General features: G+C 34.5%; 8 protein-coding genes across 11 annotated transcripts; 2 read left to right on the top strand and 6 right to left on the bottom strand.

Annotated features, from left to right (window-relative positions):
* Positions 1–1668: 1668 nt before the first annotated feature.
* LOC108221090 (E3 ubiquitin-protein ligase PUB23) lies at positions 1669–3196 on the top strand. Its single transcript, XM_017394990.2, has one exon. It carries the CDS (start codon positions 1846–1848, stop codon positions 3082–3084), a length of 1239 nt encoding a protein of 412 aa, XP_017250479.1. The 5' UTR covers positions 1669–1845; the 3' UTR covers positions 3085–3196.
* Positions 3197–14534: 11338 nt separating this feature from the next.
* On the bottom strand, positions 14535–16212 carry LOC108223368 (syntaxin-121). Its single transcript, XM_017397575.2, has one exon. The coding sequence runs from the start codon at positions 15846–15848 to the stop codon at positions 14826–14828; it is 1023 nt and encodes a 340-aa protein (XP_017253064.1). The 5' UTR covers positions 15849–16212; the 3' UTR covers positions 14535–14825.
* Positions 16213–16277: 65 nt separating this feature from the next.
* LOC108223367 (putative pentatricopeptide repeat-containing protein At5g06400, mitochondrial) lies at positions 16278–19586 on the bottom strand. Its single transcript, XM_017397574.2, has one exon. It carries the CDS (start codon positions 19427–19429, stop codon positions 16328–16330), a length of 3102 nt encoding a protein of 1033 aa, XP_017253063.2. The 5' UTR covers positions 19430–19586; the 3' UTR covers positions 16278–16327.
* A 19771-nt stretch (positions 19587–39357) lies between these two features.
* Positions 39358–42745, top strand: LOC108223992 (protein WVD2-like 4). The gene is made up of 8 exons (XM_017398504.2): positions 39358–39492; positions 40069–40627; positions 40725–40783; positions 40918–40995; positions 41092–41176; positions 41260–41331; positions 41463–41570; positions 42158–42745. The coding sequence occupies exons 2-8, from the start codon at positions 40070–40072 to the stop codon at positions 42614–42616; spliced, it is 1419 nt and encodes a 472-aa protein (XP_017253993.1). The 5' UTR covers positions 39358–39492; position 40069; the 3' UTR covers positions 42617–42745.
* A 4061-nt stretch (positions 42746–46806) lies between these two features.
* Positions 46807–47286, bottom strand: LOC108221289 (uncharacterized). Its single transcript, XM_017395178.1, has one exon. It carries the CDS (start codon positions 47284–47286, stop codon positions 46807–46809), a length of 480 nt encoding a protein of 159 aa, XP_017250667.1.
* A 1197-nt stretch (positions 47287–48483) lies between these two features.
* LOC108223892 (sucrose-phosphatase 1) lies at positions 48484–53435 on the bottom strand. Its single transcript, XM_017398346.2, has 9 exons — positions 53206–53435; positions 52329–52409; positions 51958–52257; positions 51667–51768; positions 51338–51532; positions 50962–51252; positions 50046–50232; positions 48902–48948; positions 48484–48822 (listed from the first exon to the last, which is right to left on the bottom strand). Exons 2-9 carry the CDS (start codon positions 52386–52388, stop codon positions 48727–48729), a joined length of 1278 nt encoding a protein of 425 aa, XP_017253835.1. The 5' UTR covers positions 52389–52409; positions 53206–53435; the 3' UTR covers positions 48484–48726.
* A 1711-nt stretch (positions 53436–55146) lies between these two features.
* LOC108220823 (ABC transporter G family member 22) lies at positions 55147–59839 on the bottom strand. 4 transcript variants are annotated; one of them, XM_017394684.2, is made up of 10 exons: positions 59052–59839; positions 58898–58965; positions 58124–58359; positions 57654–57809; positions 57298–57481; positions 56877–57185; positions 56438–56725; positions 55954–56238; positions 55740–55847; positions 55147–55636 (listed from the first exon to the last, which is right to left on the bottom strand). In XM_017394684.2, exons 1-10 carry the CDS (start codon positions 59425–59427, stop codon positions 55424–55426), a joined length of 2223 nt encoding a protein of 740 aa, XP_017250173.1. In that variant the 5' UTR covers positions 59428–59839; the 3' UTR covers positions 55147–55423. The 4 variants fall into 4 exon arrangements, with proteins under 4 accessions (XP_017250173.1, XP_017250172.1, XP_017250174.1 ...); XM_017394683.2 differs by having other exon boundaries at positions 58898–58968; positions 59052–59837; XM_017394685.2 differs by having other exon boundaries at positions 55954–56163; positions 58898–58968; positions 59052–59836.
* A 2345-nt stretch (positions 59840–62184) lies between these two features.
* LOC108221997 (calcium-dependent protein kinase 20) lies at positions 62185–68974 on the bottom strand. The gene is made up of 7 exons (XM_017395871.2): positions 67637–68974; positions 66776–66919; positions 66539–66691; positions 65870–65985; positions 65219–65386; positions 63341–63565; positions 62185–63242 (listed from the first exon to the last, which is right to left on the bottom strand). The coding sequence occupies exons 1-7, from the start codon at positions 68442–68444 to the stop codon at positions 63153–63155; spliced, it is 1704 nt and encodes a 567-aa protein (XP_017251360.1). The 5' UTR covers positions 68445–68974; the 3' UTR covers positions 62185–63152.
* Positions 68975–72089: the final 3115 nt, after the last annotated feature.

The raw sequence follows: 72089 nt of genomic DNA, 5'->3' as shown, positions 1-72089 counted from the left end.
ACGCCGAGTGAAACAGATATCTCGTAGAAATTGTACTTATCCAATCATAGATCTACGCCGATAACAGAAGTTAAAACATTATAATGCAATTCCATTTCAGTTTTATCAAAAAGTTAAAATAGAATTTCTTACGATTGCATATCACCTAGATTCATGCTCACCAATCACCATCACCAAAACATTACAATTAAACCACACGATGAGAATCTCGATAGTTTAATAGATAAAATCAAACAAACATGCATGATAGTAGTACTTGAATGAATCAATATCAGATCTGACTATAATTGAAACTTGAATTGCAACAAAAGTGAAAGAAAGAAATTAAACACACAATTGAGAATTGAGTTGTGATAGATACATACAGATACATGCGTACAAACAAAGAAGAGAGAGTGGTGACCTGAATGGTTGCGGTGGTGATTGGCTCATATCCGATTAGTTCCATCAACGGCAGCAAATAGCTTAAATCCTAGGTAGCTTTGTTATCCCCAATACAAACCAAAAAACGGTGTTATCCATCTCACTTGTAATGGCGAATCTGGACGGCGATGATGATCTCAAAACGTGAAGAAGCCATTAAACCACGTAATCGACATACTAATCGAGAAATATTGACGATTACGATTCAGGGAAATATATTTGGGGAAACTTTATGGGCTACGCAGCATTTTTAATTAGTGAGGCTTTTTTAGTTCCACTTAAAAGGCTAAAAACCATAATAGTTTTCTTAAGAGCTCCCTCATAGCTAATACCAAGAACAATTTGTCTCAACACCAATCATGAATATGATCCCCCAGAACAAGACAATTACGAATCCTTAACTTCTGTGGAAGAGACAAAAAACCTTGTGGGAACTGTGAAACTAAATCTACCAAACCTAATTGAGTCAAACTGTCAAGACATAATCTTATGATAGCTCGTGACAACAATGGAAACTGGAGAGACTAATGATAGCATAGAACTAAACCACGTTGCGGGTGGGATAACGATATGCTAATGAATTTGATAGCACCTGTGGACTTCAAAGAGTATCACATTTTGTTTTTAAGCATATACAAGAAGAAGAAAAATATTAACCGTGTTTTTCACGACTTTCAGCCGTTAATCTCCTATATTAATAGCGTTAAAAATGCAATTAGAATCGTAACCACCGTCTTCATTGAATAAGTTAAACACCTTAATTAATCCAAAGATGTAACATGTTCATCGTAATCCTGTAACAAAAATTCAACGAGATTCACATTTTGAGAATAGTCTTACAAACATGCCTGGCCACTAAACGGTCGTAAAGTAACGGCCTCCTAAAATAATGCTTCTCCACCACAAGTTGTCGGCACCTTTCAACTCTCCAAGTAGGAGCCCACTAGTTATTTTAAGCACGAGTTTTAGCCCTTTAATCAACTTGTGTTTTTAACAAAGTCAAATCCACCGTTTTGACATGACTCGTTACGACAAATTTTTTTATACGGCTCACCGATTTGTGACCTAGTGTATGGTTGAGAACTACAAGTATATCCTTGCTCCCTTTGTTTTGAAAAGTCTTCTTTATTTGTCACACTCGATCTCTTCACACATTTTTTTGTATTTTGCGTGTTTTGACTTTTTTTTGTTTGATTTCTAAACTTCTCTCCAACCACAACTATATCAACTTATATATAACCATAGCATTTCTACTTCTGGTAATCATTCTCAACTTCCTCTACCTTATTGCTATATCAAATTTGTCAAACCTAATCTTTGTCATAAGCTGAATAGATCTTGATCCTGATTCTTCATTTATTCGATTTTTCATTTATTCCTCTACCTGATTCTTCATTTATTCGATTTTTTTGTTAGAATTTAATGGACGAGCTTGATATTCCCAACTTTTTTTTGTGCCCGATTTCTCTGGAGATGATGAAGGATCCGGTGATCCTTTCAACAGGGATAACGTACGATCGGATGAGTATCGAGAAGTGGATATATGCAGGGAAAAACGATACGTGTCCGGTGACGAAACTAAAACTCGGAGATTCGGAGTTGACACCGAATCATACACTGCGACGACTTATTCAGTCTTGGTGCACCCTCAATGCATCATACGGAGTCGACAGAATCCCGACTCCGAGGCCTCCGGTTAGTAAATCGCAGCTCGTGAAGCTTCTCAAGGATGCCAAGTGCCCCAAGTTGCAAATGGAGTGCCTTAGAAAGCTGAAATTCATAGCTTCCGAAAATGAAACCAACAAACGGTACATGGAAGATGCAGGTGCATGCGAGATCTTAGCTTCGATTATTACAAGCAGCGGTATTGCAACATCGAATGGAATCGAAGACGGGTTTGAACTCAGCAGAGCTGATGATGAAGCACTTAACATTATGTGTCACCTCCAACTATCCGAGAAGAGCTTGAAATCTCTTAATGGAGAGAAAGGAGAGTTCATTGAGTCACTGATGCGGCTGATGCAGTGTGACAACTACGAATCTCGAACTTACTCGGTCATTATGTTAAAATCAATTCTAAAAGTCGCTGGTCCGTTACAGAAGACGAGTTTGAGAAATGATTTCTTTGTTGAATTAGTTCAAATTTTACGGGAACAAATTTCATCCAAGGCCTCAAAAGCGGCATTACAATTATTAATATCTATATGCCCCGAAGGTAGAAACCGGATCAAGGCTGTAGAAGCCGGGGCAGTTAGCGTAATGGTTGATTTTCTATGCGATCATTCATCAGACAAAAGAGTTTGCGAGATGGTGCTTGTAGTCCTCGACCAGCTGTGCCAATGCGCGGAGGGAAGAGCAGAGCTGTTAAACCACGGAGCTGGATTAGCCATTGTGTCGAAAAAGATACTTAGGGTTTCGCAGTTGGCCAGCGAGAAGGCTGTGAAGATTTTATTGTCTATTGCAAAGTTTTCGGCAACGACTTCAAACGTTCTTCAGGAGATGTTGCAACTTGGAGTTGTGGCGAAGTTGTGCTTGGCGATTCAAACGGATTGTGGGGAGAAGATTAAAGAAAGAGCTGCTGAAATACTCAAATTGCACGCTCGGGCTTGGAAGAACACTTCGTGTTTGCCTATCAACTTGCGTACTTCATATCCTTGTTGAACAAAAAACTTGTATGTACGTAGATAGAAACTTATACATTATTTCCATGTATTTCTTGCTAAAATTATGCAAGAAGAACTTTGTAGATATTAAATTCAATTTTTACTTGCAATTTACAAATTGTTTTAATAGTTTTCATGTTGCTGAATTATATTACCCAAAAATAATAAGACAATTACATGGATCAACAAGAATATGCAGATTAACCGATCAACAATAAAATAAAATAAAACAAAACACCAAGACATCAAATTACAAGATCCAATAATGAAATAAACAAGATATAATTAAAATGAAATGAGAAAGGAAGAATAGCTTAGCTTTCACCGTCACTAAACAAAATATAATGAAATAGCTAAGTCGTCAAATCCTCGAAAGGACTTGATTATTTTTGGAGATATTATTGCCGTGATGGATTGTAGTAATATTTTTTCGAGGATAAAACAGGTCAAATGGATCTGGTCACAAAAATGGCAAAACTCAATATCGACAAGCAGCTAAAATCTATCTAAATAAAATTCACGTGTTTACAGAGAGAAAGAGACTAATGTTTTCTTAGGGTTTTCGGAAGAAGTTCGGACTTGTTCCTCTACCAAATTTTCACATTGCATATATATATATTGAATAAAATTTAACTGCAAATATTGTATTACAAGTTAATTATTTTGATTTAATAACATTTAACAGGATATATTTCGGAGTTTATTTTCAGTTTCATCCCTGAAACCTTGTCAGATTTTAATTACGTTCATCAGAAGAGTACAAGCTCGAACCCACCACAACAACTCTGCTCCGGTCCATTATAATTTTGAACTCTGAACCAATACTCCATCAAAACATAAGTTTGAATTCCTCTGATCATATTTTAAGTATTGACCCATCAAGATTTAAATTCTGCTAGAGCATAATTTTTGCTACCGTTATTTACGTTTCCATAATCAAATTTATTTCGAACTTTGTCTTTAACACTTTCCTGAACTTGCTCAGCATAGTTGTGCTTCTATTTCAAGTATTCATTTTTTAACTTAAGGCATTGTAGGAGTTCAAGTTCTCCATTTCTTTTCTCAAATATTTCCTTCACACTAGTTAGTCTATATAGTTCTTCTATGAATACTGGGAAGTGTGAATGTTAAATAGTTTTGTAAAAGGGCAGGTGTCATATTTTTTGGGATTATCAATACTATCATCCCAGCTCTTTTCTTCTAAAATACTGAAACATATATTTTTGGATCTATGTTTAGTCTACAGAGCATGTCCTCTATCAATTTTTGAATCTTATATTTGAGCATTATCATGCTAAGTAAGTGTGTGTTTGGCAATAGGGCTTCTGGGCTTAAAATCCTGGAAGCCCACATCCACTTTTTTTGCTCTGCGTTTGGCTAACATTGGAAGCACTTAAATACAGTAAAAAAATTCAGATAAAAGAAGCTACGAAGTCCGGTTTTTTTCGGACCTCAACTTCTGCTTCTTTAGCTTCCTCCCCATTGCTTCCTCCTTTTGTTTATTTTTTCTTTCTCTTGTTATTTCATATTATCTCTATTTAAATATGAGGTGATTGAATATAAGAATTTTTTTTATTTTAATTTTTTGTCTTCAATTTTATGAAATACTCAAATATATTAATATTATATATTAATATTTATATAAATTTTTTAAACACACTTATGGATCACTTAAATAGTTAAATATGAGACATTTTAGTCATTTCAAATCATAATTTCACTTATTTAAGTTATTGATATTGAATAAGTTAATAACCGAAGTTTGATTAAATCTTTTCATTCATTCCTGAATTATATTGTTAATATAATCTTAAGAAATAAATAAATGAAACTTATAACAAAATGAGAGACAAAGCATACCAAAAACCATTTTTTTATATAAAATAAATATTAATTTGATCTAATATTTTCATTAATTTTTCTCAATTTATTTCGTAAATATCAAATAATTATATTACAAACCTACGAAATTATATCAACTTATAAGTTAAGTTATCCAAACACCTATAAAACTTATAAGTCACGGTATCCAAACACTTGTAATAGCTTATAAGTTCAAACCAACTTATCACTTTTAATCCATTTCTTTATTTTAAGTAATAAATCACTTCTTTTAAGCCCAGCCAAACGGCCCCTAAGTCAGATCCATTTCATCCAACTCTTTCAAAGTGTAAAACTCATCTTCACCAACTTCTCTAACAATAACTTTTTCAAATTCATCATAAATCATCTATAACTTCTTTTATCTTTACTTAGATTGTTTTTAGACACAACTAGGGGTGTAAACAAACCAAACTGTTCATGAGCTACTCGAGCTCGGCTCGTAAAATATTCGAATTCGATTCGATAATGATCGAGCCGAGCTCGATCTATTTAGATATTTTACCGAGCCGAACTCGAACTTCAAATTACTCGGCTCGTAAGATTCGCGAGCCTTATCGAGCCTCTACTATTTTTTATTATTTTTATTATAAATATATTTTTACAAATATATTTAATATGTTATTTATAATTTATATATTTAATCGAATCGAACTCGAGCCAAACCGAGCATATTTCGAGTTTTTGTCAATATTTGGTGACTCGATTCGAGCTTTCGAGCCGAACTCGAGCCTATCAAACTGTGTACGAACCGAGTTTCGAACTTGAACTTTAAGGCTCGATCGAACGAGCCCTGAACTTTTCAGTCGAGCTCGAGCCGAGCCTGGCAGTGTTCGACTCGGCTCGGCTCGATTACGCCCCTGTCACACAACTACATTTTTAGGATCTTGAGCCACTGAGACATTTATCACATTAAGTACATGCCCATGGTTTGACTTGATAGATCTCCTCTACAACATCTTAAATTCATAGATCTTAAGAATTTCATGGAGCACTTTAAGTGTCATTTTTTCTGCACAATATAATTTAACTAGTCAAATGGAGGGATCTTGATGCTGATAAACTTTTGTGAATTCATCTTCCGGGTCTTTCATTGTGTAGGTTCAGCTTTTGCTCTGTTAGAAGTGGTCCCACATCAATTATGGGAGGGGCTAGATCATGGTTGTTATGTCGGTAAGTCGAGTCGAGTCGAGTCGAGTCGTTCGGACTCTCCGGCTAGTCGAGTTGTGACTAGTCGTAGACTAGTCGACACTAGTCGACAAAGTATAAAATTAATAATATATAATTATATATTATATATACTTATATTTATATGTGTAATAAATTATATATGTGTGTTCTAACTTCTAAATTCTTGGCATGTTTGTCAATATACTCTTTCATCTCTTTCTGAATTGTCATTGTAGTTTTGGGGCACATTAATACATCCGCATATCCACCTGCAAGATGTTGCTTCAATCTTCTAACCCCCGAACACATATTTTTTTAACAAAAAATGCACCACATTATTATTATTTAAATCCGGCCAAAATCCATATTTCCAGGCCGGATCAGCAGATTTGGCCTTCCTTTTGGGGTCATTAGACGGATCATAAACAGCCTCGTTCGAGCCTCAGCCATTCTGCAGATAAATAAGTGTGTGTGTGCGTGTGCGGACATTAAAAAAATAGCTACTGCAGATTACTTTGTGTGTATATATAAGTGTGTGTACAAGTATGTATGTGTATCAGTGTGTATAAGTGTGTGTATCAGTGTGTATAACAGTGTTGTTGTGTATGTATGTAAGTGTGTGTGCATGTAACTGGGTCGACTATTCGACCCGACTAGTCGACTAGTCGAACACCAGTCGGGCGAAACACTGACATTCTCCTAGTCGACCTCTGCCTAGCGACTGCTCGACTAGTCGACGACTAGTCGCGACTAGTCGAGCGACTCAACAATAATGGGCTAGATAACTAGAATACAAGCAACCGAATGACACCATTATTACGAGACCTTTTGGAAGATGTCCAAAAATAAATCCGTACGAGGTCGATCCTAAGCGGAAAAAATCATATTAAGTATTATAAAGTTAGGTTCACTTAATAAGCCCAACAAGTGGTATGTAAGATAGTACGGTATAGAGATAACGTTAACCAAATATAGTAGCAAGACAAGAACTAATAAGTAAGTATATATTAAAATCGACAGTTGATGAACTGGTACATGGAGAATCAAACAACCAAATGAAACTGAAGCAATAACAGAATCACTAGAAGGAGCTCATTAATAAGTTCATGCCAAGATGAAGAATAAAGTTTAAGTGTTTTTTTCAAAAATCAGAAGTCGTCCAGACTGAGTATGAAGTGCCAATTGATTTCGGTATCATCATACTGAATATTCATAATCAACCAATAAAGCAGTTCGAACCCAAACTAGATTGGTCAATGCTAGCTGAAAGTAAGAAGTTCGATTTGAGTTTTAGTCATTTATGAACCAGACTAGTGCACCCAAACTCTTGCACGTATGAAGTTATTCGTTATAATTATCGATCTATTCAACCAAGGTTGAGAAATATTTCAAGAAAGATTCAAGTCAAGCAGCCAAGGACAGTCGAGGTACCTTCTAACGATTAATCAGGAAATTGGGGATTTCGAAGCTTTAATTGGACATATATTATTTTTTAATTATTATAATTATATGTAATTTACTAATTTTATCTACTTTTGAACACTAGTAGAGTCAAACTAGTAAACAATATAATATCATGTATTAAATAAATACTTGATTCATATAATACAAGATCACTGATTAAATATATAGGAATCAGCCTCTTATACATAATGTAAGTGATATTAAATAAAATTAATCATTTTTACTTTTTTATAGGATATTAAGTTAAGTACGAGTGATTACTTAATTTCTTATAATATAATCATAATTTTAGATTTTAATTTTTTAAAACTATTTTTTTATTATTGATCGTCTGGACAGATGTTGACCGTCTGGGAATGATTTTTATAAAAAAAAAGGCCAAATAAATCTGTTTAGGACCAAATCGGGACGTTCCGGTACCGTCTAAACCAATTTTTAGAACAATTCAAGCCTCTTTTGGTTCGATCCGAATTGATCCGAGTTGCGTTAAAAGGGGGAGCGGGATAGAATGTTCGTTGTGGACAGAGATCTACTGAAAAGCAGCTTTACAGAAATGTTACTTTATTATATACGAGGCGGTGTTATCCTTTTGTCCCTATAATTACTTCTTCAAAAAAATATTTTATAACTATTGTCTGAGAGATTTGATAAAATTTAATCCGGTGATTAAAAAATTAACACTCCGCCACCAAATTGAGAATAAAAATCATAGGACTATTTCTGTGTATAAATTGACATTAGGCCCTGATGGTGAAGGTTTTCCTCACCACAAAGTCGTAGCTACTGTGCTTTAGAATTCCGTCACCAACACCCGAAGATACTTCTTTCTTTGTTGTTTTTGTATTTTTCCCCAGAGCCAGAGGTCCTCCCCCTTTAAAAAGATGCTTACCTCCCTTATATACTTATCAACTCCTCTCTGTATACAAGAATCAGTTTGGGATGAGTCACCCTGAATTCCTGGAGCAACTGCCACGTTATGCTCTACTTGGACACCTGGATAACGTGACTCATGATTATGACTAGGTGCTGACTGTTGAGTTTGATTATGTGGGTTTATGTCGACAGGTGTCATCCTAGGAATGAATGAAAGAAAATGACTAATACAATAATATTCTAATGATAGTTATATGCAAGTTGCATGTTAGCTTGCAGGTTAGCCAGCTCTAAATATTTGATGCTCTGCAAAGCCTAACTATAGTATTCATGCACAGCAGGGACGCAAGACTTGTAAGGGTTGTAAGACTTGTAGGGGTTGTAGGCTGTAGAGAACACCTTGGGGCCGTAGCCTTAGACGTGTGGTTTCAGGGACTATCATTTGCCCCCAAAATTAATTGTAATCTTTAGGTTATAACAAAAGATGGAATTTCATTGTAATGATATCCTCGCAACCTTGTAGTTTATAGTATTTACCAGGCTGTTAGCAGCAACAATTTAAGCCTCGGCCTGCAGCACAACAATACAACAGGCACTCAAAGAAAATATTAGTTAGGTGCTTCAAAATAAGAGTATTTTGTCATTAAAAGGTGTGCCATATGTGTTTAAACTAATGCCAAGTCTCAGAAATCCGGGGCTAGGTTTTTGTCTTTGGTAAACAATACCTCGTAGGATCGGCCAAGATCTTTGCTAGTGATGTAATATATAGTACCAATTCTTGTGTGCTATAGCTTGTATTAGAATTAATATGTTTATACCTACTTTGTTATATGTAGTGACGAGTCTAGAGCAAGATTTGTTTCAACAAAGATAAGATGTGATGGCTTGATGATCCTTGACCTTGAGTGGGAGTTTAGGCATACTAGTGTTTCATCGAGAGTTAAAACATCTATTCATTTTAATCTTACTAAGCTAAGATCTTCAAGTACTAGTGTAGCGAGAGTTGAAGAGATTGATGCACAAGCTTTAGGTGACACACATATATACTTGTTAGTGAACCGATTTCAAACTATGTGATAGATCTCTACATATTGATTTTGAATGTTAGACGGCACCGTATGCGACTTTCATATTAGTTAGTTTTTTGTAAACATCACAAGTAAGCCGTAGTTGTAGATAAAAAAACACACACACTAAAAATACAATTGGTAATAAATCCATAAGACTGGTTTAGTTGGACAAGGATTACATGGGCTCATAATATTTTGTCTGAAAATAGACAAAAGTATCAGTAAATTCACGGCGGTAACTCATGAATCAAATTATCGATGATTTGAATAAAAGGGTATAAATTTCGTGTTCTGAGAGCATTTCGGGAGTTCATTGTGCTTATCAAGTTGTCAATGTCGGCAATAGTAATCTAGCTTGAACCTATCGTAGAAATTTGTAAGCACCTGAAGAGAGTATAATGCAGGTGCCTCTGGACAAGAATGCCATGTCATTTTTTTTTGTCATAAGAATGTCATGTCATTTGAAAGCATTATTTTCTTAGAAAGATTGTAACATTTGAAATCGACGAAATTAGCATACTTCCCGACCCAGGCTGAGTTTATACAGTAGCCCAGATGATAGTCCCTGAAACTACACGTTTAAGGCTACGGCCCCAAGGTGTTCTCTACAGCCTACAACCCCTACAAGTCTTACAACCCTTACAAGTCTTACGTCCCTGCTATGCATGAATACTATAGTTAGGCTTTGCAGAGCATCAAATATTTAGAGCTGGCTAACCTGCAAGCTAACATGCAACTTGCATATAACTATCATTAGAATATTATTGTATTAGTCATTTTCTTTCATTCATTCCTAGGATGACACCTGTCGACATAAACCCACATAATCAAACTCAACAGTCAGCACCTAGTCATAATCATGAGTCACGTTATCCAGGTGTCCAAGTAGAGCATAACGTGGCAGTTGCTCCAGAATTTCAGGGTGACTCATCCCAAACTGATAATCATATACAAAGAGGGGTTGATAAGTATATAAGGGAGGAGAGGATCTTTTTAAAGGGGGAGGACCTCTGGCTCTGGGGAAAAATACAAAAACAACAAAGAAAGAAATATCTTCGGGTGTTGGTGACGGAATTCTAAAGCACATTAGCTACGACTTTGTGTTGAGGAAAACCTTCGCCATCACTAGATATTACATGTGTGTGTGTGTGTGTGTGTGTGTGTGTGTGTGTGTGTGTGTGTGTGTGTGTGTGTGTTGTGTGTGTGTATATTGGGTGGTGCTCAAATGAGAACCCTAAATAATGTGAGATATGAAATCTAATCTCAGCCCTCCATTTTATATAAAATATTTTAATCCAACCCTCTTATTTCTATGTAATCTCCCGTGTCTTCATTTACCTGCCTCATTTCTTTTTCATCTCCCACCCACCCACTGACGGCCTCCTCCGCCACTTCCTCTCTCTCTCTCTCTCTCTCTCTCCCCCAGCCTGCGGCTCCATTCTTTCGCCAGAAACGCGACTGTTGACTCCCTCGATGCAAGCGCGGCTGTAGCCGCCTGTTGTTTTCCGGCCGACGACAACATGCTGCTGCCTCCCCTCCAACAGCCCCGTCCTTATTTCTCAGTTTCTTCACCTCCGATTTTGATATTCTTTAATTGAATCGACTGTAGTAATGTTACGACAGATCCAGAGTTGGTGTTGGTATTGGTTTGTAGTAGTATCACTGTGGCGGTTGTGGTATTGGTTTATGATTTGTAGGTGGCTGAGAAAGTCATGGTCGAAAATGATGTGGTGATTTTTTATTTTTTTTTGCGATGGTGATTTTTGTTTTTTAGCGCTGATTTTGTTTTGTACTTGGTGATTTTTCAGATTTGGGGGTTTGTAGATGGTGGTGGTGGTCTGTAGATGGTGGTGGTGGTCTGTAGATGGTGGTGATTTGGTGATTTTCGTTTTCTGACAGTGATTTTCATTTTTCCGGTGATGATTTTTAATTTTCTCTGGTGGTGATTTTCGGTTTGACAGTGGTGATTTTATTTTTGCCGGTGGTGATTTTCCGGTGGTGGCCGGAAATGGTTGTCGGTGGTGGTTGGATGTAGCAGGTGGTGAAATTAGAATGAAGATGGTGATAAAATATTTAAATATTAAAAAATAATGTGTGGTGAGAGATTGATATAAGGTATAAAATGTATGGCTAAGATTAGATCTCATATCTCACAATAAGTGTTGTTCTCATTTGAGCATGACCATATATATATATATATATATATATATATATATATATATATATATATATATATATATATATATATATATAGGTGAATCACTTAATAGAATCCTAATATTATTAATATATATAAAAGATTCTCTAAAATAATAATAATATTTAAAAGAACACTTCAAGAAACACAAATGTTAAAAGTTATAGGTGAAACACTTAATAGAATCTTAATATCGTTAATATATATAGAACTTATTCTAAAATATTTTATTATTTCTAGTAATAAATATTTGTATCGTGCAAGATTCTTTTAGAATATTTAATTTTTCTTGTATAAATTATACACCCTTTAATATTCTTTTGACTCTTCAAATATTTTTAAATTAAATTTTTTTCTGAAGAATTTCAAAAATAATTAATATTAAAGAATCCTAATTTAAAAATTATAAAAATATTTAAAAGAATACTCCAAGAATCCTTCAAATGGTAAAAGCTATAGGTGAAACACTTAATAGAATCTTAATATTATTAATATATATAGGAGTTTCTCTAAAATATTTTATTAACATATAAAGAAGATTCTCTAGAATATATATATAAGATTCTCTAAGATATATTTAATTATAAATATTATATGTAAAATGTAAAATGTTAAATGTTAAATGGTATTTTTAAATCTTTTCAATATGGATCTTTTAAATTTGAAATTTGAAATTCAAATTGAATATGCATTAAATGATTAAATGATTGATTGGAGAATCTATTTAAACATGGTATTAATGTCTGATTGATTTGGTTATATTTATGTAACAAAATTACCATATACGCTATATTTGATTGACATAATTAAATATTAGAATACAGTATATTATTAAACAAGAATACGTGATCGACGGTGATGAGACGGGTTCCTCAGTTTTCTTGATAAGCTGAGTTTTCTTAGGATCTTCCCTATATATATATATTGGTTTTTCAATAGATAAATTTGTGATACTTGAAATCGATCCATGCCGTAGCCTAGATATTGCTACATATATTGGCTTTTTAATGGAAAGATTTTGATATTTGAAATCGATCCATGCCGTAGCCTAGATATTGCTACATATATTGGCTTTTTTAATGGAAAGATTTGATATTTGAAATCGATCCATGTCGTAGCCTAGATATTGCTACATATATTGGCGTTTTAATGAAAAGATTTTGATATTTGAAATTGATCCATGCCGTAGCCTAAATATTGCTACGTATATTGGCTGAAAAGATTTGCTGCCGTAGCCTAGATATTGCCACATTTATTGGCTTTTTAGTGAAAAAATTGTCGAGACTGGAAACTCGACCATGTCTCAGCAAAAGTACAACTTGATATGTAGGCATAGTTCTGAGGTTGTGAGATCAGAGCATTCACGAAGACGTGTCATTTTATAAAAACTTTATCAAAGAAATCTTTTGACAAACAAAAAACATACAGCAGATTTAATGTACACAAGCATCAAGTATAATTAGGTAAGAGTAGTACCTGGTAATCATGTTGTGAAAAGGTTGATATGAGCAAGAAAAAATCAACGTCTTGAAGGTTATGAGAGGATTCAGTAAAGCTCTTCACTTTGTCATGTTAAGCGTGCTTGTCTATGCTACTTTGAATATGTTCCTGCATTTTTTCTTCTTCTTTGTTCGTTCACAAGCGATCTTGAGGTCATTGTAAACTAGTGGTAAGTATTGCCGGGTAAGTAACTCGAATCCCCGGCGGCGGCGCCAAATGATGGCGAAGGTTTTCCTCAACACAAAGTCATAGCTACTATGTTTTAGAATTCCGTCACCAACACCCGAAGATACTTCTTTCTTTGTTGTTTTTGTATTTTTCCCCAGAGCCAGAGGTCCTCCCCCTTTAAAAAGATCCTCTCCTCCCTTATATACTTATCAACTCCTCTCTGTATACAAGAATCAGTTTGGGATGAGTCACCCTGAATTCCTGGAGCAACTGCCACGTTATGCTCTACTTGGACACCTGGATAACGTGACTCATGATTATGACTAGGTGCTGACTGTTGAGTTTGATCAAGTGGGTTCATGTCGACATGTGTCATCCTAGGAATAAATGAAAGAAAATGACTAATACAATAATATTCTAATGATAGTTATATGCACGTTGCATGTTAGCTTGCAGGTTAGCCAGCTCTAAATATTCAATGCTCTACAAAGCCTAACTATAGTATTCATGCACAGCAGGGACGTAAGACTTGTAAGGGTTGTAAGACTTATAGAGATTGTAGGATGTAGAGAACACCTTGGGATCGTAGCCTTAGACGTGTAGTTTCAGGGACTATCTGGCCCACTTAAGTGCAATGAAGTTTTATAGTAATAACAGAGTATTAGATCAATGAGATTGCATCCTGCATTTTTAATCTTCTTGCATTCTACTTATTCCGGTTATACAAATGTAAGTTACGCCTCAAACTTTTTAAATAACTCAAACAAGACTGCAATTTCATGTGCCTTCAATTTATGATAAACAATTTATATATTTTTTTAGGCTGTGATAAAAAAATTCACCTGAAACGTGTCTGAAAAAACAACTGGAAATTCGATCTGAACAAAATCCTGATCTGAATTCACTTCTGGCAGTGTTTTTAAACTTAGATTGCATTTGTATTTTGTACCTAACAAATTTCAAATCTGTTTACCTAAACTTCTCAACTCTATGCAGTTGTCTTCTTATATAGAGAGAACAAAATTAGGATAACACATCTTTCGCATAAAAAACAAATATAGATACCACAACATATTACCCAACACAAAAATCCAACGGAAATAATCTGATTCCTAAAAACAAAAATAAAAAAATGAAATAAATAGCAATAATGTGTGGAACTATAGGGCTATAGGCAGGTAAATGTTGACAGCAAAACTGCAAAATTCCCACCCACTAGTCAACTACTGTACTCCCCATCGTAATTGGTACTCCCTCCGTCTATACATTGGGGGACGGGGACGCGGCACGGACTTTAATACTCTTGTAAAATGTAGTAATTACAATATCACCCCACCTCACCCAATTCAATAATTTCCATTAAAAAAATAATATCAATGCAATGTAACAATCCGAAAACAAAAATCCAAACACCTCTCATTTCGCCGGAGGTGGCGGCACCGCACCGGAATTGCTATTATTATTATTATTATTTCCGCCACCGCCACCACCGCCACCACCACCACCACCACCACCACCACCACCGTTGCTCTCCCAAGGACGAATCGAAAAAATGATAATAGCCAGCACAATTAGCAACAAAATAATACCGTAACAATACCACTTCCTCGTGTTCTTCTGAGTCTTCCTCGCCACTTCAAGATGCTGCGTTCCACCTCTAACAAATGAGCTCGCTCTCTCCACCTGATCCTGTATATTATCCAACTGCTCTCCCTGCGTCTCCACCAGCACCGCCATATCGAGAAACACCTGATGCAACTCCACCAGATTCTTCTCCATCTCCTTCACCGCATCGTGCCGCTCCTGAATCTCCATAATCGTCTCCATCACTCGCCCTCTCCCTTGCTCCTGGATCGCTTTCTGGAGGAAACTCTCGCTCTGTCCCGTCGAGATCAGCGTGTCCACCGTCTTCTCGTCGGCGTTCTCGCCGGTGACGGTGAAGTACCGGCGCTGAACTGTTTCGCGGTACTCCAGCGCCATCAGCTGCCGGAGATCGTTGAATGAGTTCATCGAGTCCTGGAGCTTTTTGCGCAGACCGGAGACGAGAGATGTGCGCGTCCGGTCCGATGAGCTGCCTGGACCGCAGCCAGGGAGACTCCGGTTCGCGGCGTTGGACCGGTCCAGGGCTTCCAGGCGGACTTTAATCAGCTTCGCCTTCTTCAGCGACGCCGCCACGTCCTGGTCCATCTTTGATCTCAGAGTCTTGACTGATTTCGCGTTGTGCAGTGTTTTGGATTGTTCGTGAGATGTGTGCAGCTGGTTGTACAGAGACTCCAGATCCTTGAGTTCTTCCTTGATGGATTCGACATCTTCGAAAAACTTGTCGAGATTGACGGAGGCGGTGGGAGTGGAGGAGGACATTTCGATTACATGGTGCGGTGATTGACCGTCGTCTTCGTTGCGGAATCTAGAGAACGAGCCGGAGAATAGATCGTTCATGATGATTAGTCTTTCGTAATTTCGGGATGAATGAAATCGGAAGAAATACGAGGATATAAGTGAAGAGACAGACAAGAGACTAGTCAATTTATGTAATCAATAAAATTTGTGTTGCCTTTGATCGAGTCAATTTAACTGGGGTTACGTAGAAGGAATGGAATGGAACAGGAAGGTACTGAGAAGCGGGCTCATATGTGTTGAAATGGCAACTCCAAATGCATTGTAAAAGACTTTTATTTAAGATAAACAACTCCGTGAACGCGGTAGTTCAGCCCCTAGTTAACGCGCATTGGTTGTTATTTGTTGATTTGTGTATTGCGAATATAATATACTTTTCCTTTTTTCAGTCGATTAATAGACTTTTCATCGAAGATTCTTTTGTTCATGGTAATAAAATGGATAAACGGGAATTCAGGCTCCTGAAAAATAAAATTAAAAAAAAGGGTATTCAGCCACTTTTTCTTTAGGCACAAAATTTACTAATCATATGTTACAAACTTTCTTTTACTTGTAACATTTGATTTCATATGTAATACAGTCCGCGCCAAATCCTGCTTACCTTCTCTATTCAACCCAAAATTTACTGTTCGAAAATTAACTGTACTGGGAACAATCCCACTGGCCACCATATCAGTAAGAAGTTGCAGAGCTTCTTCAGACTTTCCAGCTTTACACAGACAAGTAATGAACATTGAAAAGGTATGGAAGTCGGGCTGTGGTCCTTTCAGTTTCATCCGACGAAAGATACTCCAGGCCTCAGCTACTTTCCCTACGGTCATATAGCCACGTATTAATGCCGAATGAGTAACAACGGTAGGTTCACACCCTTCATCATTCATTTGCTGTACCATTTGAAGAGCTTTCTCTACCTGTTTCTCCCTGAAGAAGTAGACTATTAGAGAGGTGTAAACATGTACAGTAGGATGAATTCCAATTTTCTTCATTAACTCTATCTTAGACAGTGCATCCTCTAGTCGTCCCTTCCGCAGCAAACCATGAACAAGGCTGCCATAAGTATACTGGTATAAGGTATGATGTTCTCGACCAACCTCATCTAATATTTCGAGAGCCTCTTGTAATCTCCCAGCTCGAGAAAGAGCCCGGATGTAAAAGGAAAAAGCTAGTGGAATGGAGAAACCAAGTTTACAGAGAGAGTCCACACATTTTCTGGCATTTTGCAATTGACCAGCTTCACATATACAACAAAGATAAACTTCGACTAATTCTTTATCAGGAACATGTCCCGCTTTGAGCATCTCTTTGAATATGTAAATGGCTTCGTCCACCTTCCTACCTTTTATCCCACAAAGAGAGATTATCAATGATTTGTAGGTACTACGTGTTGGACTGGAACCACTAGCTTTCATCTCTTTAAAATTCCTCAAAGCAATGTCTGTCAGACCTATTCGACCATATTGCAGTATCATAATTGTCCATGTATCTTGTGTTATGAAGTATCCCTTTCTTCTCATTTCATCAGCAAGGAATCTCATATGTTTGAAGTCCTTTGCACGACCTGATACTTTGATGGCCATATTGTAGGTTTCTGTAGTGTGATTGTAACCAGGTTGCTTTTCAACCCACGAGAAAAAACGTAGTGCAGCACCGCTATGCAGGCAGCAGTTTCTCAAAATCTCTGCAACTAATCCTGGTGTAAAGTTTATAGTCAAGTTTTCTAAATCCTCCTGTTTCAAGATCCAATCTTTCGAGGAAGATAATATTTGACAAACTTCTTGCAGACTGTTATCACTAAAAGAACTTGGAGGTGGCTCTAAAACCTGTGAAACCAAAGTATGTTGCTCTATCTGGGTGGAGTTTATCACATCATTGAGTTGCACTCTGCTAGAAAAATCTGTAGCATATTCCTCAGCTTCTTGAATGTAGAATTTGCTACTCATTTGCATTCGTTTGACTTCTTCGATCCTATCCCTTTCTCTTCTCTTCTCCAAATAAGTAAGTATCCCTTTGTATGTATTATCTCTTATACGTACCTTTTTAGTTTTCATCTCCTCTAAAACCTTGATAATCTCATCCGTCATAGAAACTTTACAGAGCTCCTTAATATATATTGTATAGAGTCCAGGAGTAATTATCATTCCTTTCTCCTCCATACTCTTGAATACATTCCATGCTTCAGAGATGCGCTCTTGCCGAACAAGACCTGTAACCATTGACATCACTGCCAAACAGTCCAACTCAAGTCCTCTTTCCAGCATTTCAATGTATAGTTCAGAGGCCTTTTGAAAATCATTTAATTTGAACAGGTGTTGCATCAGACTAGTATAAGTCTTGATGGTAGGTAAATATCCAGAATCCTTGATGCTATAAAAAATTTCCAAAGCTTTAGACACGTCATTTTTCCTCAAGTATGCATGTATGATAATTCCATAAATCCTCTCGGTGACGACATCCGTTTTCTTCATTATGTCAACAACTTCCAAAGCATCAGTAAATTTGTCTGCCGTAAACAATCCTTGCAGCAAGATCTCAAAAATTTCCTCGTCAAGTGCTATGTCTCTATTCTTTAGCTCACGAATATATTCCAAAGCTTCTCTAATTTTTCCAGAAATGCAAAAAGCCTTAAGCACAATAGTACAAGCATGGATCTCCGGAATCTGACAAACCCTCATCATGTCATCTATAACCAAGTCAACATCAGCTTTAACTCCAGTTCCTGCAACGCACTTCAATAATAACTTAAACAAATCGGTATCTGCTTCGATCTCCTTGCTTGTCATTTCCTTGTAGAATTCCATAGCAATATCAGCCTTTCCAGCATTACAAAGTGCACGCAACATCAGTTTGTAAGCGACCACATCAGGCTCAACACCAGATACTCTCATTTTCTCGTACATCAACAAGGCTTTTCCAACCATCTTTGCCTTTCCGTAATGAGAAATGAGGATAGTCCAAGTCCTAATATCCATTTCGCAAGAACTCTTTCCCATCTCTTCCACCAACTCTTCAACCAAGCCAAACTCCTTCGATCCCCCAGCTATATTTATCATTGTATTGTATGTTTCAGTCGTATGATCAAACCCAGTTTTCAACTTTACCCAGTTAAAAAACCCGAATGCCAACCGTGGGACTCTCGAACACCTCTTCAGCACTCCCTCAACTATCTCGTCATTAAACATTAGCCCTTCTTTTTCTAGCCGCTCCTCCATCGAAACAACATCGTTTTTTTCGATAACAATCTCTAAAACCTTTTCTACAATCGAACCAACTTCACTTTCACTCAGTTTTTCGATCCGGTCATTCACAGACATACTCTCTTGGACATTTTCACAAACATCTGGTGGGCAAGATTCTTCTTTGGCCTCGTACTTTTTATCAAAATCGAATAATGGAAACCCTGGTTCATTTGTAGACAAATCGACAGTTCCTGGGCCAATGATGTCAGTAATTTCATGAAAAAGCAAGGAGAGGTCAACGGTTCCTTTTTTATTGCTGATTTCTTTGGTTTTAAAAGAGTGTGTTGAATTACAGAAAAGCTGAGATTTTGAGAGTTGAAAGAACACGAGATTTTTCTTCTTGTTGCAGTTAAAGCATAGAGATTGGAGTTTGCAGAAACGGTTCATTCTTTACAAATTAGTCGAACTGGCTAATGCAACAGTGAGGATTCGGTAATGTGTATCCACGACATGCTTGGCGCCTAAAAATTAAGTACAAAGTTGAGATTGTTATACCATCACTCTAAACAAGCTCTTGACTTCAACTTTAAAAAGCTAAGACAAAAATTGAAACTCAGATGAAATCCTACAAACTCTTTAAAACTTTAAGAGTGAGCATACAGTAACTCTTAACTTTTTATTTATCAATATAATATTAGTTTTTCCTCCAACTTTATCACCAACAATTCTTTCTTTTTATTTTTTCCTTTCATTTCTATGAATAAAATATGAATAAAAAACAAATATGAAGAGGAGCATTGAAGTTGTCATCTTTTTCAATGTGTTAACTCTCATTCTATATCTCTGCTTTTCTACGAATTCGGTATTTAGTGATTTTAGAAATTGAAGCCTTGGTCTTTTGATGCCTATTCAGTGATTTTAGAAATTGAACACTTGGTCTTGTGATACCTCTGATCCATTGGGGAGTCTTATTTGATGTTGTTTAATTCTTATGTGCTTCTTATACATTGCTAATCTAAACATCTTTAGGTTTTTGCTCATTTCTGTGTCTGTCATGTATATTTTACTTTTTCGAAGACTACTTACCGAAAGATTAACAGGGTGGTTGAGGAGTTGTTGTGGCTGGAATTCATTTGGCTGATTGATTGGGAGCCTCATAGTATATTATATTTTAAAGAGTATCATTGGAGATGCTATTAGGTTTTAATTAGAGTGATATCATATTGGGTTTTACATCAAATTGATCATCCGTTGCGTAAAAATATCTCACTAGACTCACACAATTTATCGGGGTCTCATTTAAGTACCTCTTTACTTTCTTTTTTTTTTGAAATAAACGTACTTGCTTCTGTTAAATTGAATCAATAAGCAATACATCAGAAATAAACTCCGGAGCGGCATCAGCCCACTCATGGATGCCTGACATAGAATGAGTAACCCTTGCTAACTTATGAGCTACCTCATTCGCAGACCTGTAGACAAACTCGACTAGCACCTCATCATAGTGCTTAAACAACTCAACACAACTTAATACAATTGAATGAAAATAGGTACGTCCCTGGACCTTCTTACATGCCTCCGCAAGCATCTTAGCGTCAGTCTCGAAAACACACTTTCTGTATCCAAGCTCTTTAACCCAAGATAGAGCCTCTCTTAACCCAATTGCTTCTGCTTCCCTTGGCTGGTATACTGCATCAATTCTGTGGTTCCTGGCCCGAATAAACTTGTTATGCTCATCTCGTATAATGCTTCCAACCCCAGTGAAGCCTGACTCTATAAACACAGCCGCGTCAATATTAACTTTTACCCAGCCTGGTTTTGGTGGAAACCATCTCCTTGGACTTACACTTGACACAGCCATATGTCTTCGCTTCTCCGTACAGCTTTGTCTCCACTCTGCCAACATATTCATTGCTGTTGCTTGAACTCCAAAATCTGATATACTAACTTTATCCCACAGCCACCTATTCCTGCGATGCCACAGGTTCCAACATACCATCACAATCATCGCTAATTTATCCCGTGTACATGTCTGAACAAGATGCTGAAAGATATCGACCACGTTACCATCATACCCACCAGAACTAACCTCGGTAATATTCACACTTGTCCAGACCAACCTTGCAAACGGACAATCAAACAAAACATGGGTCGCATCTTCATGCCTTACTAAACACCACGAGCACCTCAAATCAATCTGCACTCGCTTTGCTGCAAGGGCCATGGCAGTTGGAAGACAAGATTTGCACACTCTCCAAATAAAATTTATTACTTTACCTGGTAGCTCTAGAGCCCATATTTTCCTCCAAAAAGATGCTAACGACCATGTTTGCTCACCCTGAACTTTCCTGTAACAACTCCTCACAGAAAAGATCCCTGATTCCTCCCAAATCCAATACCATGAATCTACCTTTCGATGCATTAAAAGAGGGATGCTCTTGATCAAAGCACGATCTCGTTCGTTACAGATGTCCCTTAACACATCTGCATCCCATTGAGTTTTATCTGCTCCCATCAACCCAGCAACGTTTGCATGCCGTAAGTGATCAGGCATCTCACTTGTCATGTATCCGTTTTCTGTACACGGCAACCACTGGACACCCCAAACCCTTGTACCCTCTCCATCCCCAATACTCCTCCGACTTCCTTGTCGAACCATGTCCTGTGCTACGAGTATACTTCGTCATATATAGCTTGGGTTAGAACCCAACTTTGCTTGTAAGAAATCACACTCTGGAAAGTACTTGGCCTTCATAATACTTGTTACTAACGAATTCTCATTATTCAACAATCTCTATCCCTGCTTTGCGAGCATGGCAATATTAAATTTATTTAGCTCCTTGAATCCCAACCCACCACCTGTTTTAGCAGCACATAATTTGTCCCATGAAAACCACCTAATTCCTTTACCTGCACCTCCATTACTCCACCAGAATGAATTCATTGTTTTTTGAATAGTATTACATATTTCATCCGGTATCAAGAAGAGGTTCATCCAAAAATTTGGTATGGTTTGCGCAGCAGTCTTGAGGAGCACCAGCTTTCCTCCTTTCGACAAAGATTTATTCCCCCAACCTTGCATTTTCTGGCTCACACGATCACAAAGAAACTTGAAGGCATTATTTTTCCTTCTTCCTATATACATTGGCAGCCAAGATAGTTTCCTGGGTTAGTAATCTCATTCACCTACAATATATCACATACTTGCCTCCTCGTTCTGTTTGTGGTATTTGGACTGAAAACTACATTTGATTTACTAAAATTTATTGCTTGCCCTGATACACTTTCATATCTCAACAGCACATTCTTTACGTTCGATGCTTCAACCTCAGTAGCTTTAAAGAACAGGTAACAATCATCCGCGAAAAGAAGGTGTGACACAGCCGGAGCACCTCGAGCAATCTTACACCCATGTATCAACCCGACATCTTCATTCCTTTTAATCATTGAACTCAACCCCTCTGCACATAGGATATATAAGTAAGGGGATATTGGATCCCCTTGCCTAATCCCCCGTTGCGGCTGTACATTCCCAAACACTTCCCCTTCATGGATAAAACTATACGAGACTGTCTTGATACAAGTCATAACTCGATGTACCCAGACACTATCAAACCCATATTTCGCCATCATTGCTTCAAGAAAGCTCCACTCCAATCTGTCATACGCCTTAGAAACATCAAGCTTCAGCCCTGCTATACCATATCTTCCTTGCGTTCGTCTCCTGATATAGTGGTTGACCTCAAATGCTATCAGTGCATTATCTGTAAGCATTCTTCCTTCGACAAAAGCACTTTGTTGTTCTGCAATTACAGTAGGTAGACACCTTTTTAACCGATTTGCCATAACCTTTGACAAAATCCGGAATAAGACATTACATAATGAAATGGGTCTCAGATCCATCATCTGTTGAGGTTGTTTAATCTTTGGGACAAGGCACACCACCGTTTGATTCACTCCACTCGGTAAGTCACCTGTTTGAAAGAATTGTTGGCAAAATTTAACTACATCTCCTCCTACGACACTCCAATATTCTTGGAAAAATCCCGGGTTTAATCCATCTAAACCTGGTGACTTATCTGGGTGCATGGAAAATGCAGCGTGTTTCACCTCCTCGTCTGTCACCGGCATTATAAGGCTCTGGTTTTGCTCGCTTGTAACTTGCTTCACTGACTCTCTGTCTGTCAGTCTACCGTCCGCCACTGTACTTTGAAACAGCTCAGAGAAATAATCCGTAATAATTTTCTGTATTCCATCTTTGTCTTCCTGCCAGTCCCCATTTGAGTCTTTCAGCCTTGATATTTGATTCTGTCTTCTTCTCCCAGACGCAAATTTATGAAAAAACTTCGTATTTTGATCCCCTTCTCTAAGCCAGAATTGCTTGCACCTTTGTTTCCAGTAAATCTCCTGCTTCTCCAAGAGTTTTAAGAACTCATCCCTGGCATCATTATACCTTAGAATTCCATAGTCATCTCTCCGTGATCGAAATTTCTTCATCTCTTTTCTTGAATTCTGAATTTTCGTACGTATCTCTTTTGCTCTCCCTCCCCCCCCATTCTTCTAATTTCAAACAACAATATTCCATTTTCTGAAGAATACTCTGCCCCTCCGCTTGCCCCCAACTCTCCTGAATCACCTTAAGGCATTGATCCTCCCGTATCCATATGTTCTCAAACTTAAATCTTTTCATCTTTGGCACATAAATCTTCCTATTCAAGTCAAGGAAAAGAGGCAAATGATCCGACGTTGAAACTTCTAAAACTTTTACCTCAGCCAGCGGAAACATTCCCCGCCATTCCTGGTTCGCCATACATCTATCTAATCTTTCTTGAATCCACGCAGTAGTTCCCCTGAATCTTTCCCATGTGAACTCGCTTCCATTGAAACCTAAGTCTGTTAAACCACACTCAGCCACTACGTCTTTAAATCCCTCTAACAGAGCTCTAGGTTGTGGCCTTCCACCTTTCTTTTCATGCTCGAACATCATATCATTAAAGTCTCCACCTATGCACCATGGTAACTGAGATACTTGAGATAACTGATTCATTAAACTCCATGATTCATGTCTACGAGACCTTTCTGGGCAGCCATAAAACCCCGTATACCGCCACCTCCCAATTTGCTCACACATCACTTCACAATCTATATAATGGTTACAGCTTCCTTTTATTATCACCCCTCCTGCATTTTTCCATAACAAAGCCAATCCTCCTCCATGCCCTTGTGCATCGACACTAAAGAAACCTTCATACTGAATTGCCTTACATACCTCGGCAATTTTATTTCTTAATACTAAAGTCTCTGACAGAAAAATTAAACTTGGCCGTAATTGACTGGTGATTTCCTTAAGAAATCGAACTGCTCGTGGCTTGGCGGGTCTGGATTCCAGAACCCGCCCCTTTCAAGTTTTTTGGATCATCCGATCCATTAAGAGTTTCAACATCATTGTGTTTAGGCTCATCCGTTTGCATAAATACCGGCCCATAATCCATTGCAATTTGCTCCAACTCAGTCCGTTTTCTTTTTGCTTCCAAAACTAGACTTATCTTATCTTGATTATCGCCCAAATTTAATATATCCCCTTCCTTCGCAACGGTTTCCGGATTTTGTGGTGTAACAAGAATTGCACCAGTTTCTCCACTTTTTTCGCGCACGACACCTGCAATCTCCGTAAATCTCGCCATGTTACTCTGGCCGCCATTCTCCTCCGTCTGTTTCACTCCACTGCCACCAGCCGCCATGGAGCCACCTCTACCTTCATGATTTCTCAACCATCGTGCCCCTACATTTTGTTTCCCACCTCGACCTGGTGCCCTAAGCCATACCCCATATGCCTGCTCCACTTCCTTCTCCGGATGTGCGTAAACAATATTGCACTCCCTCTCTGCATGCCCTATAATCCCACATACAAAACAAAAGCTTCCTAATCTCTCATACTTGAAATTCACCCAACTCCAGTTCCCTCCTTCACGCTTTATTTTCATACGCCTCTTTATCGGTTTAGTAACATCCAAAGTAACTCTTATTCTTACAAAAGATTTCCACGTACCATCAAAATTGACAGGATCAGATTTAACATACGTACCTATGAACGCTCCGATACTTTTCAGGATGTTTTCAGAGATAAAACCTCGAGGAATATCATGTACTTGTACCCAAATATCCATATTATTCAGCAATACTTGATGTGCATCCTCTGTATCTTGCAAGTTATGATAGACCAACATATTTTGTTCAAACGACCAGGGTCCCCCTTCGACTACTTTCCGTAGATCCATTACATGATAGAAGACAAAAGAATATCTATATCCGCCTATATCATGTATTTCAACACCCTCCTTTGGCCTCCACAGCGATGCAAGTACATTCCTCATTGCTTGAAGATTTATATTCTTCTCTGTTAGGAACCTTCCCACAAGAATGAAACTCTCTTTCTTATTCTGAGTCTCTTCACTCCCCACTATAACACCCCCATCCTCCTCATCATCAATTACCAATTTCTCATAAAGCTTCTCCAGATTCGTTTTATCATACTCCATACTATTTGTCGTAGTATTTGCCATGACTAGACAGAAAGAGAAAAGAAAAGGCAACTTGTCACATGAACAAGACTAAGACTCTGAATATCCAGAGAAAAAACTTAGTGCGGACTTAGTACCTCTTTACTTAATCATTTATCACAAATTATTTATTTGCTTTTTTACTACAAAACCACTTTGAGTATTTTCATATTTGTCTCTAATATTTATCAAAATAGTTATGTGGATAAAATGATATATATATATATATATATATATATATATATATATATTTGATTTATAGTGGTTTAAATTAGTCCCCGGTGAGATACGTAGATCAAGTTAAATATTTTGGCGTAGCGGGTGGCTAATTTGATATAAAACCCTATCATATATTTATATAAATTAATAACATCAATTTAAACGTCTCATTTTAATTATCACATAATCAAACCAAGAGACAGATTCGTAATGGGCTCTGCGGCGGTTACAAAAGGAGGACTTCCTTCTCCTGCTCATTTCTGGATTAGCAATTTGTGACATGGTAATTTGGAGCGCATTTTTTGGAGAGACAAACAGACTTTTCATACTAGGAAAGTTTGTATGGAGGGCTTGTCATAATTATGACATTTTTGGTTTAAAGAGTAGAGCTAGATCATTTAATTAAGTGTTGGTTTCATGCATCTTTTGAAGAGGGTTTCGAAAGAGGAGCGGTGACGACTAAACATGCAGTTTTATCCTGTGGTCGTATCTATTAATCTAACAGGGCTACGGTAGTTAACTTTGTTAGCAGTAAGTTTTGTTGCAGAGAAAATGAGAAACGTGAATGGGTTTGAAAGATGGTCATTTAGAAAGATAAAAAGCCTTCAGGATCAAATAGAGTCTTCGTCTATCCGTGACATTCCTGTCGTTGCACCTGTTTCGCAAAATGATGCCGTTGTGTACAAAGGCTCCGTTGGATTGGTGGTAGTTAGTGTATCGGTGGTTGTTGCTTTCGCAGCGTAGATGAAGGAGAACCGACATTAATAGATTACAAAAGAAAGAATCAAGTTTAATGCTTCAATTTGGTTTGCACCAATCTCTCTTCTCCCAAGTCTTCAATCTAGCAATATACGAAAGTGGTTATTCTTGATTTCTGCATTTGTTTCTTCCACCGGACTTCACCACGTCAACCATCATCGACAACCGATTAGATAAGTCCCATGTGAAGAAGGCCATGAGATAAGGTATTATATTAATATTATATCACACACTATATTATTTATTTTACACTAAGTCACGGGTCTTCACGAAAACAACTTCTCTACTTTGAGGGTAGGGGCATCGTCTGCGTTCATTTTACCCTCCTCAGACCTCGCTCTAAGCGGGATATACAGAGTATCTTTAGTTTGGTTTGGTTATTTTAATTATTACATTATCTTATGTAAATTTTTATATTCAATTTTGTGCATATAACACTACTTCTTTAATACTCCCTCCGTCTCTTTTAAGTTGTCAAATTTGCAAAAAAAAAAAAAAATTACCTAAATAGTTGTCTCATTCTCGTTTGAATGCATATTTATACATATTTTTTCATATTTACCCCATGATTGTTAGTTCCGATGTTTAACTTTACCACTAATATATACACTTATGACTTGGTATTTAATACAATAAATAAGGGCATACATGAAAACAACTTACAACATTTAATTTTTCTTAATATGTGTGTTTTTTACAAATATGACAACTAAAAAGGATAGAGTGAGTATTATTTTATTCTAATACATGAATGACCCGACAAGTTAGAACTTCACAATTTGAATTTAAGCACCTAAATATTCATGTTAAAATTAAGGGTGAACATGAAAATCCGAAAGCTAGAGTATTCGATTTTCCGGCCCGGTATTAGGTTAAACAAAAATCCGGATATTTTATCCAAAAAACCGAACAGGTTATCCGATCCCGATTTTTTTTTATAAATTCGGATTCGAATCATTACTTTCTATAAAACCGGATATCCGAATCCGATCCGGTTTTTGATTTCTTATTTTAAGAAATAATTTTTAGGGATTTTTATTATAAATAACCAAGTTTAAGAGAATTTTTGCAAAAATACTTTCACTTTTTAAAACAAAATGTAAAAATACTATATTCAAAAAATATTTGCAAAAATACGCTGGTTGTATATGCAGCCATGTCTTCAACTGCTAGCAACTATATGCAACTTTGAAAAAAAAATTGAAAATTATATTTATTAGCATAATAAGTTGTAACGCAGAGACTGAAAAACGAATATCCTTGCGAGCGAAACCTTGCAACCTAAAAAGCAACTAAAACTAGGGATGGCAGAAAAAACCGATCCGAATGGATATCCGACCGTTTCGACCCGAATGGATCTTACCGAACCCGATATTTTGGATTTGGATTTGGATTTGATTTTTAGACCCGAACGAGTTTGGATTTGGATTTGGATACTAGGTATTCCGTATCGAAACCCGACCCGAAATCCGAATCCGATCCAAACCCGATCCAAACCCGAAACCCGAAAAAAAATCCAAATATATGCATATGTATATGTATTACTAATATACTTTTTTCAATTTTAAATCTACTAAATTGTGTTTATATATATATATATATATATATATATATATATATATATATATATATATATATATATATATATATATATGGTCCTACTCTGGTACAAACCATCTTAGCGTACAAACTACAAACTAAAATTAAAAAGTCTCTAAATCAAATCGAAATATAGCACATATGGTATGGAAATTGATCGTTGCGAGATGAACAAAAATACAGTGAAGTCGGATTTCAAAAAAAGTTCACCGATTAACGGGAAAATTCAAATTAAAAACGGAGGGGAATCTGCGGATCATGTGTGACAGGGTGTATATTAACTGGTGTGTGGTTGCCCCTGCGGGGCCATTGGATTAGATTCATCCAAGGGCTTATATTGAGTTTGTAGTTTGTACACTAACTTAGTTTGTATTTGAGCATTTCCCTATATCTATACTATACTATTAAAGCCGAAACATTAAAAGTTTGGTCGGTCGGTACGCGGGCTTTTATACAGACTTTTATAATTAGCGGGCTTCAAACAAAATTAGTGGGCTTCATACTATACTATTAAAGTCGAAACATTAAAAGTTTGGTCGGTCGGTACGCAGGCTTTTATACAGACTTTTATAATTAGCGGGCTTCAAACAAAATTAGTGGGCTTCAAACAAAATATAAACAAAAAGTGGAATAATTAGTCCGTCTGTGTAGTTAATTACGTAACGATATAATATATATAATGCAAAAGCAAAACGTATCTATACTATACTATTAAAGCCTAAAGTCGAAACATTAAAAGTTTGGTCGGTCGGTACGCGGGCTTTTATACAGACTTTTATAATTAGCGGACTTCAAACAAAATTAGTGGGCTTCAAACAAAATATAAACAAATCGAAACATAACGGGCTTTTATACGGACTTTTATAATTAGCGGGTTTCAAACAAAATTAGTGGGTTTCTAACAAAATATAAACAAATCGAAACATAACGGACTTTTATACGGACTTTTATAATTAGCGGGTTTCAAACAAAATTAGTGGGCTTCAAACAAAATATAAACAAATCGAAACATAAAACAAATATACGATCAAAACATAAAACAAATATAAAACCTATTTGACTATACCAAAACTAAAGTCAAACCTCAAAAAATACTATACAATTAAAGTCGAAACATTAAAAATTTGATCGGACGGTACACGGGCTTTTATAATTAGCGGGCTTCAGACAAAATTAGTGGTTTCAAACAAAATATAAACAAATCAAAATATAAAACAAATATAAGACCTATTTGACTATACCAAAAACTAAAGTCAAACCTTAAAAAATATATACGCATATATACTATAATATTAAAGGCGAAACATTGAAAGTTTGGTCAGTCGGTACTTAGGCCGAAATACGGGGCTATCTATAATCTATACTATCTATACTATCTATACTATAATATAATAAGCTAACATGGGTATAATTTGTCGTCGTACAAAATTTTGGTTTGGTCATGTTGGTTTCGTGATTCACTTTATAACTAAAAGTCTGCTACACGTAGAGTTCTCATAGTCTTACATCCCTAAACAATTTGATATACTACAAGATAAAAACTCCACCATTATACTTTTAAATATAAATTTATAATTAGTTAAAAAATAAAAATAGTAAATTTACTATCATTAATATATATTATTATTATATAATAATTAATAATTAGTTTAAAATTATATAGCCGCCCGTGCTTTGCACGGGTTTAAGGCTAGTATATATATATATAGGTAGAGTGTGAATGTGTATATTCTTGGGTTATATTGACTTTTTTTGTTTAACTAATGAGTTACTTTAAAATTTCATACTCCATATAGTGAAGATTTGTGTTTAGAAATTATTAAATACGGTTCAAGATTTTATTAATGTGTAATGCTTTATTATTAAAGTAGTTTAGTTTTAAATATAATGAAATTTAAGGGTGAAAAAATCAAAAATAATATTTTTACAATACTATATAAATTTCGGAATTCAGGTTTTGGATAAACCCGAATAAACCCGAACCCGATCCGAAACCCGTGGATTTGGATTTGGATTTGATACGTGAAAACCGATTGGATTTGGATTTGGATTTGGATTTTAAAAATAATTTGGATTTGGATTTGGATATCTCAAATATCCGAACCGATCCAACCCGTTGCCATCCCTAGCTAAAACAACAAATTAAAAACCAGCTTAAAAACAACCAGCCAACATAAACAAGAAAAAGGGGGCAGGAGGTGTTTAAAGGCCTCCTCAAACCTCCTAAGTTATTAATCGAAGTGGGATATTAATTCGTGGATTGCTCACACTTTGAATCACAGCACTACTGGGGTGGTAACTAAGCTTGTGTAGACCGACGAGACGAGGTCGTTGGTGAAGAGTCCGAGTGTGTTCAGGTCGGTCCCAGATAGTGGTGATGGGAAGATTATGAAGCAGAGGTCACGCGCGGCGAAGTGGAGCACGACGACGTTTATAACAGTTGACTGGCGAATTTCAGGGGATGGTCTAGCAGGTGACCGGCTTTTCTGTCGGCAACGGGGAGGTGTAGGAGGTATTCAGAGCTGATTTGATTCTGGAGTGAGAGAGAGTGCGTGTGTGAGGTGAGCCGTTTCTAAAAATCCTCGATTTAACCGATAAATCCCCGATTAATCCCCTGCAAGGTCGGTCACCGATCCGATTTTTTAAATCCGATTAATCCTTATATATATTTCATAATCGAAGTATATGTGATAAAATATTAAAATTAAAATACTATATTACCTTAAATATGAATGATTATAGAGTTTATAAATATAGTAAATATATTAGTCACTAAATAACTAATATAATAATAACTAAATATTAATTAATATTTTAATATTAAAATAAACCCGATTTTAACTCCGATTAATCCTTCCGATTAATCCCCGTTTTTCGATTAATCCTTGAATCGGTAGCTCAACCGATTAGGTCCGATTCCCGATTTCTGTAACACTGGAGGTGAGAGAGGAGGAGAGATAAGTAATAAAAAAATGAAAAGGTGAATTAGAGAAAGTAGCATATTTGCAGATAAGATGGAAAACGTAGTATACTTGGTAAATTCTCTAAAATTTTCTATGATTTATATATTTATTAAAGATAAATAATGTAATACATAATATAATAAATAAAGTAGTAATTAATGATATAAATTATTATAACTGATAATACTAATGTATATATAATAGGATTCATCATGTTTGATTAAATATAATTAAAAAATTTCTATATCTTCAAAAACTGCCCCAATAAATATCTGGAACACGAAATTTATTACAGGACTACAATTTATTTATCAGCAAGTTTTGAAAAAAATTTACATTGTAGTAAATATCGTATTCAACCCCTTTCTTTGATATTCGGACCTACATCCAACCTTTTACCCTTTATTGTTTTCTTTTATTTTGGCTCACATTCAAATTTTTTGCAACGCAAACACAACGTTAAAATCATCAGCCATCTATTATTTCCTTTTATTTTACTTATTCATTTCATTCAATTATCCCAAATCAAACACAACACTAAAGTGATTAGTAAACCGCGATTTCACGATTTTAATTTATCTATCATTAATCTTTATTTAAATATCTAAAATCGATGTTTTCGAATAAATTCTTAGAATTTTGTGTATGTTAGACTTGTTAGTTGGTATCTCTCCCGGTTTACATTCCACCTTTACGCACAATATAAAATGTCACAACCTTTCTCTCACACACGATTTACAAATTTGTTTAGAACACCATACTCAGCACCTCTCCGATGCAAATACATCACTCAAACCACTTGAACTATACAAACCATTAATTTGTTATTCAAAAGCATTAACCACATATTTTAAAACTTTTGTATTTATGTAGTCAAAAAAAAAACTTTTGTATTTATATTCGTTTCAATATCTTATTAATTTGAGATAAGTTATTATTTTAGTTAAGTCTCATATATTGTTTACATGATAGATTAATATCTATAAATTAATTATTCACGTAAATAAATTTAAAATTGAAAAAAAAATATGAATAATCGGGTTCGAGTCATGATTCAGATTTCTAAAAATAGATATAATTCATATTTGAATAAAAATAAACGAATTCAAATCTAACTTAATAGTTTAAACGAGCACCGATGCAATATTATAGAAATTTTAAGTCATGAATGTGAGAAATAAGCACAAAAACTAAGGTTTAAGCGAGCAACTTTGGAAGGAAAAATTGATGGGTTTTCAACATAGACTATGTCATATTAAGTTCTTTTATTATAAAGGGAGATTTATAAAGAGATTACAATATTTTGGACAACACGAAATAAGGTGACTGAAAGAATATTCCTCTTTAAAATAATTTTTTTATTTTAAACTTATGAATTCAGAATTTGATGCGTAACTAAATCTTTTTTTAAAAAAATTATAAATATAAGAATAGTGACAATACATCAAATTTGGTGTCAGAAAATATATCTAAATGATGTAATTTTGATGATATATGTATTTGAAATACTATAACTTGTGATATGAAGGTGAATTTAAGGAAATTCTATATTGTTAATCAAAAGTCAACCATATAATAATAAAACACGTTTACGAGAACTACTAAAAAGATTTGAGTTATAAATTTTACTTGGTTAAATAAAATAACACAGAGAAATAAGTTATATATATTAAAGTCTTTAAACTATAATTTTTAATATGCCATCATTCAATATATAACATACCAATTAAATAAAATGATTCAAACTACAATTAAATAAATCATTTAAAAATTAAACCAATAAAATATAATTAATTCTGAACCGGATAATCTGACGCGATACGGTGAAAACTAATATCTGATTAAACGGGACTAGAACAAGAATAGTTTTTTCATAATTCAAAATATCGAATATATGACTTGATCTTTAACAATTGAACATGATATGCCACATTGATCACTCCTAATAAATACGAGTATCAAAATATTTAAAAATGTGAGTTTGCACAAAGCTAAAAAAGTAACTACACGACTAATTGAACTAAATATTTCATGGTTTTATGAACTTCATGATGCTTAACTCATATCTACTATCGTTTTGCAATTTGAAATTCCTGAAAATCATTTGTTTGGAATCTGGTTTATAACGATTACATGAAAAATCATTAAAAGTCTTAATCGACAAGCTCAAAAAACTAATTATAAAAAATTAAAATTTTATAACGAGATAATGTTATAACATACGGTATCAAAGTAATAATCATCTAATATTTTAAAATTAACAATAAAAATATAATACGTTGAAGTATTATATAATTAATATGAAAAATAGAAGGATAAGACACATCAAAGGTGTCAGAAATTTTTGGGGTGCAATTATACGATTAGTAGTTCAATTGATGCTTTTATAATAAAATATGGTATGTGTCTTTTTACATACAACATATGTTTTAATTTCTATTTATACAAAATGTGTGCAACATATGCTAAAAAGAATGTGTTGATGATCTGCTCCATCATGTATCACTTTAACAATTATGCAAAGGTACGCTCAGAAAAGAAGAAATAAATATAAGGCAACGCGGACCACACATCTTCATTTAATCATGATTTAGGATATCGTAATTCACATATCAAGAACAGGTTTTCATCAAAATCATGACATATTAGTTGAAATAATTTAATAATTTCAACAATAAATTACAGATACTTTTAATGAGGTATAATATATTTAAAATCTAAAATTACAGTATTAATTTCGAATATAAATTTGAACATAGATAATATGATAATGGTCTCTATATCCTAACGAATTTCAATATAGAAATATCAGTTCGAATATAGTTTTTGATCCATAAATTTTTTTTAAAATATACTCCCTTTGTCCCATTTTAAGTGACCTTATTTGACTTTCACGGAGATTAAGAAAGGTAGCAAAAAAAGAGTAAATTTAGTTGGAAAGTGGGTGAAGTGGTGGAACATATCAAAATTTAATAATAGATTTGAGATAGTGGAGGTAAGTAGTGAGTGTAATAGTGTTTATTTAATATAAAAGAGTATAAAATAGAGAAGTAGTGGGTGTAATAGTGAAAAGTAGTGTTTAAAAATAGTAAGTATAATAAGTTCATTATTATAAAGATGTCCCAAAAATGAATAAGGGTCATATAAAATGAGACGGAGAGAATAATACTTATTATTACTATTAATGCTATTAGGTTGCAAATATTACATTTTTCATATTTACATATTTAGTCAAAAAATAAAACGTAATAGTTACGCTCGAAACAATATGATGACACACGGATATTATTTACAACACGATACAAACTCAAGGTCCGTACGAAAACAATATAATAACACACAAATATTATTTAAAACACAGTAAAAACTAGAGGCCCGTGCCTCGCACGGGCTTTTATGCTAGTATGCAAGTTAACTCCGATCATAGACTTAATCAAAGTCAAATATTTAATTTATTTAAAGTTTTTATATTATAGTTATTTTCTTAAAATTTAAATTCACCAGACTTGTTTTTCGACATATATCTATACTATACTATAAAAAGCCAACATAGGTTTAATTTGTAGTCGTACAAAATTTTGGTTAGATTTTTTTGGTTTAGGCATATTTTATTGACTTACCCATTTTACCCCTACTAAAAATATAAAGAATACAATTAACAATCAATCTCTTATTAGATTTCGCAGCTTCACATAAAATACAGTACAAAGAGGCAAAGAAATAGCTCAAAGAGATAAACTTAATAGTTTTTTGAGTTTTAATTGTTATTTTTGAGTTTTAATACATTATCCTTAATATAATTCTTTTTAACTCTAATTTATTATACAACAAATATCTTTTTTTATATGTATGAAGATATATACGAAATATGAAAAATCTGATTTAAAATTAATTGAACAATATATTAACACATATTAATAACAGAAAAAAATTCATAATTTTTTGAAAAAAAATTCATAAATATTCATAAATATAAATATTCATAAATATTCATAAATATAAATATTTTTTCAAAAAAAAGAAAAAAAATTATTCATAAATAGATAATAAATTGTAAAAGTTAAATTTTTATGAGAAAATATAATTAGTTGGTTAATATAATTTAATTAAAATTCAATTTATTAATACTAAAATACTAATAAAATGATGTTAAAATTTAAATTTATAAATAATTAATTACGAACTATATATGCGCCCGTGCTTCGCACGGGTTAAAGGCTAGTCAATATATATATATAAAGGAGGATGCGGGTGTCTCTAGAATTGTTCGATTCAGTCTTCTGATTTTTCTTAAATTTCGGATAAAAAAATAATTATAATTCAAAAAATCAGGTTCAAGAATTCTAAAAGTAATACAACTCTTTTCTTATCGAATTATAAAGATGATACAATTCTTTTCTTATCGAATTATAAAGATGATACAATTCTTTTCTTATTTTAAAGGAGGATGCAGGGCGTCTCTAGAATTGTTCGATTCAGTCTTCTAATTTTTCTTAAATTTCGGATAGAAAATATAATTATAATTCAAAAAATCAGGTTTAAGAATTCTAAAAATAATACAACTCTTTTCTTATCGAATTCTAAAGATGATACAATTTTTTTCTTATTTACAAATCTTAAAAGCAATAGGAATACTAGCTATTATTGATAAAATACAATTTATATTTAAAATTTGTAATGCAAGTTAATACAATTTTTATTTTCGATTAGCTCATCGTCACCATCTTGAACGATCAGATACTGATTATCACCAACTTAATTTGTATTGCTTGCAAAAAAAAAAAAAGAAGCAAGGATGGCATGTGTTTTATTTATTCAAAATAACAATTATTGAACAAATATAATTTGAAAATACAATTCTTATTTTTTTTCAAATTCTTATTATATTTTCTTATTAAAACGGGACCACGGTTCAAAATAATTTTCATCCAATCATAATCTTTAATTTTATCATAATTAGAATAATTTTTATATTTATTTAAACTAACAATCATAGATAAAATACAATTTATATTTAAGATGTGTAAGGTAATACGTACAATTTTTATTTTCGAGTTAGTCTTATAATTTTCTTAAATTTCGAATAGAAAATAAAGGATTGTAAAGATAATAATCACTAAAAAAAATTAATAGCTAAAAATTTAGAACCATAAAAAATAATAATTTTTAACTAATAAATAGGAATCATAAAATAAAAATAATTAATAAAATAAAATAGAATAGAATATATAAAATAGGAATCATATATTGATTTTATGATAATGTAAATTTTCTCGATTAGTATTGTGTTTGACGGACACGGGAGGCGGCCCAAACTAATTTTTATCTAAATAATAATAATTTTTCTATTAGTATTATGTTGGACGTGAAAGTGACTAAAATAATTTTTTATCTATATTATAATATATTATTTGTTAAAACAGGACCACGGTTCAAAATAATTTTTATCCAATTATAATCTTTAATTTTATCATAATTAGAATAATTTTTATTAGTATTGTGTTTAACAAGAGAGCGGCTCAAACTATTTTTGATCTAAATTATACTGTAATATTTAATTTTATCATAAAAATAAAAATTATGGATTAATATTGTCTTTGACGGGAGGGCGGTTCGAACTAATTTTATTATTATTATTATTGTGTTTGACAGGATGACCATTTGAAAAGAATTTTATACTAATTATAATATTTTTTTAATAGTGTGTTTGACCGGAAGATGACTCAAAATAATTTTTATGCTATTATAATATTAATTTGCATCAAAATTTATACAAAATTTATAACGCCGCCGCGAAGCGCGGTATATAAAGGAGAATGCGGGCGTCTCTAGAATTGCTCGATTCAGTCTTCTAATTTTTCTTAAATTTCAGATACAAAATATAGTTATAATTCAAAAAATCATGTTTAAGAATTCTAAAGGTGATACAATTCTTTTCTTATTGAATTATAAAGATGATACAATTCTTTTCTTTTTTATTTAATATTTTTATTGAAATCTAAAGATGACACAATTCTTTTCTTATTTAATAATCCTAAAAGAATTAGGATTATTCTTTTCTTTTTTATTTGATATTTCTTATTGAATTCTAAAGATGACACAATTCTTTTCTTATTTAGTAATCCTAAAAGAAATAGGATTATATTTAAAAAATCAGGTTCAAAGATTCCAAAAGTTAATACAATTCTTTTCCTTTTGGATTATAAAGATAATGCAATTCTTTTCTTATTTAGTTATCCTAAAAATAGTAGGATTATATTTATTTAAACTAACAATCACATATAAAATACAATTTATATTTAAGATTTGTAAGGTAATACGTACAATTTTTATTATTAATTTAGTCTTATAATTTTTTTTTAAATTTCGTACAGAAAATAAAGGATTGTAAAGATAATAATCATTAAAAAACACTAATAGCAAAAAAATTGTAAAATAGGATATATAAAATAGGAAATATATTGATTTTATAATAATGTAAATGATTCTTGATTAGTATTGCGTTTGACGGGCTCGGGAGGCGGCCCAAACCAATTTTTATTTAAATAATAATAAATTTTCTATTAGTATTATGTTTGACGGAAATGTGGCTAATATAATTTTTTATCTATGTTATAATATTTGTTTTTTAAAACGGTACCACAATTCAAAATAATTTTTATCCAATTATAATTATAATTTAAAAAATCAACTTGAAGGATTCCAAAAGTTAATACACTTTTTTTTTCGAATTCTAGAGGTAATACAATTTTTTTTATTATTTAGGAATGCCAAAAGTAATATGATTATATATATATAAACTAATAATCATAGATAAAATACAATTTATATTTCAGATTTGTAAGGTAATACGTACAATTTTTATTTCCGATTTAGTCTTATAATTTTCTTAAATTTCGAATAGAAAATAAAGGATTGTAAAGATAATAATCATTAAAAAACTAATACCAAAAATATTAGAACCATAAAAGAATAATAATTTTAAACTAATAAAAGGTGTCAAAAAATAAAAATAATTAACATATAAAATAATACATATAAAATAGGAATCATATATTGATTTTATGATAATGTTAATTAGTATTGTGTTTGACGGGCACGGGAGACGGCCCAAACTAATTTTTATCTAAATAATAATAAATTTTCTATTAGTATTATGTTTGACGAGAAAGTGGCTAAAATAATTTTTTATCTATGTTATAATATATATTTTTGTTAAAACGGGACCACAGTTCAAAATAGTTTTTGTCCAATTATAATCTTTAATTTTATCATAATTAGAATAATTTTTATTAGTATGTGTTTGACAGTAAGGCGACTCAAACTAATATCTAAATTATAATATTTTGTTATTGGTATTGTGTTTGATAAGAGAGCGGCTCAAACTAATTTTGATCTAAATTATAGTATATAATTTTATCATAAAAACAATAATTGTGGATTAATATTGTCTTTGACGGGAATGAGGTTCAAACTAATTTTATTATTAGTATTGGGTTTGAAAGGATGGCGACTTAAACAAATATTTATACCAATTATAATATTTTTTATTTGTGATATGTTTAACGGAAAGATGACTCAAAATAATTTTTATGTTATTATAATACTGATTCATATCAAAATTTATCACGCCGCCGCGAAGCGCGGCTTTTTTCACTAGTTATTTTAAAAAGAGAGATGAGAATATAAATTAGTGGAGGACGGTTGGATATCTCAATGGTTAACCCGAGAATAACTATCTTAGAATGAATACTCGTTTATAAAGTCATAAGCAACGTAAGCAATATTTATCAAAAAAAAATATTATACATATAAATTAGTCGTTCAGTCTGCCGTCACCTGGTGAGACAGCTCAGCATGTTAGCCAAGATAGATGTGGGGGTACGTGGAATGGGACCCACATACACGTTGCTTGGCCTTGTCACGCCGGCCGGCAATCCCCACCTCTGTCCTCGTAGCTCTGTTTTCCAACCTCCCCTCTCTTCAATTATTTTCTCAACCTTCATAAGTCCCTTAAACTTTTAGTTAAATATAGATCAAAATAATGAATAAACTATTATTTAATAGTAATGATATATATTAAAATTATGATGTTTATTTATATCGAAATCGAATCTTAAAAATTACTCCTTCCTGGCACAAGGAAAATGTAAATTGACGGGACAGATCACATTCATTCATGTGATTAATTTATAAAATCTCCACACAAACTTATTTATTAAAAAATTAAAATTATTGAAACCAAGTGGATGGATTAGCACAGTGGCATATTGGTAATAAGGAGCCACAAAATCAAAGCTTTGAAAACTGCTGTCCCATTTTCAACACTTTGCGGAATCATCTCTCTTTTATCTGTGGAACCAGGAGATTTGAATTTCTGGGCCATCAACTTCCATTCAGACAAACTCTTGTAAGTTGATACATAAATCCTACGTTATTTGTTGTTTACTTTTGTTTCTCTTTTTGATTTTTGTTCTACTAGTAGTAACTGTTATCAGTTCTTAATTTTGTTCGGTTTCTGTCTCTACTCGCTCATTCTGTCAGATCCTTGCTTTGTAATAATTCTCTCGGGAATCGTGCAAATGGGTTTTTCTTGATTACTAGAATGGTACTATCATTTTTTGAACTATGATCCATCTCTGTATTCTTATTAGGCTAATGAAAATGGATTAAAAAAACATACAATAATTATTGATCCTTATAGGTTAGACTTTTGATTTGTTTTCTGTATATTCATTTCTGTGATTAGACTAACTGGGAGGGGTTAGTGATGTGTAATTAGGCTTCTTTTTTTGTCACAAGTAATTAGGCTTTTGTTGGTTTGCTACTATTTTGCATTCTATTCTTATATGTAATTAGTTGTTGCAATTAGGCTTTTGATTGAATTGTGTGTTTCTTTTCTTTTATTTGATTGGTGAAGTATAATTGGGCTGTTGTTTATTTTGTGTTTCTTTTTTGTATTCGGTTTTGCTCATAAGATACACAGTATGGAGTCTGGAGCAGTGGTTGGAAATGCTGTTATTGAGAAAACTAATGTGGAAGACACATCTATTGATGTTAAGAAAGAGGAAGGTTGTGGGCAGATTTGCAGCGGGGAAGGAGGTTCTGAGAATGGGAAGAATTTGGAACAAGTGATTAGTGTATCAGGAGGGGAGGTTGAATCTTCTAAGACCCTCCCGGAAAGTACCATGTCAAAGGGCAGTAAAGCTCCTGTCAATAGCAGTTCTAAGACTAATGCGAAAGGGTCAACTGAATTGAATCGTAAAGGTAAACCAAGCTTGAGTCAGAGTCAATCCTTTCCTGCTAAAGGACTTCGTAAAGGAATGGGTAATAGCACTGGCAGCTACTCTGTGAGATCCAACGCGAAAATCCCTCAAACAAAGGGGCTGAAAGTTGAAGCTACCTCATCACACGGAAAAGATGCATCAGTTTCACGTATGATTCCTGCTAGTAGGCGAGCGTCTACTGGAGTGAATGCAAAGGAAGCAAACACAAATGGTGGCGGGGCTTCTTCTAGGCGAAGTACTTTAGCATCCGTGCCAAATGTTAGTCAGTTTCTGGATATGTGTTGCAATATTTTATCAAAATCTATGCTTTCGTGCTATTTTCTTTTTTCTTCTTGAAACTGATTTTTGATTATAGCAGTCCCGTAAGATTGTCTCGAATGGTGCTCCAAGATGCCCTCCATCCGAAGGCTTCCTGTAAGTGCCCTGTTATGACATGTATATGCATCATCTTTGTAACTGTCTTACTATGAACACAACTACGGGGACAAAGATACATGTTTGTTAACAGTGGTTCTGTAATTAGTTTCTTGAATTTTCTTTGGGTGTAGACCAGTTGATCAACAACCAAAACAAACTAAAACTGGCCTGCTGACGGATGATGATGATGCTCGTTCGGCTGCTTCATCGTACTATTCTCTATCTCATCTAACATTGTAACACTCATGTTAGTAGCATTTGCCTGTTCTGTCTTTTATTGGCCACCTCTTTTACACTACAATTAGGACTCTTACTCCTCGTGGAGCGAGCAGGAGCAGTGCCTCTGGATTCTCCTTCAGGTTGGATGAACGTGCTGAAAAGCGTAGAGAGGTAAGTACTTCTCACCAATTTGTGCCGTCCACCTTTTCTAGATAGATATAGCATATCAATATTTTGCGTCTATTGTTCTTCAGTTTTATTCAAAGATTGAGGAAAAGATACATGCAAAGGAAGTAGAAAAGAGCAGCTTGCAAGAAAAATCCAAGGTGCTTATGCTGACATCATAAATGGCTTGATAATTGCTACTTCTTTACTTTTCAGTTCCATGCTCTGTTATATAGACCTAAGTTTTTTCTAGCTATTCAGCTATTCAACTTTTTTGTGGGGTTTGCCACAGGAAAGCCAAGAGGAAGAAATTAAAAGATTGAGAAAGAGCTTGACCTTTAAAGCCACTCCTATGCCAAGTTTCTATAAAGAACCACCTCAGAAAGTTGAACTGAAGAAGGTCATTCATCTCTTTTTCTGTGTGATGGCTAGTTGTTACTCTTGGCTTTAATCACCATGTTTGTGTCTGTGCTGTAGCTACTGAGACTCTCACCCCAAACTGTCAAACTGGCTTTAGTCCGGCTATTGGTACATAATACTTAAACAGAAAGAAGTCAAAGAACTAATATACCACAAGCCTTTTTGCCCATCTATATGCTGTTAGGCTTCAACGCTGTAGATTGCATTCATTTTTTTTTTCTCATGTATTTATATAACATCTTTTCATTAATGTTTACCTGATTTTACATGTTCTGTTTTGAATTATAATTAGTTCCAAATTTTATAATATGAAATTAATCACTATATAGCTTCATTTCTATACAAAATAAGAAATTGGCCACAAATACCATAATTACTGACTGCTATTTACAGTGGTAATCTGACTTTGCAAGGAACATCTTTTAGTTGCTACACTAGTACCATATAGTTCTTATAAAAAGGGCATCGCAGTTATGTTATTACCTTCTGCAATCCTTTTCTTGTACCCAACTTAGTATGTTTTTACTGGGGAAGTGACATTATTGGTGTTTCCTTTTAATTTCTTAGATGCCAACAACCCGTGCTAAATCTCCAAAGCTTGGGAGAAACAAAAGCATCACTGCTGGATTAACCAACAGCATAGGAGATGGTTCAGGTCCTAGCCCACGTGTTAGCCGAGAACACAACAGGTCACCCAAGATTGCAAATAATGACAGTGTTGTTTCTGCATCAAAGAAGCCACTTAGGAAATCCCTGTCTAGTCTTCACCGAAGGGATTCAGCAGTTTCTATAACTGAGAGGATGCCTATCAAGTTGAGACAGAAGCCTACAGAAGCAGAAGGTCGAGATGAGAAAAATCAAGCAGAAGATCTCAAGGAAGGTGAGCCACAACCCTCCAACCCACCAGGAAATGCAGATTCGTCAAATGCTGGATCTGATCATTATCCTATCCAGGACGACAACTCATTTGTAAATGCACCCAATCCAGAGATACCAGTTCAGGCTGAATTGATAGTTGGTGGTTAAAATGCATGCAGGCACAGGGTAAATGAAACTTATACTTGTTAGGCTTTTTGAGTTCATGTTCTGTTTCTTTGTGCATATTAATGGTTGCAAGTTTTGTGTGAACGCAATATACTGTATTGTTTACTTGTACTTCGGTTTTTTTTTTTTGAATTTCGAGTACTGGTTCTTATAATACATGTGCATGTTTTTTTAAATCAAATTTGTCGCAACCTGGGAAGTGTTGTGAAGAGATATATAGTTCTGGTGCCTATATTATGCAATAATTGTATTAAACCTCTCTGATGCTTTTGCTATCGTTCGTTTGTAAAGAAATTTGTGTTATTACTAATTTTTGAAATTTCGAGTGTTGGAATTTTGTGTTCAGAGTCATTTAACAAGAAGTCAAGACTTTGTGGCGGAGTTGGCCGAACATACGGTTTGACACGGCCGGAATCAAATGACCGTTTGACACGGCCGGAATCAAATGAAACGGCTGAAGATAGTCAATTCGGAATCGACTGAGCCCAACACGAATCATAAATAAATTCAAATTAAATTTAATAATCAAGTTAGGAGTTGGAGTTCGGGTTAAGTAATTTAGGTTTAGGTTTAAAATTAGGGTTGCAGTTGAATATTTGTTCTGTATGATGCTCGACTGGATGTAGGTCAAAAGTTGTAAAGATGTGTTCGACGCTGACTTGGTACCTTGATTGGGTCGGTATTATTTTGTGAATTTTGTTTTGGGTCTGCATGCATGTATTTCAGATGTGAGACAAGTAGTGTTGGTCAAATGAGCGGTTTCGAACCGCTCATTCGGAACTGAACCGTCAAATTATTCGGAAAAATTCGACTCGTAACGGGTTTGAACCGGCCCGGTTCGAATTGTTAAATATAACGAATCGAATATGATTGCTCCATAGAAAACAGGATCCGGCTCGGACCGGTTCGGGGAATCAACGAATAATGCATAAGGAGGGTGATTCGGCTCGCGCGAATCGAATCGAATTCAATCGGTTTAACACTTTGTTTGATTTACTTTATGATTTTGACACTTGTTTGGTTTTATACTTTCAATGTATCGACGCGATTTGTTCCGTTTTTTAAGAGAGGAGTCCTCTCAAATTATTTGCAAGATATTTTTTTAATTAATAAAATTTATACGAGGTACTGTCCTCTTTTATTTAAAAAATAAAAAATTAAGTGATTATTAAATTTTATTCACTTGCGTTAAATCCAAAGATTATTATTATTTTTCTTTATATGCAGTGACTTCTTTTATTTATAAAATAAAAATTTTATTTAAGAAATAAAAAATTCGATTAAATTAAATTGAAATATAAAACTAAAAATAAGATTAAACTAAAAAATATGAACCGTCCCGGCCCGTGAACCCGCAAATTGATCATGGATTCACTGGCTGAGGCCCGGCCCGGAACCGGACCGACCCGTCTAAGCAGACGGGCCGGTGAAAATCATTCTCCAGCTATTCGAACCTCTGTCAACTTGACCTGACCTGATTCGGACCGCCCGAGTGGCCAGACAAGGTCGAAACACTTTTGGCACCTGGTCATTCACCCATGTTTGGGTCGATAATTCATATGAATTTCACCACATTATCTTTAAAAAACTGTGTTCGTGCATATACATTTAGGTTACTTTTTTGTCCAAAAACATTCATGGAAGAATCGTCTAAGATGGTTAGAAATGAAAGGGAGCCGATAGCAGGGGAAGCAGAGGATTGTTATTGCTAGTACCTAAGGCACAAGAAGTCTAAAAGCTGAGGTGACCGTCATTTTGTTCCAGTGTAAATGTGAACAAAAGCTCTTTCCCCGTTTCCTGGCTTGATGGATTAACTCACTGGTTTGTATTAGACAACCATATTTATCAATAATAACAACATAGTTATAACTTAGTAAAGCATTGTTCTGAAGATGACAGAGAAGTCTAATCTCAATAACTTTGTATTTTCTAGTAAACTATAGAAAGTTAAATTGAATCAACTCATATACAGTTACTAGCTTATAACCCGTGCAATGCACGGGCGGTTAACATATTTGTTATTTTATTATATATATTTTAAAGTTACCTAGTTTTATTGTAAAAATAAAATTATGATTAAATAACATGGTTTAATAAATTTTTTACTTAATAGTTGGATAAATTCTTCATAGTTAAGTCCGTCAAATGGCTAATTGAAAATTAGGTCGAACATATATATTTTAATGAGAATGTTAAAATATTTTTTTTTACATGTTATAATTTAAGGTGGCTTATAAACTCAGATATAAACTAACCAATCAACCTTTGATATTTCGTTATTAATAATTAATAATATGGTATAAAACATACGCATGAAACCAAATACCTCCCCATCATACTAACCTAAATTTAATGTTTTGGTTTAATTGATAATAAAAAATATACTATAACATGTTATAAATTCAAGAGTTCCGTGGGTCGAATACCAAAGTATTCATCAAACTCAACTAACTGACCAACCAAGTGAATTTTTATTTTTGGCTTTAATACTGTAATAATATATAGTATATGACAGATTTGTAATATTTCTTTTAATATGAGATCATTAGAGTATTTAAAAATAATGTTATTAATGTATTTTGGTTGAATAATATCACATGTTATTTATTAATAATTATATTTAATGATATTATATTTTTATATATATGGCGCCCGTGTTAATTGTAAAAACTCGGTTTTTTTAGTTAGAAAATCTAAAAAAGATAAAGCGTTTTGATTAAAAAGACAATTACTATGTTGCTCGATATTATTTTAGAAGATTGAGTTTTTTTTATCTAAAAAATATATAAAAGATAATTTATTTTAGTTAAAAAGAATAATTGGTTATATATATAGATAGGCCCGTACTTCGGCCCAAGTACCGACCGCTCGACCAATATAATAATACTCCCTCTATTTTTTATTGTTTGACTTTTAGACTTTTGACACACATCTTTACATATTTGTAAAAGATTAATTTTTTAGTTGGAAAATTTATAAAAAGATAATATATTTTAGTTAAAAAAGTAATTACCATGTTTCTCAATGTTATTTTAGAAGATTAAGTTTTTTAGTCAAAAATATAAAAAAGTAATATATTTCAATTAAAAGGATTATCTGGTTATATAGATAGGCCCGTACTATGGCCCAAATTAAAAAGAATAATTGGTTATATAGATAGACCCAGAATAATTGGTTATATAGATAGGCCCGTATTTTGACCCAAGTACTGACCTACCAAACTTTTAATGTTTCAGTTTTAAAAGGATTATTATTAATTGTTTATATAGATAGGCCCGTACTTTGACCCAAATTAAAAAGAATAGTTATTTATATAAATAGGCCCAGAATAATTGGTTATATAGATAGGCCCGTATTTTGGCCCAAGTACCGACCGACCAACCAAACTTTTAATGTTTCGGCTTTAATAATATAGTATAGATATAGATAGGCCCGTACTTTGACCCAAATTAAAAAGAATAGTTATTTATATAAATAGGCCCAGAATAATTGGTTATATAGATAGGCCCGTATTTTGGCCCAAGTACCGACCGACCAACCAAACTTTTAATGTTTCGGCTTTAATAGTATAGTATAGATACCCTGGAATCTGGATACAAGACCAATTGTACCCTTTTGCTCGAACACAACAGCAGAGTAATGAGAAGCCCAGAAAATGAATTGGAAAAATAAGGATACAAAAATAATCAAGGCGTGTTTAATGAATTGATTGATTCTCTTCCATAACTATACACCAAATAATGCAGATTGAAGTTGAAAGTTACAGATGATTCAATAAGCAAACAAGCAAGCCATCTATTCAAGAATCGCGTAATCATAACTTTGAGAACACAACTTGCATATAATAGCTGCATTGCAGACAATACTTGATTTATATCTGGCAAAATCAAAGCATTGCTCCATGATGAAAGACAATCCATAATCATCACGCGTGTGCAAGCAGAAGTGCTTTGAATCCAAAATCAACACTAAGATACATGATCAAAACTATGACTCATCCCCTAATCCCTCCCTATACATGATATCTAATCAATCATCAGGGGAAAATACAAAACATAACTAAAATATATAATCCCCTCTTTTCATAATCAGATAAATTACACAATATTTTGTATGATAGTATACACGAATGAGCACTTGGCAACATCATCATCGATATCAAAATATCATGGCTAAAACACGAGCCTCTGAGACGGATTCCTCCAGAAACCAGTCTGACAAAACTGATCCCACATTTCCTTCTCCACTTTCATCATACCCTCGTCCTTGTAAAAATCCAAAACATCATCGTCCGTCGTAATAGGCTTGACCATCACCTCCTGATCAATACTCGTCATGGTAAAAATTTCAGCCTCCTTGCAATCACATTTACCCAAATTAGGGGCTGAAAGCAATCCCGCCTTCTTCATGATCCGCCTTCGCCTCTTATGCCTCAAGGCCTTGCGAAAGAGGCCTGCAGGAAGCTTGTACATAACCAAGACGAGCATGTTCAAAATGCCGCACGGACAGCAGCATGCAACGGCTGCACATTCTGCTGTTGCACCGCCTGCCACCTCCGTGAAGCGCTTTCGAGACGAGGGATTATATTCCGAGGAGGAGGAGCGGAGGAGGGCTTGGTTCCGGTTGGGAGGAGGAGAATTAAGGGCCGTCATGGTTGGTCAAAAAATCGAGAATTTTGAGCAGTATCGTCGTGCTCGGCCGTGCTGGACACGGCGAGACGATTTTTGGAGAGATCAATGGAGGAAAAAACAGGGTAACGTTGTTGTGTTATACAGAGATTGCGAGAGGAGGTCCGAGTATCAAGGTGTTTGTGTTTGTATTCACCTGAGGTTTTATTTGTTTTGTGTGGAGGTAGAGTGAGTTGATATGACTATATGAGTCCAAGAGGGATAGGATCTAGGACTAGCTACGTAGCATGTACAAAATGGTTTATAGAGTAGTAAGTCTCGTAGATTACTAATAATCTTTTAACCCCACAATTTTTCAAAGTTCAAATTTTTTGAACAAAATAAATTATAACTAATTTGCATGCTAATGTATAGAATATGTACACTATTTTCTCAAAATTAAAATAATACTTTTATTTGATAAAATTATCTAAATTAGTAAGATTTTGTAATATGGCATACAAGATATTATAAAGGAACTATTTGTAATTTGAATGAGATTATTTTTAAAATATATTGATTATTATTAGATTTTAATACCGGTCCCCAATTAGAACAGAAATATTTTATCAATATACACTATTTATCTCATTATAGAAGTTAATAATATATTACATTACAAAATACTACTCCCTCCGTCCCCCTGAGTTGTATACATTGAGGGACGGGGACGCGGCACGGACTTTAATGCTCTTGAAAAGTGTAGTTGTGCAATCTATTTTTAAAATTTTTCCTTTTTGAATTAAAGTTTGGATGCTATATTTTTATAAAAAAAAAGAAAATCTCAAAAATAAGTTACGGAACTATATTTTATAAGAGTATTGAAATGCGTGTCGAGCAGTTAAAAAGAAACGTATAGAATTAAATGGGACGGAGGGAGTATTAATTTACAAGGGTTCGACTGTATATTTATTGCAAATCTCGCCTTTATTTCCACTGGTTGCTTGTTTTATTGCTTAAAAACAATTGTACGTCTAATTAAGAAATTGGCAATGCTCCGGCAGTCATTGTAGCCCCTAGCCCCCTACAACGGGAAAAAGAAAAGGAAAAAGACGTTCGGAAATAATATTTCAGCTTCTTTGTATGCCTAATGCACTTGAAAAATAGGTTTTTGATTCAATGATAAAGAGGAAATTAAGATTTATAGATTAAATTTGGCAATGCACTCATTGGCTCATGAAGTAATTGAAAGGCAGAAATGCCGATATAATATCCTTTCACTTGATTTCAAACAGGGAATAAAAGTTATATCCACCGTCCAGAATATTTTTCTGCTTGTTATATAATACACTGTAGTTGCAACTAGCAACTCCTGTTGCATCACGACAAGAAAATTGCGGAGCTAATTTGATTATTATATATTTATTTAAGCAAAAACAGATACTGTGTATAACAAGATCTTCAAAGTCTTGCCTTGGCCAGTAGCTAGAAGCGCCAAAGTGACTGATCGCCGGGAGTGGCTCCGGTCAACCATGTCTGATGCACTTGGAGCCAAGTGAGCCCTTCTGCGACGCTCACATCCTGAGACAAACGAGAAGATATTTCAAACACGATTTTTTGATCAGATTTTGTTCTTGATTTGTGAGAAATTGAATTTTACCTTTGAACTTAATAATGCAGTGGTCAAGCAGCCAGATTGCTCTCCACCTACAAAAGTTGATTGAGTCATTAGAAATATCCAACATAATGAATAATATCTTATTATATAGAATGAAAACATTTCTCCCCATTGGGTACTTCATTGTAATATTAAGGTTTTGGCTTTGGTGTCATTTCTTTCTTTCATGATTGTTCAGTGTGGGAATTTTAGAGAATAGAAAGGGAAGGGAACATTTGTACAAAATCAATCCCCGAGGCTCATGTTTCAGTAGTGCACAATATATCCCTCAATTTACAAAAGCACCGATTACTCCCTCAACCAAACACAACTTTTAACAGATAGATGCACACAGATTCTACAGCTATATGCCCTCACATCAGACTAATCATCTTGAATATGGAAAGGTGAATAAAAGATCCACAATACATTGCCTACGTATATGCAAATATAGAATACAAAAGCCTTTGTATTGGTGAAAAATGATGATCCGAAAGTTTTAATGAGTTTGGACTACCTATGTCATCTCATCTTCTTTACTTTAAGTTGAATTCCTAATTTTTATGTGGGCAGGCGACATGCTGAGTTCACCTACATTCTGAATTCTTTCACAATGTTGCAATTTATAACAAAATTGGTTTATCATACTTCAGTATCACTGCAAAAGTAAGCAACTATGCTTGTGCCTTTTACTATATGTATATTTAAGTGCTTGGGAACCATTCCTGTTTGCACATTAAGCTTAGCAACAGTTAAATCAAGTTAGATTGACTCGAGTTTTAGCACCGACATGATTCTATATACCTACACTGCAGAGCTTACTATTCAAGAACTTGATAAAAAATTGTTCTGTACCTGTCCCTATATAACGTGACCATTTGCCCATTGCCTATGTGTTAGAAAAAAGCCGGTGAAAATTATCACCAGCATAAATGGTGATGCAAACTTGAGATTGCTGGTGATATAGTTTTTGATACCTACCAGCTTTCGCCTAAATTATTTCCAAAATTTATATAGTATATATATTTAAGATAATAATGCAGCTAAATTTGAATGAATCATAAATGTCAGCCAAAATACTGATTATATACCAAAATGAAACAGGCAACAGGAATATAAGGACCTATAGGCAAAAATGGAAGCTTACCAGATATTTCCCACTTCTTAAATCTCACAATCCATATGTGCGAGCTAACCTGAGTAGAGAAAACTTGATCCACCCAAACCCGAAATTGCTTCCCTTGTTTGTCTCCGTGACACTGTCTCAATGCATCTACACAATCATGAAGAGGTTTCTCAAAACCAGATGGGTGGACATAAAAACCGGATGGAGCCTGCAGAGCAAAATAAAGCATCATGAAACAATTTAACCAGAGATGCACGTAAAGCATGACACTAGAAACCACTGCATAACAGCAGACCAAGGCCAAAATATTAATAGTACAATGTTCTACTGAGCATACAGAATTACTAGTACTGAAAGATATCCCAAAATTATGACTTTTCTAGTGTGGCAATTGTACAAAAAAAAAAAAAAAAGTACGAAAAACCTGCCCGGATAAATAATCAGATTGACCACATACCGACCACTGGAAATTAAAAGAACTAGTCTAAACAGTAGCACTGTGTCAGCAGCACCAGCAAGAAACAAAAATTATTATGAAGAATCACTATGATGCAGAGTTATACTTCTCCTCATCTTGATTCATATGGACTTAATTAAAAAAAAAATATGAAAGAATCACACTGAATATCAAACAAAACACAAAACAATTGGAAGTTGCAGCTATATCACCGCAAGTATTTTGAGCAGTTCATCTTATATTTAAGTATCAGTGTAGTTCTAAATTTACACGTCAGTTCTTACTGAAACGGCCTCAGATAAACCTAGGAATGCAGTAACCAAATGCAAGCTACCTGCCACTAAGACTTGTATAGAAAAATGTCTATAGCACCTAAGCTTTAATAATATTTGGCATCCAAATATCCAAAGTGTAGATGTAGCATTAGTATGTTAATTTTTGTCAAATGAACAGAAGTGAGAGTACAGAGAAAATACATACACAAACTCCTTTCAGATTTGACAAATAGATCTCAGACTTCTCAGCCTCTGCACGCCGCCATCTCTCAAAAAATAAGTAAAATTTTACTACTTCATATGCAGGATCGAACTTCTCTAAACTGGTATCTGACAGATCAGTGACATCTCTGGGTGATATATTTGGTCCCAGACTAAAATGACCAATGGCTTCTATAATACCCCCTGCACACCTCTCAGTTGCATGAATTATATTTGGGTTGTCTTTAGCGTTTGCAGCATGCCACTGCAACAATTCTTCCTGGGCATTACTGACCTGTAAAATTATGAATTCCCTTCATAAACATACAAGGAAGCTCACAAACAGAAAGAAGAGATGATGAGGTAGAAGAACTACTAACCATGACTCCATATATTTCAGGAATACTGAAAAGCTCAGCATCATTACCAGAGTCCCCACAAGCAAGGGTATTTTTAGGAAGTTTTCCTTTGGACCTTAACTTTTTCAGCAGATAAGCAAGGGCCTGTCCTTTTCCAGCACCTTGTGGCAGTATATCCAAATCTATCCCTCCACTGTAAATTATTTTAACATCCAACTACAGAAAGCAAAGAAGAATCGCAAGGAAAAGAAAGAAGCATCTCATTTAGAAAAAGAATAAGATCTACAATACTATGAAGTGACACAAAACAACAATAATAATCCAGATTGCAGCCTAAAGGTCAATCTTACCCCATGTTTTATAAAACTCTCAGAAAGAGCTTTTGTAACTTCTTGTGCCTTATCTTTCTGAACATAAAAGCTAACCTTGTGTGGACGTTGTTCAGTTTCGGGCTGCATGACCCAAATAAAACAATTGCATTAACATTCGATGTATAAAACAAGTTGCTTGAAGTAGGCAATCATATCAGATCTTTTCAAATTTGAGTAAATGCTGTCTAAGTATTAAATCAAAACTCGCTTCCCATGCATCGAGTATCCTAAATGCCAAAATTTCATATTGTAAGAGTACACATATAATACCTGAAGAGTAAGTTCAGGATATTTGCTTGCTTCCTCTAAGACGATCTTCTTGTCCCACTTTTGGTTCAAAATTTCGACCCAACCATCATCTGGAATCATAGAATTTCCATATGTGATCTCAGTTCCGACGGACATTATAGTAACATCAGGTGTTAGCATAGGCTTCTCTTTCCTTAACTCCTTGTACAATGTAAGCGACCTTCCAGTTGAGAACACTAGTAAACAATCTTCACGATACTTGGCTTCCCATAGGGCATTAAACCTTAGCAAAGATAGATTTTCTGGATCATGATGATCAACCTACAAAGAAACTTTCCCGATAAGACACAGCAGTAGCAAAAGATTATAATAAGTTAACCTTTGTTTCTCACCATTGTATGATCAAGATCAGAAACTATCATAAGGCGTGCAGATCCCTTTATCCTATCCATGATTACCTAAATGACCTTGACCTGTAAAATGTAGAATTTTTATCAGTACAAGAATAGATATCAGAAACTGTTTAGTCCACTACTATGGGATTAAAAAAACCTAGAGAGACAGTAAAAATAATAATCCCCCAAAATGAACTAGAAAGGCTCTCGAAAGATTGTCCATCAGATTATTTAAAAGCATTATGTATGACAATATGAGGACTTATTCTACATAAACCCAATCGTACATGGGAATGGCATTTCATATCAGATTTTTGGTCATAGTTCAGGCCAAGAATCAACACTAACAACATCTTCACTAAAAAAATACAGTAGAATCTACAATGCACTACTCAACAGAAACTACACAGAGATTACCGCACCGCGACTGAGTGATAGTTTATGCTCTGGAACTTGAACTACATCTGGTAATAGTAAATTCTATTCAAGTTTAACTTGCCATCTAGCAAAGAACAACTCCAAAGGGTATTTTCAATTCTTTGAACCCCAGATCATGGCAAAACACATTCGAAATCACACAACTTTACTCATCTACTAACACTAGTTGCACAAAATCAAATATTTCTTAGTAAAGCGACTATCAACAATAATCATATTGCATAAAAAAGAGAACCCTTCTCCAATTTGCACAGCTGGGTTCTAAAGAAAGGCCAATTGCAGTGATTTATCCACAAAACATAAAAATGAAAACTTTATTAAATCAAGAAAACCTTTATCAATAAAACCCACATCAAATTCAACAAAAGGGGTACACTAAATTACACAGCACCACAAAGATATGTATTATTAATTGAGAGAGAGAGAGAGTACACACCAGAGAAGAAAAGGGTTGAAAGATGGAAAATCGAAGTAACTAAAAATTGGGATAATCTGTATATATATGTATGATTTAAATCTTGTGGCCTTGAAATTTGGTTGCAGATAATAATATACGTACAGAGGAGATTGTATATATTTTTTTAGGCAGTGTGATTAACTGATTATCGTGACACCCAGCAGAGCATTGGATCCATATTCTTTGGCGCTTCTTTTGTAAAGCACCGCATTTATTTTTTAGAATATTTCCTTTTTATAATATTTTATATCACTTTTTTTATATTCTCTGTTAGTAAATTCATGCTAGGGTATATTCGCTGCGAACAAAATAAATACTTAAATTAAGGCAGAGAGGTGGCACTCTAGTAGATGACAGTGTTCTGTTGTCCACACGAAACTTTTCAGATAGTTTTACTGTAGTTTCAGTATTTCTCCATAGATACAAGAAGAATTATAATGACCAAATATATGTGGCTAAGTTTTTTCTAAAAAAAAAGATTTATTCTCAAAAAAATATACAAAATTTTATTTTTTTCTGAAATAAATCTTTATTTTTTACCAAATAAACAATATTAAGCACTTCTTCTGACGCTTCTATCCAAAAAAAAGTATAAAAAAATGTATTTTTCAGAATACCCAAGCCTAAAAGATTTTTTGCAAAAATACTGTCACTTTTTGAAACAAATTGTAAAAATACTATATTTCAAAAATATTTGCAAAAATACGGTGGGTGCATATGCAACCATATCTACAGCTGCGAGCAATCACATGTGCAACCAAAAATGCTAACTTCTAAAAAATCTTTTGAAAATTATATTTAGTTACATAACATTTGGAAACAACAATGGACCTAATTTCACTTTGATGACAAGCTAAGTTTTCGATCAATTTTTATCTATAATCCAGCACATACTTTATAAATTGTACCACCAGCAAACTGATCGGCACCGCGGTCCGCAGAGCAAAGTTCATCTCACCATGGTTGCCGTCAGGGAAATTCTCGATTCTCCAGTGACGACGGAGGGAACAAGCGAGAATTAGCAAAAGATGGGAAATTAGTACGATGATCTGGTGGACGAGTTGTAACACTGTTGAGAGAGAAAAGGAGAAAACAAGAAGAGAGAGCGAGAGGCTAGAGAGCGAGAGGAGATAAGAGACAATAAGGTTGTGTTCACTTCATGAAATGGAATAAAACTATATGAACAAGTTTTATGGAGATTGGAGAAAGTATGAGGCAATAATGATTAAATATGAGTGAGTTAAAATTTTTCATGAAGAAGATGATAGGAAAAGATCATGAACAAATGGAATCAACATTCCTTTCAAAACATGTGGGCTAGATTTTTAGTTAAAATAGTTAGAATGGAATGATTGAAGGAATGAAAATTATAAACAATTTCACTAATCACTCACAATTTATAATACAAATTTTATTCCATTCTCCCTTCATTCCATTCCACGAAGTGAACACAACCTAAGAGATCGTTTATGTGCAAACTTCTGATATTCTATTCGATGAAAACGTAGATCTGCAATAATTGTGAGGACACCGTGTAGATGCAATTAATTTGTTAAAAAAGGGTACAGGTGATAAATTCCCAAAATATAAAAACTATGTTAATTTGGGATGAGCTAAAAAAAGTACGTCATTTTGAGAAGAATTGAAGTTAGTTTGAGACAATGAACACAAAAGGTCAGACAGGGAAATGCTTGGGCTAAAACTCTAGTACTCATCTGCTGTGCCTCTCTTATCATCAATGTAGTTTAAAAGTTTATTTTTTATCAACCAAATGTTTCTTTTCATGAGATTGCTCACAGTTTGATTTCAGAAAAAGGACTCGGTGTAAAAGAAACTCAAGTCATTCGAATATGGAAAATGAACAGAGGAGAAAGAAAAACAGACATTAAATATGATAAGCGCCTAAAGTAAGATTGGCTCAAGACAATTTCTTAATAATTGGACGTTTAAATCACATTCTGTCACATTCTACTATGATTCTGTCAAGACAAATCTCACATTGACTATGATTTTTGAACACTGAGTTACAATATGTCTAATCAGATCTCTTAGTGCAATACTACTGTTTTATTGGAAGTCTTGATGAAGACTAGTACATTGTGTATAATCACTGCTCTAGGTTTGGCTTCTGGCTTCATGTCTTTGCAGGGCTGCTCATCATTGATCATTATCCATTAGAGTGGTAATTAATCATTTTTTATAGGAGCTTCATCCTTCGCAGATATAGGTACGCCAAGAGACGGTAGCCAAAAACCATGGCTACCAAGGCACATATATTAGTTAATCCACTGTCTATTTTCATTCCATCCATCTGCTGAATGACATCTTCATAGTGCACTTTAAGTAGGAGTTTGTAAGTGTGATAATTAAATGAGATATGGCGGAGCCATGATATGAACACTGGAACATTCTGCAAAGAAAACGTATAATTCTCTGAATTAGTTCTGCAGAGTATGCCAATTAAGAAACTTGTGTAAAATACCTTAATTTTAAAAGTTGATTTGTATGCTTACCTTAACGAAGTATCCCCCAGCCAACATGAAGGTCATTACTGTGACAGAGGCCAGTGTAGTTGCCTTCTTCAAGTCCATCAGTGCAGCACCAATCGCTAATCCTAGCCCCTGCAATATTATAGATGTAGTAAGCATAGCAGAGATCGTTCCCGTTTCAGAATATTTCTTTGGGTAGATGAGGCTAATAAGGGAAGGGGTGGGGGGGAGGCTGTACCTGTGCTGCAACAATGCAGAGAAAGACTATAAGCATGGTAAGGAAAAATGCTTTGACACTATGTTTCAAGCCTGCCATGAAATAGACTATGCTTAGGAAAAGTAATGGCAGTAGAAGGTCAAGTGGCAGGTCGCTTGTAGTTCTAGCCACAAAATATGCACTTAGTCTGTACATGTCAGCTGCTCGTTCTTTATTCAGCATAGCTCTTTCCTGCGGAAATGTGAATATTGCTGTGAAAACTGGAAAATATCCCCAGAAGACAGCAATGAAGAACAATAAACCTGCCTGAAAGCAAAATTCTTAGGTCACATCCTAGTTTTTTATCTGGACATTGAGATATATTATTGCATAGGCAGGGAATGCTATGAAATTGTCAATTAGGATGCTTATAGTTGTTATATACTGCACCAAAAGGTGCTGCATATGTAGGCTAGTAACAGATATGTCTAATGAACAATTTCATCTAATAATCAGAAATGTCGACCTGATCGTGCAGTTTTTCTGCATTATGGCCATTAGATTGCCACCAAAGCAACCCCACAATAATTGCAGTTGTAACAATCTGGCTAAGTCTTAACCAGCTAAAGTAGTCATGCCGTCGTTCTTTGAGACCTCTCCAGAATAATATGCAAAACTGTTTCCTCCAGCTTGCCCCCCATTTTGGCTTTTCAAAATAAACCTTTGACTTAGTTACTTCATCAATGGGTACGGGAAACATAAGATTCTTCTTCTCATTTTCAGCTACACGCATCTCGTAGGCCTCCACAAGATACTGTCCAGAAATAATATATTTTCATTAATTAATATTGTTCTTTCTTCCAAATCGCAACTGTCAGCTACTCATGCCATAAAGTTATTTATTAAATAAAATCCATGAGTCATAGATCTTACGATTCTTAATTGTATTATTTAAAATTATTTACCTCATGCACCATTGCTGGAGATGGTTTCCTGTTCTTGCTTTCTCTGTCTGAATTCCCTAGTTGCACTCTGTCTTTTAATTCACCTGGGACAGAAACATCAGTCAAGTTTCCGTTTGCAAGATCCAGCAGGAATTCAGCAGGATTCATGGAAATCAGTGGAGAACATCCTATGGATGAGAAATATATCATGGCTTCTGATGCCTTGCCGAAGTAAAGCATGCTCCCTTTGCCAAGAAGGATCAATTTATCAAACTTGTGGTAAAGCCTGCTAGATGGTTGGTGAATAGTGGTAATCACTGTTTTCCCAGCCTGCCATGTTATTTGAGAATTACTTCCGCCATTAGTATACACTAGCTCTAATTATTCACAAGATTTTCCGCACTTTCAAACAAAAAAGGCTTGAGAATTTACTGAAATTTACCTCTGCTATATCTTGTAATAGTTGAATGATTCTCAAAGCAGTTGTAGAATCTAATCCAGAGGTGGGTTCATCAAGAAGCAAAAGGGAAGGGTTGATAATTATCTCATTTCCTATGCAGACACGCTTCCTCTCTCCGCCTGAAATTCCCCTGACATACGAGCCACCTATCATGCTGTCCTGACACCTGTCCACAACATTTTTCTTGCATAAAGAGATTTACAGATAAAGATATGTTCTAAGCATAACTTGTTTAGGAAATTACGACACTAAATTAGTAGCTATCACCTACCTGATTGATTTATTTTATCAAAAGTGTGCTGGTCTAACACAATTTTAATACAAAGAAAGAGGTTTACCTCTCCAATCCAAGTTCAGAGATAACATCTGTTGCCCGTTGCTCCTTCTCCTGTTTTGTTAGTGTCTTGGGTAAACGCAGTAGAGCTGCATATGTTAATGTTTCCTTCACTGTAAGATGAGGAAACAGTACATCATCTTGTGTCACAAATCCTATTCTGCAGGATGCTCCATGTCAGATAACGTACAATTCGGTGTTCATTAAACATATCTAAGTCCAGTTACTGCCAATTTAAAGTTTTTAAGGAATTTACACATGGAAACATCTATTAAAGAATGTCATACTATTATTTCATACTAGAAATCTGGTAAACTGCTGATTTTAATACTCTAGTGTGATGGATGACATCGTGTTGTTGTAATTGTACTTCAGAACATATCTGACTCTGAGTTCCTTGGTCTTATTTAGTTTTGATTTTTTTGTTAGTTCAGGTTTCTCTTGCTTATTCACTAAAGAATCTGTGATATTCACCTGCTCTTTAGAAATTTTGTATATGGCTGATCATTGTAAGTAATTGAACCCCTTTGGTTGGTCTCGACAGCCCTGCCTCCTAGAACACTCAAGAGTGTAGTTTTCCCACTTCCTGATGGTCCCATAAGTGCCAGAACTTCTCCTGGATTCACCGAACCACTTATTCCATGTAATATATTTTTCTCTGTTGAGAATGCCACTCCTTTAATGATTACCTTGTAGGTCACTTCCTTGAACTGCATAAGTATAGACAAGAATCATATTAATGCCTACATCTTCGACTCAATACGTGATCTTAAAGAGTTAAACATCAAGTAACCTATCTACTCTTGCATTGTCGTTAACTTGTACTTGCATATGAACTACCAATTATGTCCGTGAATGAATAATGAGACCGTACTCAGTCTTTAGGAAACTACGGATTGTTGAGCTTATATGTCTGTCGTATTATTCTATAGTATGTGTAACTGAACAAATAGTCCTTTCTATTGATGTTATGACACAAATTTTTGAAGCATTGTAGAAATATGAGGAAAATCTACACTAGTTGTTCCATACATGTAAGATCATGAGACTCAATATACTCCATGTTCAATGGGTCTCCATGATTTCTAGCTAAATAAACACCTCCATGCTTGCCTGTTGAAATAGATAGTAGCAAACTAAATCAATCCATATATGCTCTAGTAATCTGTTGACTCCGCGACTTATATTTCTCTATATTTAGCAGGAAACAAAATGAAAATAGCACGCCTTGATGAAAAAATTAATTACCTTGAGGTAAATTGGCAAGGTTGTCTCTGTTTGAATCTTCTTCTTTAGCGTACCAACCTCAATATCTTCTGCTGCAATAACATGTCTGATATTTGTCAGTAACTGTAGATAATCTTGAAGCAAAAATTTGATTCAAGGAAGTAAATACACTCACGAATGTCATCATCATCGTCGTCACTAAAGGGCCTTGAATCAGCAATGTCACTAGGACGAACAGTGAAGGCAGTGAACGAAAATCCCATGCTAGCACTTGAAGCTCTGCTCAGAGTAGCACCGCTGTTTAATTCATCGACATCAAATTTCATTTGAGCAGACCTTGTTTGCCTTATGTGCCTGCTGCTGCTACTACCACCACCTCCAGGTGATGCACTAATTCCTCCTCTGCTCATAGACTTTCTTGAGCTGCCCTCCATTTCAGCGGCCCCCCAGTCACTTGACACCCGCGGTGACTTCATTGTAGCTGATATCGGCTCCACTAGTTGCTCCGACTGTGCCCTCATTAGTCCGGAGGATGACCCCTTGTTCTCCATTTCTAGGTAATAATTCTGTTTTACTAAGTATAAATTTCACAAATAATGAAGTTGATAAGAGCGTAAATAGATCAATCTGGTTTCTTGTTGAGACTGCATGTGATATATACTTCCTACACGTACTGTTAGGTGCATGTAAATTACTTTGTGAAGTAAATCACATGATACTTTGCACTTTCATAACTCCCTCACCTAGAATATGGAATATTTCTTGCCTCTGATTTTGATTTTCGATTATTTTCTGGAGAAAAACAAAAGTAAGATTTAAAGAAATCGCGCTTTTCAGCCTGAAATGAATTCACCATACATTTTTTTAAGTAAAGGATGATCAAGAGAGTGAAAGGGGAGCACTTGATCTAATCTTTCAAAGCTAAAGATCCAAGGCACTTGTGTACTTATAAACAAATCAGCTCACTCAGCTTCAAAGTTACCACTAAGTTACCAAAAGACCCCTCGAGAGATCGTATTATTATATATGTATTCAATTCAATGTTGAAAGTTTGACAAGTATATACCTTTTGAACAGTTGAATACTATGTCGTAATGTTATTAAAAGTTTAATGACCTAGCGATCAGATAGCTCAAGTGTTAAGGGTTTGTCATTTGTCGTCCTCAGTTCCGTGTTCGATTCTCGCTTAATTAAACTGTCTTGTCTTTGCATTGCCGGCCTACAGGAAGAGGAATGGACAAAAACCCTAGTTACCCAAGTTGCAGGGAATCGCCTAAATTTTCTGAGTTTATAGGGGCCAAGCTACTGCAGAGTGCTGCAGTGATTGACATTTTCTTGAATACGTTTCCCATTGATCTCATAATTACCTACTCATACGTTCACTATTTGCACGATTTCGAGGATCCTATAAAATACAGTTCCATAATGTTTTTTCAATTTTTTTTAGTATGTAACATTTTTCCTTGGTTGCTGTTCTAGCACTCTCGCAGACCAGTTATCACGTACGTTAGTGTGGTGTTCTACTCCAAGTCGGATACTTAGTTCACGAGTGTTGAGTAGTAAATATCATCTGAGATGATGAGATAAAGATGACCAGAAAGTAAAAAGAGCGTGGTGTAATGAAAATGACAAAGCGGAGAAAACCTCAATGGCTTTATCACACAGCGTCGTGCCCCAGAGGACATCCCTTTCTCAGATTTGTCTCCCATTTTTCAAGACGAAACATCCAACTAAAAAGTAAGATATTGTCATGTAGCACCCCAGACTCCACTTGACACATAAAGTAGAGGTTAGAATCACTTGCAACTGTTCGATCCCTTTTCATGTTTCATCAAAAGGAGGTAAGCAGTTTCTTGCGGAAATTTTCGGTATCCAGGACTTGCAGGATGACCGCAATCCATACCCGACTAAAAAAAATCAACTCACTTGTATACACTTCTTTTAAATTTAACAACAAAAACTGCGCCTGAGTAAAAAAATTATAAAAAAACAAAAACTGCGCGAAAACGGCATATGGACACCAAATTTTGAGCCGTGCAAGTCAAGTTGACGAAGATATGAAATGTTCTGTCATGTATGGTGTTAGGTCAAGGTTAGGTTCCATATCATGTGGATTAAGCCCTGCCGACTGTTCACACAAATGAAAATGAATTTAAAAGCAACTTCATTCATCAATGCACATAAAGGCATCTTGTGGATATATCCACTTTTTGCATGAAATTATATACCAAAAGTTTTAGACAACAGTCAATCAATGTGTATGTTCAAATGTGCTTATAACAATGCATGTTATAAGCACTGCAGAAGTCTGCAGAATTACACCAGCACATAGGCAGCCTATACCGCAAATATTTAGCCGATGGAACTTCATATTTTGTCTGATCTCTACGCTGTTACCTCGACCTAATTCCCTTTTGCTTTCTATACAGACTGGGATCCTTTGGTTAGTTGTCCTGCTAAGTCCACAGAAATGTTCTGTTCTATAGGATCTGGAGTCTGCCATTGCTAAGCGTCTTTAAGGCCACCATACCATGCTACTGTAGAATTACTCATTTCCCGCATATTTCTATAAGATTAGGAACCCTGTACGCACATGCTTGGGAGGCTTACACGACTACAGTTTACTAAAACTACATCATTCAGTTAATAACTTTAAAATTATCTTGAGACAGATATAGCATTACAATTAATAGGACGCCTAAACGTTTGACCAAGACAAGACGGGAAAACACTTTCCAATCAATATACAGAGGTATTCAGCCCTCCAATGATATAATAGAATCCAGATCCGCAAATGAAAAATAAGTAGCTGCCAAGCCTGTCGTAGTATCATATTTACATAAGCATTGCCCAACTACCATTCCATCAGATGGCCATTCCTTGCCTGAACTAACTAGTAATTAGGTGTCGAGTACTAGTCAGCACATTGAATAATTGAATCACAAGGAGTGCAAATGCAAATTTAATTCAAAAATATATTCCACTCACAATCAGCATATTCCTAAAAGCTACTGAGTAGCTAAACACATTGTAATCATAGCGAAAAAGTGCAGAACGCACTTACATTATTGCTAAATTCTGATAGAGGAAAGCAGGCAAGTTCCCATAGAGTTTCAGTTGCCTACTAGAAAGGCAATGATTCTTTTAAATTCATACAGTATAGGTTTATTAGCTTCACAAGGTTTCACCTATCCAACACATATCATTAGATGAACATTAATAAGATAATTCATTTGTGAGTGCCACCAAGACTACAGATGAACACTATTCATAGTGTTCATTTGTTATAAGCCCCAACAAAACATTAGATGAACACTATTCATAGTGTTCTACAGAAGTATAAGGCTAAGACTCCTAACTCTCCAATACGTATTTAGAAGCATTTCAGTAAGAAACTAACTGGGAAGCCATTAGTTATAAGCCCCCTAGTGAATACAATTAGTGACCTGAGAGATGGGCCTAAAGTGGCAAGATCCAAATCCACTAGCTGACACACGAAAAAGAGGATGCTAAAACACATAGAAGTCATTCTGGTATGCACAACTACATGGCACCACTGTGCCTCAAACAAATGCCTGTGGAGTGCCACCAAGAACCAGTCAGATGAAGTAAAAAATATATACTGTTCCCTACAAAGAATTAGCAGTTACTATATAATAAGATGATAACTTAAACAGAGGATACAGTGTGGTTGTGCGTATTGTTCGGGTATGCTGGGATTTGGGAGGAGATTGGGCTTCCCAATTTGGCAAATGATCTAGTAAACGAAGCACTCTTCACTTTATAAGGTATCTAGATTAGATAGTAATCAAATGCACAACGAGGTAATCATAAGCATAAATTAGTTACATAATCACCACAAATATGCAATCTTATGCTCCCCTTTTTAGTGCAGTATTATATTCTTCTTCACACATTTAAGTTGCTAATATACTCAAAGCTATAAGCAGCAGTTAGATGTGTATCAGCTAATACTGTCCAAGAAGTCAGAATTTACAGATAACTGAAGCAGAACTACAGAAGTATCTGAAAGAAATGAAAAGGGCTAAAATGACTACAATCCCAAGGGTAAGGCTGGGCAGGGAAATTAAATTTACAGATTGGCAGAAAATACTGTGGAAAACTATAATGGGGCTAAAATTCTGATCACTCTCACATAAGCCTGAAAATTATGCATTTTAAGTTTCGAGTTACAAACTAATTGTCAGCAGCTGTACACCTATTATGTGGGTTGGTAAATCCAATAATCAAGAATGACGGACCTTATATGCATCCCTTAACCCGATGCTTTGCCATTTTGCAATCCCTTGTCAATTCCAGTATCTTGCATCATGTCCACGAATTCATTGTAATCGATACGCCCATCCTGAAAAGCAAATTTCCATATGAAGCAATCTTTGGTAAAGTGATATTATTTTTGGAGGATAGGGAGAATAATCAAGATTTCGGAGGGTGAATAAGTACATGGTCCTTGTCAACTTCTTGCATGATTACTTCTAATTGAGCGCCTCCTAAGCCAAACTTCTCACATGCCTGTTGAAGTTCATCAGCAGTAATGTACCCACTCCCATCTTTGTCGAAATATGAGAATGCTGCTAACAAGTGATCCTCCTTATGCGCTTTGTTTAGATTGAGCATTGCAGCTACAAATTCAGTGTAGTCAATGGTGCCACTGTTGTCAAGATCCGCCTATAATTTTTATTTGGAATGTCAATATTGAAATTCAGATAGGGGAGTATGTCAAAATATATCAAATTTTGAGAGCAACACAGGTGACAGGCCAAACATCATAAAAGAATTATACGAAGTGATTCAGCCAGTGTAAAATAATCTTATTCATGCATCAAATGTAAATATCCTATCATACTTCATGTACTTGCCCCTGGATGCAGGAGAAAAAACGAGGGGGGCTCAAGATAGTAGTAAAATATCCAAAATTATTTATATGACATGAATGCTCCGGTTAAAAAGACAAAAATGAAAAAAAACAGAGAAACAATATGCCTACAGAAGAGAATTTTTAACTTTCATAAAGATAAAGAATGAAATATTCTGAGAAGAAGTTGCATATGCAAGAGTTCAAAGAGAACAATAAGAAACATAACTTTAACCACCCAAAGTAAGAGCATCTCCAACCTTGAAGACCCCTTAGCTAAAATCTTAGTTGTCATACCAAAAATAAAGTTATAGCTAATGGCTTCAAAAATTCAAGCTCCAACCATCCCCACCTGTTATCTATAATTATAGCCAACCTCCTATGGATTACTATATTTGTCGATCCGCTACAGGTCTGTAAGAAAATCTGTAGTAGGATTACACATCACTTATTACCATATTAAAGTTATATATTCTATTTATAACTTCCAAAATATTAATGACATACTATTTTTAAATTATAGCCAACCAATATAGTCAATACCATCGAAGCAAAATTTCTTACAGGTTAAGCAAATTTTACATAATCTCTTACAGGTTCAATTTAGCCAACCATTATAGCCAACGCCGTTGGAGATGCTCTAACAATACTAAATACATATTGAAATCCAGGGGGGGTCTGTGGACCCCGTTGGACCCCTGGATCCGTCTCTGCTTACCCTAGCTCAGTAATGACCGCAATGGAAAATTTAAGCCTTAGACTTATTTTGATTCAAATTAATTTACAGATAAACATTTTCAGTTACCAGGCCAAATATCTCTTAACTAATTTTTAGAGCATTAACAGAAAATTAATAGTGTGAAAGAACTTTCCTAAGCGTTCAATGTAACTATTGCATGAACAAGGGCGGGGAAAACCAATTCGTGGCCCTGTGCGAAATCTCAAAATTGGACCCTTAATTTTTATTTCAATAAAATTAAATATTTCATTTAAAATAAGATAAATTATCAAAACATGTTATAAACAAGAAATATACTTCAAAATTTCAGAATTACTCTTCTTACATAGAAAGTCAACGATGTGCTTTTTGCAATGTATGTTAACAACTAAAATTTAACTCATTAATATAGTTAAAACTCAGTATTCAACCAACATTTGAAAAAACTTTATAATAATTTTATAGTAAGTAACTAATTTTTTTTGTTCAATACATATATATACACAGAGTTACAAATTTGCGGGCCCTTTTTTTGAGGGCCCTCTGCTCCGCCTCTGTACATGAAAAGAAAAGGCACCAAGCACTAAGATTCTAATATGTCCTTTAACCACTAATTAATTCTTAGTATCTGCTTTTCTGACCAACTTCTTAGATGTATACAATTACTAGACTCCATGTCTGATGCAAGCTAATTTTTCATGATGTGTATGATATTAATCTATTAAATGAAAAAATAGTATGCACTTACAGATTGCAACAAGTCATTAATTTCTGACTCCATAAGATTGGCTCCGACTTTTTCTAAACCTTTTTGCAGCTCTTCAAGTGTAATATTTCCACTATTGTCCGTGTCGATCATCTTAAACATCTCTTTCAATCCTGCAATTTCCTCCTCAGACAAACTCTCTGCAATTATCTGCAAAAAAAATAATCACTGGTAAGTTTAAATAGAATAGCTGGATGAGGATTTTGGACAACTATACTTAATACGCGAATCAGGTTCCTTTTTCTAGAAAAGTTTTAATATAAAATGGGACAAAGATGTAGAGATGGAAAACCATAAATTGGTAACAGAATGTTATGACCGGTAACGTACTTCTCTAGAGGATCATATCACAAACTGAGCAATTTCATTGGTAACATTAATTACAGTCCATTTACAAGATAATTTAATACAAGAAACGACTCAATCCTGTAACAATGTATGCATTAAAATTTAAAGGTCTTTATTTAGGCCAAAGAGTCAGATGCGCACTAGTATACAAGATTTCTTAGCAGTTATTATGCATTAAGAAAGAGATGTACGCCAATAGAAGGGTGCTGACAGAGAAATGATTTCAACATGCCACAAATTTGAAAAATTGTATATATAAGCCTTTAAGGGCTTGTTTGTACATACTCTAATGGCAATCTTCTTGAGCTTATGCATTGCTGAAAATCGCTTCAAACGACTCAAAACAGCAGAATCAATAGGTTTATCTGGAGCCGAACCATCAACCTTTACCCATGGGTGGCCTGGGAGTAAATAATCATTTTGGCATGATATCAATGGAATCAGATGTTATACGACAAGAAGTAAACATTGCCAAGTTCCATATTAATTAACTAATATAGTATAATGCAACACCTAAAATAGTTTTGCTAGATGAAATAATACTGGATTTGTGCATGTGATATCTAATTTGTAACTTAATTATAGAGAACATGCACGTAGTTTCTTTTGAGTTTGAAGATGTGTAGTGGATTACGCTCGGATATTATTAAGAAAAGATTTAGCGCCCTTCCGTTAAGCTTAAAGCGCAAACATATTCTCTTAAATTTTCTAGCCCTGATAGAGAAGCTCAAACTGATTCAACAATAGTATTTTATTCAAAAAGTCCAGGTAACTATATATTATATACACAGAGGCCAGAGCCTTCGCGATTATATTAGTTAGTTAAGAGATACACATGTATTAATATTTTCTGTTGGAATTCCGCTGGAGAATAACATTTAATTAAAACTCATTATTTGGTAGTCAGTCTACAAAGTGACTCTAATATGAAATAGCAGATTTACATATACTTACATAGAACTTCATGAGCAGTTAGACGCTTGCTAGGATCTCTTACAAGCATTTTTCGGACCAAATCTTTTGCACCCTCTGATATACTAGGCCATGGTTCTGATACGAAGTCAAGTTCTCCTTTCAAAACCTGCTCAAAAATTCCTTGCTCCGTCTCTGGTTCCAGAATGCCAGATATTCATGTTAAAATAAATTAATGCATATCACAAGAAAATTTTTGAAAAGAAACCAAGATCTTACCATCCCAAAATGGGGGGACCCCACTAAGTAATATGTATATGATAACTCCCGCACTCCATATGTCACATGGTTGACCATAAAACTTCCGCAACACCTCTGGGGCAACATAATATGGGCTCCCAACCACGTCCGTAAACATTTCACCTGAATGGTAAAATATTAATTGAAACTGCTCTTAGAATGTTGTACTGTAGCAATCTCTAGTATCAGAGCACATGAAGCAGGTTTGACTGAATTTTTTCAAGTTTTGTTGGACTGAATTTTTTCAAGTTTTGTTGGTATGAAAAGCAAAAGGATCATGACTGTAAGTTCATCCATAAGAATTTTGTTCGATTGAAACTTTTACATGAGCAACAATATAGAAATTGAAAGGATACTGTTAGTAGAGGCAAGGTGCACTAAGTTAAATTAGTAATGAAGTGCCAAATCTTGTTACAACTACCTTACTGCGCTAACTTTGAGGATGCAGATTAAAGTACTTGTTGTTAAGACTAGATCTTTCTTACTTATCATCAATCTCTGTATCAGATTGGTATATTTAAGATTTTAAGTCTCTGTATCTTAAAGTTACTACCTTGTAGTCCTGACTAGTTGGATCCGCATCCGGTACCATATTATTTACTTATGGTAATTCCACTGGGTCATTCACCTAAAAACCTCGGTCTCCATTCTCTACCTTATTAGGCTTATAAATGGTTATGCGAATTATCTATTCCTGTATCCACAACAAAAAGGTACAAACATGTTCTACATAACCATCCACTGTGAGCAAAATAATTCATTCTTCTTAATCTGGTTTTCCACTTTAGTCTTTATATATGATATGGACAATATAATTAAAAATCACGTAGAAAAGAATACCTGGCTTAAAGAAAACTGAAAGCCCGAAGTCAATTGTCTTAAGTGGAGCCTCCTCTTCCTCATTGACGAAAAGAAAATTTTCAGGTTTCAAATCTCGATGCAGGACACCCAATGAATGACAAGCTTCTACAACATTTACAATTACTCTAGCAAGTTCAGCAGCCTTTCGCTCTGAATAATGCCCTCTCTGTATAATTCTATCAAAAAGCTCTCCACCTGTACACAACTCCATAACAACATAAACTGCAACAGCATCTTCATGCGCAGCTACAATAGATATGACATTCGGATGTCCCGCCAAATGGTGCATTATCTGAATCTCCCTCCTCACATCTTCCACATCCTCTTTGGAAACCAACTTCCTCTTCGCAATAGACTTACACGCAAACTCCTTCCCACTCTTTTTCTCTGTACAAAGATGCGTCGTACCAAATTGACCTTGTCCAAGTTTTTTCCCAAGACTATAAAAATCCTTCAAATTCCCAGATTTTGTCTGTAAAACCGATGCCACCTGAAGTCCAGCACTGGCCACACGCTTTATCTGTTTGGCAGCATCATTGTCGGGCTTAGTCGTCTTATCATCACTAACCTGTTTAGCCTCATTCTCGGCTATTTTAACTTGTGGTGGCGGTTTTTGCTGAGTCTTAGAAGCCTCGGATTCGTCAATTGATTTAGAAGAATTACTTTTATCCTTGTCATTATCAGCAGTACTGTCAGGAGGAGGAAGCCTAGGTTTCCAAACTGCAGCTGTAACAGTTTGAAAGAATCCAGATGGGGCCCCTGTGGGTCCAGCGCACGTATTACCCATCAAACACCTATCTTATTAAATTTTTCCTCCCCACAACATATGTCATAACATTCTATCTTTTTCATCATGCCTATAATAATTATGCATCACAAAAATTCAACTGTCTTCAAAACCTTATTTCAGAGCACAAAAACAAATCTATAGCCAATGTTGAGTATCTATAATCAGTGATCTCCGAATATAAAAAAAACCTATAATTTATTTAAAAAAACATGCAAACATACAGATGAAACGTTCTGGGATTGATATATTAAAAAAACAGTCGGACCATAAATTTAAAGAATTAGGTAGCAAACCATCTAACTTTTGTAGCTTGATCGATATCTGTATGCATGCAGTCTCCAATCTCCCAAACACATAAAAATTTCTTTTTAGAGAGTTGGGAAGGAAGGTGGATTTTGGGTAATTATTTATCAATCAAGGGTTCTTTGGTTTATGGTGAATAACTTTCATCAACGTTTGTTTCAACATATGCTAGTGTTCCTTTTTTTTTTTTTTTTCAGAGGATGCGATGCTGGTGATTAATTGTAATTTAAAAGATATACAGTAATGTAATAAATTGAAATTTATATTTGTCTTAAAATTATTGTAACTGAGAGTTGGAAAAAAAAACTTTAGAAACAAAGCAAATAAAATGTTGTGCTACATTGTGTTTTGTTATTAAAATTAAAAATTACAGAATATACTATTATTTTATTTTAAATATTAAATTTTGTATTATAATATCTGAATATATCACAATATATGTAACTAATTAATAAAAATTTATTATTTCTTTTTCACTCTCCTCACCAACAACTCTCTCCTCTATATCATTGTCGGTCACCAAGTTTCAAAGATCATCACTGTCATACTCACTCTCATTCTCGTTCTCTTGCTACATGGCTACTTCGGCTAGTCCAAGTCCTGCCCCCAATGCACCAAACCATTCTATTTCATCATCCAGACATCCACACATTGTCAGCAAAAAGCATGTCATCGCCTATTATGGAGTTCTGAGTCAACAAAATTAAAATCCTCCTCTAATTCATTCATATTCAAATCTCTGCCTCACTTACATCACTCACCCCTTCAAAGTTTGCTTCAAAATCCTGATTAGAATGTTGCACATAAACATCTATTTTGTTATCATTTTCCATAGCAAAAGACGACATGCATATCTGTTATACTTGTCTTAATTTTTTATAAAGCCAACCCTCCATCCATCTCTCTCGGAGGAATCTTATAATATAGACACCACAATCTCCCGTAACTAAGACCTTTACTCCATTCTCTCAGACTCTCCATATTAACTTCCTCGTGGTGATCTCGAAAATGATAGACAGTAACAATGCCCCCAACATATTCAGTTGTGGGAACCAATACAACCTTCCCCCATGAAACTTAGTGAATATTAGCATCATCATCTTTTAATCACAAAAACAAAATAATTACATATGAACATAATCATATATTTCAAACACAACAAGCCCTATGAAATTGATACATATACTGGGGTGATAATCACATAATCTATTATATATATAATAGACCAACATGCCACATTTTATTCACCATGTAAATTACTCCTTTAACCCTCTCTTTCATTAATACACATAATTAATAACTTGCTTAATACCTCTTCCATTAATACATATAATTAATAGCTTGCAATTATTACGCATAATTATATCTAAAACTTTAATAAGTACAGTAATTAATGTTTTTACATGCTTTATTAATACATAAAATTAATATTTGTAATTAATATGTATGATTATATCTCACATATTAACTTATTCATAATTAAATTGTAAATAATATGTTAATTATTAATGTGTAGGTAATTAATTACATCATCAAAGCATGTATAACCCTAACTTATTTATAGTAAAAAAAATTAATCTAATTTCGCATAATTTTTAACAAAAATACCTTGATTAAGTTTTTGGATGAATGCTTATCTAAATTATCCAATTTTCAGCAATATCTGACCAAAATATGAATATTCAGTATAAAAGGTCCTAAATATCAACAAGATACTTCAATGTTAGAGGAGTATCAAAATTTCACAACCAGTTGAATATCAAGGTGGAGCTCCACCAGTAGGTGTAAATCATTGTGATAATTTGCTCGCATTGTGAGTTATTTCTAATTCACATTAATGGTTATTGTAACGCTCAAATAATAAAAGACATGTTTGCATCGGACTATAACAACATGGAGAGAGTCTTTACCATTTGCAATATTGTCAGACGGTGAGAAAAATAGTAATATTCTTTCACGCGTATGAGAGCATGCACGTGTGTAATAATTAATCAAAATATGAATATTCAATGAAGTGGGCCAAATACCACAAATTATTTTACTGTAAAAAGATTATTATGAGGATACGTCACAATTAATTGAGTATCATGTGATATTTCATTAGGAGTGGAGCAATATATATTTATAAAAGTTTAATTAAATTCTTGGGTGAATGCTCGACCAAAATACCCAAATTTCAACAATATATGACCAAAATATGATTATTCCATAAGATGGGGCCCTAACTACCCGACATGCTCGTGCCCGGTCAAAATATCTAATTTTCAACAATATTTTACCTAGATATGAATATTTAGTAAGAATGTCCCTCCATACCTACAAGATATATCATTGTCGGAGTATTGTCATGATAATACATGACAACCAGTTAAACGTCAATGTGATACTCCACTTATAAAGGAATATCAGTATGATACATTACTCACATCATTATAAGGAGAGCTATTTTCAATTCTTATTGATGGTTAGTGCACCGCCCTATAATAACAACAATACAAACCTAACGCTTGGACAACGACGAGAATAACAACATTCACCTACGCGTATGAGAACATTCCCGTGTGACCATGTCTCAATAATATTTAACCAAAATATGAATATTTAATAAAGAAGTTCCTAAATATTTATAAAATATTTGACTGTAAGAGTATTATCATGGTGATACGTCCAATTAATTAAGTATCAGGGTGATACTCCAATGGTAGAGTAGTATCAGTGTGATATTCCACTCGGACCGAAGCGGCTTATATCTTTATAAAAACTTAATTAAATTCTTGGGTGAATGCTCATCCAAAATACCCAATTAATTTTCAACAATATTTGACTAAAATATGAATATTCAGTAAGATAGGGCCCTAAAAACCCGGCATGCCCTCAACAATATTTAACCAAAATAAGTATATTCAGTAAGGAAGGCTCTAAATACCGGCAAAAGTTTTGACTGTAAGAGGCTTAACATGATGATATATCATAACCAGTTGAGTATCAGGGTGATACCCCACGGATAGAGCAGTATCAGTATATTTCCAACCATGAGTGGAGCGACATATTTATAGACTTAATTAAATTTTTGAGCAATTTTCCGGCCAAAATAATCAATTTTCAACTATATTTAATCAAAATATAAATATTCAATTAGAAGGGGACTTAACTACCCACAAAATACTCTAATATCGGAGGAGTATCAGGATGATACGCCACAACCAGTTGAATATAAAAGTGATACTTTACTAAGGGGAATCTTAAATATCTACAAAAATTTTACTATAAGAAAATTATCATGATGACATGTCATAACCAGTTACCTATCAAGGTGATACTCTATGTGTCGAGGAGTAT

Source organism: Daucus carota, chromosome 5 (assembly GCF_001625215.2).
Source record: "Daucus carota subsp. sativus chromosome 5, DH1 v3.0, whole genome shotgun sequence".
NCBI lineage: Eukaryota > Viridiplantae > Streptophyta > Magnoliopsida > Apiales > Apiaceae > Daucus > Daucus carota.
The sequence above is the reverse complement of the archived record's forward strand: the minus strand, read 5'-3'. Positions and strand labels throughout refer to the sequence as shown.

What these genes read in the sequence shown, in the direction of transcription:
- LOC108220823 (XM_017394683.2), bottom strand. Translation starts at nt 59,427, where the DNA reads ATGGAGAACAAGGGGTCATCCTCCGGACTAATGAGGGCACAGTCGGAG. An exon ending in CCTTGCCAATTTACCTCAAG is followed by an intron (nt 58,360 to 58,897) that starts GTAATTAATTTT and finishes ATACTTATGCAG; the next exon opens with TTCAAGGAAGTGACCTACAA. An exon ending in TCTGAACTTGGATTGGAGAG is followed by an intron (nt 57,482 to 57,653) that starts GTAAACCTCTTT and finishes TGTTGTGGACAG; the next exon opens with GTGTCAGGACAGCATGATAG.
- LOC108223992 (XM_017398504.2), top strand. Translation starts at nt 40,070, where the DNA reads ATGGAGTCTGGAGCAGTGGTTGGAAATGCTGTTATTGAGAAAACTAAT. An exon ending in CTTTAGCATCCGTGCCAAAT is followed by an intron (nt 40,628 to 40,724) that starts GTTAGTCAGTTT and finishes TTTTGATTATAG; the next exon opens with CAGTCCCGTAAGATTGTCTC. An exon ending in CCTCCATCCGAAGGCTTCCT is followed by an intron (nt 40,784 to 40,917) that starts GTAAGTGCCCTG and finishes CTTTGGGTGTAG; the next exon opens with ACCAGTTGATCAACAACCAA.
- LOC108223892 (XM_017398346.2), bottom strand. Translation starts at nt 52,388, where the DNA reads ATGGATAGGATAAAGGGATCTGCACGCCTTATGATAGTTTCTGATCTT. An exon ending in CTGATCTTGATCATACAATG is followed by an intron (nt 52,258 to 52,328) that starts GTGAGAAACAAA and finishes GTTTCTTTGTAG; the next exon opens with GTTGATCATCATGATCCAGA. An exon ending in ATCCTGAACTTACTCTTCAG is followed by an intron (nt 51,769 to 51,957) that starts GTATTATATGTG and finishes TGGGTCATGCAG; the next exon opens with CCCGAAACTGAACAACGTCC.
- LOC108221997 (XM_017395871.2), bottom strand. Translation starts at nt 68,444, where the DNA reads ATGGGTAATACGTGCGCTGGACCCACAGGGGCCCCATCTGGATTCTTT. An exon ending in TTCAGTTTTCTTTAAGCCAG is followed by an intron (nt 66,920 to 67,636) that starts GTATTCTTTTCT and finishes TTTACCATTCAG; the next exon opens with GTGAAATGTTTACGGACGTG. An exon ending in GGTCCCCCCATTTTGGGATG is followed by an intron (nt 66,692 to 66,775) that starts GTAAGATCTTGG and finishes TTCTGGAACCAG; the next exon opens with AGACGGAGCAAGGAATTTTT.
- LOC108221289 (XM_017395178.1), bottom strand. Translation starts at nt 47,286, where the DNA reads ATGACGGCCCTTAATTCTCCTCCTCCCAACCGGAACCAAGCCCTCCTC.
- LOC108223367 (XM_017397574.2), bottom strand. Translation starts at nt 19,429, where the DNA reads ATGAACCGTTTCTGCAAACTCCAATCTCTATGCTTTAACTGCAACAAG.
- LOC108221090 (XM_017394990.2), top strand. Translation starts at nt 1,846, where the DNA reads ATGGACGAGCTTGATATTCCCAACTTTTTTTTGTGCCCGATTTCTCTG.
- LOC108223368 (XM_017397575.2), bottom strand. Translation starts at nt 15,848, where the DNA reads ATGAACGATCTATTCTCCGGCTCGTTCTCTAGATTCCGCAACGAAGAC.